The following is a 72089-nucleotide window of genomic DNA, read 5'->3' as shown; positions in this document are numbered from 1 at the left end:
TGTGAAACTGCCTCTGTATATGCAAGTAGCTGTTTCTTTCTTTTGACACCTCTGTGCCTCTTTGACTTTTCCTTGGGGCTCTGACTTGGGCTCTTTCTCATCTTTCTCTTTTTTAATTCCTCCCTTTAATTCTCGCTAGCTCTGTCACTCCATGACAGTCTTCCTCTGTCCTGCATTTCTCTTTGATCTTCCTCTCATTATTCCATTGTATGCCAAGGAGAGTGAGAGAAAAAGGGAGCGACTTTTCCCTCTTCCCTCTTCTTCTCTCTCCACTGGTCCAGGGCTGGAGCTCACATCCCAGACTCTGTCCACATAATACTCTACAGTGAGAACTCCAGCAGTCAAGTCACTCCCAGATGTAAGGGAAGCAGAGCCTGTCCTTCCACTTCCCAAATGCCAGTTCATTTGCTAGGACTATCACTATTTTTAAACAGGCTGCAATATTCCCAGTGACAGCCTTTGATTCTTCTCCAGAAAAGCAGAAACCACCAGCTTCTCAACGTCCCCCGTGAGTGCCGCGCTCCAGCTTACAGTCAGCAGTTTTGTTGACTTTCTCCTTAAGGACACTCTTTCACTCCAGAACTGCTTGGAAAAGAGGCTGGAGAGAAAAAAATAATTGTGTACTTAAATCTTGTCAGTTACAGATATTTTTCCTCCCATTTTATGTATCTAGTCATAACCTTGGACCCATAAAATTTAAGCACTGCTGCATTGTTAGCATTTTGCAGAGAGAAGTTGTCTAATACAACACCACCAATTTACTTGAAAGGAGAGCTGGGGTTTGTATTTACAGCTAACAGGTCTTGGTTTCCTTCTAACACCCCTGGTGCACAGGTGACAGATGCCATTGGCCTTTCTTCATTCTATTCCTCATCTGTGTAACATGCAACCTATTATAAACATGATGCTTCTATAACAGGGACCAAAGCCCCCACCTTTGGCCTCTTGTCAGGGAAGATAATAATGGTATTGGGAAGAAAAAAATGGATTTTGGAGCCTCCCAGCACTGGGATTACACCCTAACTTCCTCACCTACCTTAGGGCAAATCACTTAACCCTTGTGGGTTTTACTGTTCATTCCTTAAGTGCAAAATAGGGAGAAAAACCTATTTCCCAGGGTGTTGTAAAGATATCGTGAAATGTTATATGTACATAGTGCAGACACTGTACATATATCATACAATGCAATAAATGTCTGTTCTTCTCTTTTTTCCAGACCTGAGAATGGGGTCTGGCAAATATTAGTTGCTCAATAAATGGTTGAAAGATTGCATGGGGTCTTGGGTGGGCTATAAATGATGGGATCAGCCTCTCCAATTCTGGCTAGTGGTAAGGTTCAACTGAGGTCTCCAGGCTAAGATTTTTCAAAGCACTTTCCCTCCTCCTGCTCCTCAGATCATCAATGAGTCTTTCCACCTCAGGCATTTCACAATTTTAGGGCTCTGATAACAGACTGTAGAAGAGGATCCGTGTGAGTCAGGATTCTTTCTGATGACAAAAACTTGCATCAAATTATTGTGAGCAATAAAGGATAATATTGGATTTCATAGCTGGCCTTCCAAGGAGTGAGGGAAAGCAGCTACCTTCAGGCACGGCTAAATCCAGCAGTCATGGGCTGCTCTCAGACCCCATTCTCATAGTTCTGCTTTCCTCTGAGTTGGTTTTAAGATGGCTCTCTCAGCAGGGTGGGTCTTATATACATACATTTCAGTGATTTTCATTTGAAACAGGGGTAAGCAATCAGCTGAATCCGGCCCCCTGTCTGTTTTTATAAATAAAGTTTTACTGGAACACAGCCACACCCATTTATTTATGTATGGGCTAGGGCTACTTTAACTTCACAACCACATAACTGAGTAGTTTCAACATATGGTATGGTTGTCAATGTCCAGAATATTTACAACCTGGATCTTTCCAGAAAACACTTGTCAACATCTGATCTAATAGAAAGATTCCTACTTTTGCTATGTGCAGGCATAAGCTCTTGAGGGTCATGCTTAGGTCATGGCTCTCTCCCTGCATCACTCACTGGAACCAGGGACATAGACAGCTCTGACTGGCCAGCCTTCATCATGTGCCTGCCCCTGTGGCTGGGATTGAAGCCAGCCAGAGCACCTTGACAAAGGCCAGGGGAAATAGGAGAGAGGCACTTCTGGGGAAAAGCCAAGGACTGTTATAGAAGAACAAGGGGGGCATGCTGGGCAGGAAAAACAAGGGAAACCCATTTGAAAGATATGAGTGAATCAAAATAAGGGTTAACAGGCACAAATCGGAGACTCCCTGCTTTTCAAAGGATGCAGTCCCTGACAATTCACTTTGATAGGACTTTGGGTCAATGAGCAGAAGCTTATTTTCTGGAAGAAGGACTACCACAGATGCCTGTGATCAAGAATCTGAGGGCTGTCCCATTCTCACCACTGATGACTCAGCAGAGGAAAAAGAAAACAAAATAAAACACTATTGATCCTTCAGTTCAAGATATTGCCAAGGGCAGAGGTTGAATTGTTCAAGTCTTTTAAACCAGAGCTATAATCTGAAGCTAGAAATGATCCTTTGGGCACTGCCCAGGCCCCCTCAGCTCTGGTTAAACAGCTAGACAAGCTAACTCTTTACCCAGTAGGGCTATGAAACTAGCCAAGCAGTTTAGACCAGGAATGTAAATACATGGCCCTCCTCCCTCCCTCTCTGAGCATGGAAGACACAGCCAATCCATCACAGAGACTTCTTCCCTCTGTGCTGCTCAGCAGTCATGCACTCACTACTCCTTCCTAGGTAGCCAGAACCCAGACTCCTATCCTGGCAGAGAGAGCCTGCAGTCTCTCCCTCTTCCAAACTCTTGTCCTTACCCCACCCACCCCCATACCTATTTCCTCCCATCAATATCCAGACATAACATTTTCTTGTTCAGAACATTAAGTGACCAACCAAGTGTCCATTAATGAATAAGTGGATAAAAAATGTGGTATATACATTCAGTGGAATATTATTCAGCCTGAAAAGGGAAGGAAAGTCTGACATGCTACAACATGGATGAACCTCAAAAATTTTATGCTAAGCAAAATAAGTCAGCCACAAAAGGACAGATGTTATATGATTACACTTACATGAGGCATCTTGGAATTTATTAACAAAAAAAGTACAAGGGTGGTTGCCAAGGCCTGGGGCAAGAGGGGTAGGGCAGTTAATGCTTAACGGAGACCAAGCCTCAGTTTGAGAGGATGAAAAAGTTCTGGAGATGGATGATGGTGATAGTTGCACAATAATATGCATGTACTGAAGTTCCACTGCACTATACACAAAAATAATTTAGAAAGTAAATTTTATGTTATATATTCTTATTGGGTTTTTTTTTTCATTTTTTATCTTATTGTTGTTCAAATACAGTTGCCTCCCTTTTCTCCCCACCTCTACCCCCTCCCCCAGCCATCTCCACCAAAGAAAACTGTGGTATGTACCTAGGTGCAATATTTCTTTACATTTTACTCCATCTTCCATTTTATGTCCAATCTATTTCTTATTCAGTGGATTAGAGGCATTCTTTTTTTTTATTTTTCATTGTCTGCCTTCCCCAAACCCTTAATCAAATGACCTAAATCTCTCTTCTTTGAACCAATCATGGTAACTGAGGGAGTGAAATAAGTCTGGTCTGAGACATATTTTGTTTTTGTTTTTAATTTTAAGTGTATACTACACCATGATTAACTATAATCACCATGCTATACATTAGGTCTCCAGAACTTATTCATCTTATAACTGAGAGCTGGTACCCTTTGATCATATCTCCCCAATTCCCCCATGCCCCAGCCTCTAGTAACCCCCATTCTAGTTTCTGTTTTTATGAGTTTGACATTTTTAGATTCCATCTATAAGTGAAATTTGCAGTATTTGTCTTCTGTGTCTGGCTTATTCCACTTAGCATAGTGCCCTCTAGATTCATCCATGTTGTTGCAAATGACCAGCCTCTTTATGAAGACTGAATAATATTTCATTGTGTCTTTATGTGTATATATACCACATTTTTTTATTCATTCATCCATGGAGGGACATTTAGATTGTTTGCACATCTTGGCCATTGTGAGCAATGCATCAATGAACATGGGAGTGCAGATATCTCTCAGAGATACTGATTTTTTTCTTTGGATCTATACCTATAAGTGGGACTGCAGGATCAATTGGTAGTTCTATTTTTAATTATTTGAGGAACTTTGATACTGTTTTCCATAATGGCTGCCCCATTTTACAGTCCTACAACAGTGCATGAGAGTTCCCATTTCTCCATACCCTCGCCAACACTTGTCAATCTTAATAATAATAATCTTAATAATAGCCATCCTAACAGAATGGGAGAAGATATTTGCAAACCATATATCTGATTAAGGGTTAATATACAAAATATAAAAGGAACTCATATAAGCAAAAGAACAGGCTGATTTAAAAATGGCAAAGGATTTACAACAACATGAATGAATCTTGAGAGTAGCATACTAAGTGAAATAGATCAAAAGGGAAAGAAAAAAGCCATATAATTTCACTCATATGCAGAATATGATGAACAAAAAAACATACAAACTCATAGACACAGACAACAGAATGGTGGTTACCAAAGGAGAAGAGGGGAGGACAGAGGACAGAGGATAAAGAGGGTAAAGGGGATCACATATATGGTGATGGAAAAAGATTAAACTTTGGGTGGTGAGCACACAATGCAGTAGTATACAGATGATGTATTATAGAATTATATACCTGAATCCTATATAATTTTATTAACTAATGTCATCTTAACAAATTTAATTGTTTAAATAGCAAAGGACCTGACTACGCATTTTTAAGAGAAGACATACAAATGGCCAACAGGTATATAAAAGATGTTCAATATTACTAATTATCAGAAAAATGCAAATAAAAATTACAATGAGATATCACCTCACACCTGCCTGGATCATGTTTTACCCTGGGGCTGAGAAGGGGAGACTGGGCCGTTCTTAACCCAGCCAAAAAGACTGGCAGCCAGGCAAGAGTAGTTCCCCAAAGGAAAATGCTTTGCTATATCAGAAGAAGGTGAAATCTAACACTAAGTCTTTCAGATGCCTTTTTTACCAAGGTCTCTCTTCATTCCTAATTCCAGCTGGGTTACCCCACTGCTTCCACAGGTCATGACTTTACCTGACATGCACATCCCCTTCCCTGATCTTGGTCAACTAGATTTTAGGCACTCCATATCTCGTCCCTGAAACTTGCCCACAGCTGGTGTAACAGGATGAGGCATTGGATACTGCCTGTTGGTGATGAAAGAGGCAGACAGTCTCTGTTTGTTCCCATAACAAATGGGCACCTGTCAGAGAGGCACTTAGGAAAAGACATGGCTCCTAAAGATCTCTCGCTTGTAGATTTTGAAAATTTCTGCTGCACCCTGGTTTGGCTATTAATTAATGTTATTATTATCTTTCATTGAGATAGATGGGAATACTAATTGCTCCTTTCCCACAAATCTCTCCATAGTCACACTCATCTTTAGACAAATAACAACCTAATGACAAATGATTGGCTCTCGACATTGAACACTCATTTTGTTAAAGGGATAAGGAAGAGGGCAATGAAGTTGAAATTCTATGATTGAGTTGCCTGTGCCAATCAGCCTGCCACAGTCCTGAGACTCTCTTCTCCACTATGCTCTCACCTCCATGACTGTACCATTTCTACCTTGGATTGGTACAGAGAAAGGGAGAAACTTCTTCAAAATAAAGCACTATGCTGTGGAAGAAAAGGGGCTGTGGAGTCAAACACAAGAGACCCAAATCCTACTCCAATTGTTCCTTAGCTGTGTGACCTTGAGAAGTCCCCAGTTCCTCAAAGGTGCCTCAGTTTTGTGGAAATAACAAAGACCACCCAAATACAAATAAGAAAAGGCTATTTATTCAGAGCTGGCTATAGCAAGGAAGTCAGACACCATCACTTGTGTTTGGCAGAGACACAAAGGCAGGCAGAGGAATGGGAGAGCCTCATAGTGGAATAAGGGGAGGCTTGAGGTATGCCAGATTGGAGGCCATTTGCCAGAGGCAACTGGAGGCAGGCTCCCTAGAAGTGGAATGTCTTATATAATTGATTAGGGGACTATATTTGGCTTTTTCTGGTTGGTCCTAAGTTGGAAGCAGGAGCAAAAATTAGGGAAGCTGGCAGTTATTGGCCAAGTCCTAACTATTTGTGGCTGATTGCAACAGAAGCTGTGGTTTGGTATCCCAGGCTGGTAGCTACAGAGGTTGTGGGTCAGCATTCTGTTGTCATATATCAATTAGCCACTGTTCATTTGTATATTCAGTCTCTCAGTTCCCTTGTTGGTAAATGGGGATGAAAATAGTCCCTAACTCATAGGATTGTAGGAAGAAAAATAAGACATGATATAAAAACCACTTGACATCAAGCCTGGCATTCATTTATGCATTTTACAAATGTTTTTCAAGCATCTTTACTTGGTGATGGGGATACTGTGATGAGCAAACAGGAAAGGTCTCTATGCCCACGGAACTTACATTCTAGTGGAAATATACAGTCATAAGCAACAAACAATAAACAAAATATTTCCAAACAGTGATAAATACTGTGAAGAATATCAAAGAGGACATGGGAACCTAGTTTACTGGGGAGTGTGGCAGGTTGGTACTTTAGGAAGAGTATTCAGAAAGTCCTCTTAATAAAGATGGTGTTCAGACCTGAAGGAACCACACATGCTGGGGAAGAGGCATCCAGACCGGGGAACTGAGTGTGCACAGGCCCAAAATGTGGTGATTTTCAAGGAGGATGAAGCAAGCCCCAGTGGATGGAATGGGGTGAGCACTAGGGAGAGTTGAGGATATCACCTCAGAGACAGACAGCTCACATGGAGCAGCTGGGCTTCTATTTTAAAAGCAAAGTGAAGTCATTGATGGGTTGAATCAAGGCAGTGAGAAGTAACCTGATTTGCATTTCTAATGGATCATCCAGAGTTAAGAAAATGCCAGGGGGATACAGCCAAAAGGTGGGATGACTTGGACTAAGGCAGCAACAAAGATAAAGGAAAATTATCCAATTCAGTGAGTACAACTATGTTGGAAGCAAGCCAACAGAACTTGCTGATGGGTGGGACTTGGGGAAAAGGAAAGAAAAGTGAGGAGGCAAAGAGAGTTCCTGATGTAGTGAATGGAGCAGGAGTCATAATTATTGTCTAAATTACTATTCATCACCAATTGTTGGCACAGGGTAAAAGTGAAGAAGGAGAGAAGAGAGAAGTGTGGCTGGTGGAGGAAGAGGGAGGTATGTCTCAAACCTGTTTCAAAGATACATGAAAAATAACTGTGTGGTCCAGAGAGTTCTATGTGCACAGACTCCACATTTTCTGATCCTGACGCCTTGATTTGACTCCCAGCTGCTCGGTGCACACAGCTCTGTCGCAAAACTATTCCAGTGGCTCTCACACCCCCCTCCCTTCTTTTTCATGGAAGGAGGGGGAGATGGGTTTCCATGGCCAAAGTTTCCTAATTACCTTCACAGCAGCTCTCAGGTCCCTGGCTGACTCTCCTGAAAAAGAGAAATCGCCTCTAGATGTGGGCCCCAAGCAGGGAGCAGGCCTGCAATTGGCGGGAGATAATTGGGCTGTTGTCTGGGTCTGTGAGAATGGTCTGTTCAGGAACATTAGCTAAGGCCGCTGGCATCTTGCTGGGCTGGGGCATGCAGAGAGACAGAATGAACTGAGCAGGGGGTGTCGTGGTCATCAAAAACTCCACTGGGGCCTGAGACTGCCTCAGGTCCCCTGAGGATGAGGGTGAGGTTGGGGATGGGGAGAACGAAGCTACCCACACTTCTAGGAGCTGTGGCATCCTCTCTGATTCCTTCTCCCAAGAACCCTTTTCCCTTCAGACTCACTTCTCCATTGGCCCTAATGGGGTGTAGTGTATAGAAGCTCCAAAAGACCTGGGATCAATGCTCCACTCTGCAGCTCAATCCAATTTACTTTCTTGAACTCATTTTCTCATCTGTAAAATGGAGATCATGATACTACCTGGCCTGTTCTGTTCAACGATGAAGAAATTTCATATATGTGAATGTATCTAGTAGAGTTTCTGGAATGTTTAATAAACATTGTTCCTTCCATCCTCTACTTTGGACGAAGCCATACTTGAAGTGCCTTCTTTGCCCTTGCACCCATTTGAAACAATATGAACCCCCAGAACCTCCCTGGGGTCCTCTGGCGAGGATGATCCCCTCTTCCCCATGGGCCAACACCAGTCCTCATCTCCACCCTCCATGGCAGCTCCTGGCTACTACTGAGACCACCTGATGCAAACCAATAGCTAACATTTAAGTGGTTACAGTTTACCAAGCACTGTGTCAAGCATTTTCCATGCATTATTCCATTTCATCCTCATGCCTACCCCATGAGACAAGAGCTATTAATATTCCCACTTTAGAAATAAAGAAAGAGGTGCTCAGAAAAGCTAAACCACTTTCCCAAAGTTTCCCAGTAAGTGGCAGAGCTGGGCTTCCAACCCCTGGCCTCTCTTACTCTGGTACCCATCAGGACCACCAAGCTATACCTGGATGGCAATATCTACCTACCACATACTCTGCACTTGCTCACATCTTACTTTCTTATTCAAGATTCATTATAACCCAGATAAACAGGTATTATTCTCTCTTCTCTTTATCAGGCCTATTTCACAGATGAAAAAATCAAGGCCTCGCAAGTTAAAGTAACTGACTCAGTACCAAGAGCTACTAACTGCTAGGTAAAATATAAACTTACTTTGGTTGATGGATTTTAACCTAAGGACCTTGGAGGTGAGGAAAAAGGGCACAGCAGTGCAACACAGATTTTCCCCATCAACACAACCTCTCCCTAAGGGAACAAAAATCCAGTTATCTTAAAACCTCATGGCTGGACATAAGTTTGAGTTGGAATTGAAATCATTCACTGTTGGTCTTGAGATGGAAGATTAACAACTGTCAGTTATTTTCCTGATACTCATCAAATTTTCACTGAGGGTAAGTGTTGAGGTGGCAGGTGAAGGCATGTTCTCTGGGGTTGGTAGTGTAGACCATAGGAGAAAAAGAAGAATTTTCTAGGCTGTCAGTCAAAGCACCATTTTGTTCTCATGCACAAATGTTGTTTCCTACCCCAGATCTTCAGATGCATTGGTCCTAAATGCATCAGGATGGCAGGGGGCAAGACATCAAAGCTGTTGAGGGCAAGCTTGGCTATTGGTCAGGGCTGAGCTGGAACCCAGCTATGCCACTTACAGTACCACCTGGAGTAGGTGGCTTTATCCCTCCAAGGATGAGCATTCTCATTTAAAAATGGATGGTAAGGTAACACTGATCTCACTGCATTGTTGTGAGTATCTAATGAAACAATAGGTATAAATTCTTTAGCTGGGAGCTACAGCTTAGTAAGAACTCAAGAAACAGTAACTTCAAAAGCCAGGAGCTCCAGCACAGAGAGGAAGTGCCAAGCAATGAAAGAATGAGAGGGCTTGGAGAAAAGTGTTGCCTTCTTTTCAGGGCGACAGCAGCAAGGGGAAGCAGAAAGAGCTGGGTTTGATAACCAACCACACCGGCTATATGACCAGGAGTTCAATGATACCTGCTCTCAGCTTCACTGTCATTAAAGGATTCTTATGAGGACAAAATAAAGTACCACCTGTGAAGTATCAAGCCCAGGGTACACCTTTCTCTCCATCTGGATGCATCAACTGCCTTGTGTTCAGTAGCAAGTACAGAAGATTTGCTATCACCCTCCAGGAAGCCAGAGCTATTTCCTCCTTGATGATCTCTGCCCTCTCAGCAGCCTCCCTGTCCTCCATTAGCATCCCAAGGCACCACCCACACCCCAGTCCTGGCTGCTATCCGTTTCCTTCCAAACTCATCAGGGTCCCTTGGGATTCAAGCTTCTCTCTTTCCCATTGGCTCACTTCTTCCTTATTAAGGTCAACCTTGCCACCTCTCCCAAGAGCAGTCCCAGAGGCCTCTCTAAGACAAAGATTAGCATGTTTTCAATATGGCCTAATTGCACTCTGGGGAGCCTTGCCTGTAGTCTCAGCCGTACCTTATTCCTTACTGACAAGTTGTGACTCCTAAATTTCTCCGAGCCCCTGCTGCTGTCGAGGCACCCTCTCCACTGGAAATCAGGCAGTGCCTCCAAATTATTTCTGTAAGAGCCTTTGTGCTTCTCAACCCATTCATTCACATTGGTCCTGATGTGGGCATGTTTGAGTGGGTTTGCAGCTCTCCTCTCAATTAACTAGGACACTCGCTTATCTTAAATGTCCCCACACACACTCAGGAGTGAGCGCCACCCCCCTCCATCACTGCAGCTGGTGGAGATGTTAATGTGTTTCTGAAAGATGGGTTCTGTGCAGGCCCAATTTTCAGTGTGAAGGTAAGCCCAGCAGGCATGCCAGAGAAGAGAGGAATAAGGTGCTTACGCTAGATGTGAATATGAATCATTGTAAAAATCAGAAGACAGAGCCTAGGTGGTAGTTTCCAACAATTGATTGAGAGCAAAGTGAGGCTACAGATTAGTGGTCTGAGTTGAACTGGTGGGAGCAAGTCAAAACATGAAGTACAAGGTGGGTTGGGTGACTGGTTGGTGGAAAGGTGTAGGTGGGTAGTGTCACACTGGCAGGAGAGCCAACCATGCACATCTCTTCCTTTGTTCATGACAACACATTGGCAGCTTGAACTCAGCTAGCGTGGGAACATTTACACCATAGTAATTAACAAACCCTACAATCAGAGATTTGTTTAGTTTTCCAGGTTTTGTCTTTGCAAAAACTTGGTGGTTAAACATTTACTAGCATAGCAGTGGTCACATGGCAGAGGCGTTGAGTGGTTAAAGGCACACATTTTATAACCCAGTCTATAGACTGGGGAATCTGGGCAAGTTGTTAAACCTTGCTGAGCCTTGACATTGTAATCTATCAAAGGGTTGAGTCACCTTAAAGAGTTTCATTCAGATTAAATGCTGTCTGTGGACAAAGCACTCAGCAACCTAACAGGCACACAGGAAACTCTCTGTTATAATTATATGACAATATCCAAGTTCCTGGTGCCACGGTAAGAGGGCTAAAGGCTTCTTCTCCTGAAGTCTCCTTCACAGTCGTGCCTGAAACAAAGGAGAATTCAGGACAGGACATGTAACTCAAGAACAAAATTAAGTTGAGATATATTTATATATACTTTGTTTTAGAAGTGCCAAAGTCAAGAAAATTTCTACAACTTCTGATCTCTGCCAACTTTACTTTTTGGGAGTTTGTTAAAGAAATAGGATTCAAAAAACCAAGTCATTCTAGGAGGATATTTTAATAATTGCCTTTTTTTTCCTTCAGATGTTCAGAGATGACTTACACCACCATCAAGATACAGATAAAAAGGAAGCTGAGTGTTTCGGTGGCAAGCCCAGCCTGCCTTGTGAGCAGGGAGGTTATAATGAGAAGATAGCTGTCTCTGAGAAAAGCTAATCCGTCGTTTTCATGCCCAATCTTTACAAATTGTGCCCATGTGGCAGAGTTTGAATCACTCTAACAGCCTCTGAAAACAAATGCAAAACCTTTCAAGTTCATTCAAAGTCATTACAACACTTTCCAGAACAGAATCAATTACTGTAACCTCTGTGGGTGTGTAAAATATGAAATTACTAGCACCCTCACAGAGCCCACAGAATTGGTAAATTAGCAGAAATTGATTATAGGAGCTTGGGGAGCAGCCCCTGGTGTATTAAGTGTCTTGATGACAAACAGCGATATGTTATTTGTCAGATTTTGTTTGATGAAATTGTCTTGTCCCCTAATGGTGCTTTGTCTTAGTGATCGCTGATTTTGCCATCTAACAAATCGACTTGGGGGTTGAACTCATCATGTTGTTTGAGACTGACGAAAGCAAGACAATCCAGTTGTTCTGACATATCCAATACCCATTTTGTGTCACAATCAAAATGAGAATATGGTCATTCCTAGTGAGCTCACCATGGTTTCTCCTCCTTGGACACCAAGGGTCATATGTTCACAGCAGACTATTAACTAGACTCTTCAGGCATAAGAAAAGTTTTTTGTTCTTCTCGTCACTCCTTTTCAGGCCCTATTCCTTGCTTCTCTTCTTGCTTATTGTCTTATGGATTCACTTTCTGAGCCAAGTTTATTGGAGGGAAGAATCACTGTACTCTAAAAGATTAGTGATTCCAATGTATCACTTTCCTTGAGCTCCAGCTTTCATGGTTTATGTTTTGATGTATCTCAAAGCAAGAGGATATGTTTCAGGTGGTCCTCACTGAGAATGAAGAAGGGAAAACAGCAGTGGAGACAAAACCCCAACACTGGCATAGTGAGACTTCTTGGGATGTCTGTCTGGCTCACAATAATGAGGCCTCTAGAAAGGAGTGCTTTGCATGACCTCCCTCTCTGCCATCCCAGCCATAGCTGAGTACCACAGACATGAGCACCTGACAGAAGCAGGGCAAATTGGATTACCTACTGTGAATTTGACATTTGGAAGAATAAGATTTAGAGGCTGTATGATGAGGTCTATCTGGAAAAGTTCCAGCTATTGTTAATATAATAAGAATGGTATGTGCAATATCAATGTAACCTGGCAGCCAAAGAGAGTGGCCTGGAGTACACATGCATGAACAATGGTGACTTCACTGTACTAGTCAATGGGAGCAGTAGATGCCATGTGTGTGCATGTGTACTGTGTGTACTGAATTCAAAATAACTGAGAGAGTAGAGCAAAGAATTTGCATCAAACTTTGCATTGAGCTTGAACATTCCTGCACAGAAACTATTTGGATGATTCAGGAAGCTTTTAAGGACAATGCAATGAATGCAGTACAAAAAAATAGTGTGGCACAAACACTTCAAAAAAGGTCGAGAATTGTTGAAAGTGATCCATGTTCAGGAAGGCCTGCAACAAGCAGAACATCTAAGAATGTTAAGGGTGAACAGGCTGCAATCAACAAACATCAGAAAACCATGCGAGGTCCCAAGGTGCCTATGTTGAAGGAGACTGAGATATCATTGTCCTATGTACAATGTTTCTTGCATCTTGTTTCTTCTTCAATTAATGAATGCCTCTATTCTTCATAGTGCATGGCTGGATACTTTATGGACAGGCCTTGTATGTCAGTGAAACTTAGTCATGGTACTCTTAAGATAAGCATCATGGATTCTAGAGCCCATGTCCCCACAGCAGACCTGGTTCCCGCCTTTATTGATTCTTGGTTATCCACTACTTTCTGGGGCTCCTTATACTACCCCAGTACCTTTCCAATAAAACCCCACTTTTTTTAAAATTTTATTTCACTGATAATACTGTTACACTTGTCCCAATTTTTCCCCTTTGCTCCCCTCACTCCCTTAAACAATCCCCACACCATTAAGCATGAATCATGCATACCCTTCATTTCCTGTACTGTATTTTACATCCCCATAGCTATTCTGTAACTACCCATTTGTAATTTTTAATTCACTCATCTCTTCACCTATTCTTCCAAACACCCATCCCATCTGGAAACAATCAACACACTCTCTGTATCCACGATTCTGCCTCTGTTCTTCTTGTTTGCTTAGTCTGTTTTTATTTAGATTCAATTGTTGATGGTGTGTTTATTGCCATTTTATTGTTCATAGTTTTGATCTTTTTCTTAAATAAGTCCCTCTAACATTTTATATAATAATGGTTTGGTGATGATTAACTACTTTAGTTTTTCTTGTCTGGGAAGCCTTTTATCTGCCCTTCAATTTTAAATGACAGTTTTCCTGGGTAGAGCAATCTTGGTTGTGGGTCCCTGCTTTCATGACTTTGAATATTTCTTGCCAATCCCTTCTAGCCTGCAGTTTCTTTTCAGAAATCAGCTGACATTCTTATGGGAACTCCCCTGTGGGTAACTAACTGCTTTTCTCTTGCTGCTTTTTAAGATTCTCTCCTTATCTTTAACCTCTGGCCTTTTAATTATGATGTGTCTTGGAGTGGGCCTCTTTGTGTCTATCTTGCTTGAGACTCTGTGCTTCCTGGAATTGCATGTCTATTTCCTTCACAAAATTAGGGAAGCTTTCTTTCATTATTTTTCAAGTAGTTTTCCAGTTTCTTGCTCTTTCTCATCTCCTTCTGGCACCCCTATGATGCGAATATTGGAATACTTAAAGTTGTCCCAGAGGATCCTTACACTATCCTCATTTTGGGGGGATTCTTTTTTATTCTTTTTGTTGTAATTGGCTGTTTTCTTTTTTCTTATGTTCCATATCATCGATTTGATCCTCATCTTCATCCACTCTACTGTTGATTTTCTATAAATTCTTTTTTTCCACTAGTGTATCCTTCATTTCTGCCTGGTTCTTTTTTATCCTGTTGAGGTCCTCACTAAGTTCCTTGAGCATCCTTATAAACAGTGTTTTTTGATTCTAAATCTGATAGATTGCTCATCTTCATTTTATTTAGTCCTTTTTCTGGAATTTTGATCTGTTCTCTTGTTTAGGCCATCTTTCTTTGTCTCCTCATTTTGGCAGCCTCCATGTGTTTGTTTCTAAATATTAGGTAGAATATTAGGTAGCTTTGACTCCCTATCTTGGTAGTGCAGCCTAATGTAGTAGGTGTCCTGTAGGGTCCTGTGGCACAGCCTCCCCTTTCACCAAGGTAGATACTCAAAGTATACCCTCTGTGTGGTCTATGTACACCTTCTTCTTATAGTTGAGCCTTGATTGTTGTTGGGAGGTCAATGAGAAAGAATTACCCAGGCTAATCAGCCACAAGGACTGGCTATGACCACTGACCACCAACCTCCACCCTCCATGGAGGATCAGCTGTGCAGAGGCAGATTGGTAGTGCCCCAACATAGTCTGTAGCTGTTCACTGGGTTGCAGGTTCTAGGATTTCCTGGGTGGTGCAGGCTAGGGTCAGCCACCACCTGTGTTCTGCCCAGGGCTACCCAGCATGAGCTACCAAGCAATCTGTAGATGGCTGCTACATGTGCTGGGCTTGGAGACTCCCAGGCAAAGCCAAACTGAAACCCAAAGCTGGCTGCTACTAGTGTCAGGCTTGGGACCACTTAGCCAGAGGTATGGGGGCTGGAGGCTCACTGAGGCTGGCTGTTGCCTGCTTAAGAGGATTTAGAAAGATGTAAAACCTAAGGTGAAACCAGCCATTCATGTGGAAAAGCCACTGTTTAACAGCTTGGGTGGGCCCATAAATTGGGTGGGGTGGAGCCTCAGGGATTCCTCAGGGCTAATCCAATGTGTGGTTAAATTCCAGGTTGATGGAGTCTTAGATATGACCCCTGCCTGCTGGCTATGTGGGCCTCTGGGTGTAGAGCTCAGAAAAGGAACTGCCTGCCTTTCTGCCCACCTTTCTGTCTGGAAGAAAGCTGTCCTCCAGCTCTCATTCTGATGCCAGACACTTCAGTTGCTCCCTGTATGCCACCAGTGCCTTTCAAACTACCACCCCAGTGCTGCAGCTCACAGAGAATGAGTCTGAGTAAGCCCATGTGTGGCCCCTTCAAGAAGAACTGCTTGGGATTCCAAAAGTTACTTTCATTGACTCCAACCCCACTGGTTTTTACAGCCAGAAGTTATGGGGACTTATCTTCCTGGCACTGGAACCCTGGGGTGGGGGGCCTGGAGTAGGGCTGGGACTCCTCATTCCCAAGATATCCCTCTCGAATTTTTAGCCACCACACATGGGTGTGGGAAAAGCCCATTCCATGTCTCCACATCTCTGCATTTCCTCCCTAGATAGATGTGGTTTCTTTAATTCCGTAGTCATCAGACTTCCATTCAACTCAACTTCTGAGAGTTCGGAGTGATGGTTGTTCTATATTTTATTGTAATTTTGGTATGGTTGTGCGAGAAGGTGAGCTGTGTTTACCTACATTTCCATCTCGGCCAGAGGTCCTTAAAGCCCCACCTTTTAAACTATGTTCACCACAGTCCATTTCTAATTCTTGCAAACCCAGTAATTATGACTAATATGATAAAATTTGGAGAGAGTAACTGCAATCAAACAGGACTAAACATTATGACCACGGATTCCCACACTGTTCATGTGGTGAATGGCAAGAAGTCTGTACACTGAAATTCAACCCAGGTTAGAATTCTAGCTCAGCTGCCTGATGGCTGAATAGTTTAGAGTCGGCTCATCTCTCTGTGGCTTGATTTCCTGGATTGTAAAATGGAGATGAAACTACAGACCTCCCGGGGCTATTCTGAAGAATACATGAGACACCATGTATAAAGCACAGCATAGGTACATAGTAGGTAATCAACAATTACTCTCCAAATGGGAAGCCTGAGACAGAGTTGAGATTGTCTTCTCAGGATCATGATGGAGCCAGGTGTGGTCATGGTGGCTTGTAGAGATGAGCCAGGTGCAGCCTGGATCTACTAACTTAACTAAACCTACTTTCAGATATGTAACAGAGCTTCCTCTTGTAAAGTCTAGTACTTGGGAGAATGGTGTGACCATCATTGAGAAATGAGTATGTTAATCCCAGCCACTTGGGTATCCCTGGTGAAAGGAAATTTGGGTACCACTAGGAGAGGACTAAAAAGCAAAAGGATGAACTGGGGTGATAGGTCCCAAGTCAGTGTGTATATTCAAAGTTTTCACATTATGGCCTGAAATCTACATTTCTAGTCTACCCATCACTTCAACTTCTACTACATGCTCAGTCTGCCTACACCAAAATAATACTCCCTCATTCCCTGGTGTATAAGCAGAGCTAATGGACATGGGCTGATTGGATTGGTGGGCTATGGATTTCCCACCAACCCATGAACATTCTCCCATCAACACCTCAAACTTGGGATGTGAAGGCTTAGGAAAGAAGCCAGACACAACAGAACACATATTGTGTGGTTCTGTATGAATGAAATATCCAGAATGGGCAAGTCTATAGACACAAAAAGGAGATAAGTGGTTGCCAGTGCTGGAGGAAGGAGAGAACAGGAAGTGACAGCTAGTGGGCACAGGCTGGTTTTTTATTTGGGGGGATGGACAGTGATGAAAATGTTCTGGAATTAGACAGTGATGATGGCTGTACAACTTTGTGAACATACTAACAACCACTGGATTTTATACTTTAAAGGGGTGAATTTCATGATACATGAATTATATCTTGATCCAAAAATGGAAGGAAAATAGTAGGAAATGGAAAATAAGAGGGAAAAGAAACTGGAGGGAAGAAAAAGTTGAAGTTAGGCTCTTAGGAGTCAGTTTAAATCTAACTCTCAGGAAGAGTTAGAAATGGTAAGAGTGGCGATGAAGAGCACAAATTCTGAAGTCAGATTGCCTGAGTTCAATCTCAGCTCTTCGATTATCAGCATTTCACTTCTTTTGGCTTCACTCCCCCTGAGGGAAAGTACTGATTTGGGGATTATTTCAAGGATTAAACTGAATAATCCATGTAAAGTGCTTAGCTTGGTACTTGGCATATAATCAAGGCTCAATGAATAGTCATTAGTATAATTAAGAAGGGAGGAAAACATGGAGTTAAGGGGAGAGGAAAATTGGGGTAGAAAAAAAGAAGAAGCAGATTGAGGAGGTGAAAGAACAGGAGGGGAGGAGGCAAGGCAGCTATGTATGAGGTTGGGGCTTTCTCTGAGGTGCAGGGAGGTCAGGGGAGGAAGCCTGCTCAGAGAGGAAACAGACAAAGCGCCCAGGAGAGATAGTGGTCCCAGCCCAGAAACTGCAGTCAGAGCTCTCCCTTCCTGCCTCCTACTTGAATGAAGTGCTCAGAACTCACAGACCACCAAGGACCACAGCCCTTCAGTGTCAGTTTGTGTTTCCCAGTCTTCCAACTACTCTGGTGAAGCAGGAACACAGGATGTCTGTCCTCCCTATCTCCTAACTAGGCAAAGCCAGGCCCAAGGTGGAAGGAGGAGAAAGTAGCAGTGCTTACGAGCTCTCAGTTTTGGGTGCCTTAGTGTGCATGACTTCAGGATGCAGCTATTGAGATCAGCCCTGTTATGCAGGAACAGCTACCCATATTGGTACAGGGGAGAAAATTAGGGCACAGGAAGAATGAAGAGCTTATTGATACCTTCATTCATCCATTCAACAATATTTATTGAGTCAGATGATGACTCTAGGACTGTGGGTATAGCAGGGACAAGGTAGAGTCATTTACATTCTCCTGGAGGAAAAGAGAAACAGGAGATAAATCACTAAAGACAATGATTACATATTGTGCTCACTGCAAGGAAGGCAAGAGGGTGGCACGACAGAGTGTCAAGGCAGGAGAACTGCTTTCATAGGGTGGCCTCCCTGAGTAGGTGACACTAGAGGGTGATATCTGAAAGATGAAAAAAAAGCTGAGATGTCCAGCTGGTAAGAAACAGCATTCCAGGAAGTGCAAATGCCCTGGGGCAGGACTAACTCACCTTGCACTATACAAAAGCCTGCACTGTTTAAGTCATGTAAGTGCACAAATGATGCCTAATAAATATTGATTTCTCACTGTTCATCACATAGGCCCTCTCAATTTCCAAACCCATGAAACCAGGAGCCTCCAGAGTAGCAAACACCTTCTCTTAGTCTGTGTCCCCATAGCCAGGCATGGAGTCAAAACCATTTACCAAATGAATCAATGAGGAGACTGTGGCTATTGTGGGCTTGCTAAGTGAGCTGGCATGGGAAAGTAGAAACACCCTGGCTCTGGTGTCAGGAAGACCCAAATTCAAATCCCAAGTCTGCCTATATAAGTGCTTGTGTAATTTAGGACACAGTATTTACCTGCCCTTCAGTCCCCTCCTCTGTGAAACAGGCATGAAATAGACACTTCCCAATGGGTTTGTTGTGAGCACAAAATGAGATTAAGGTAGGCAAAACCCAAACAAGATGCCTAGTCGGTGGTAAGACTTTTTTTTTATCATGGAATTTTGTGTTTTTTAGCCAACCAACATTGAACTTTTTAACTCAGTCCTTCTCTTGCACTGTGTTTTTTGATCCTCCCTTAAGGCCATTAAGGAAAGTACCGTTTTGTTTTGTCTTTTTTTGTTTTGCCCTACACCCAGAGAGGTTAAGTAACTTGCCTAAAGTCACACAGCTGTAAACAGCTAGTAAACAGAATCTTACTTTAAATCCACCACATTACCCTGTCTCTTCCCTATAAGGGGCTGGTAGCAGGTGGTGGTGGGGAGGAGGGGGGCTGTGAGCTCATTTTAGCAAGTTGTTATTTCCCCTCCTCATTACCTGGATGCCTTCCGTCAAGCCAAGAATCTTTTTCCTGACAGTGTCTGATAGGAATTTGTTTACCCCAAACACACGCGCATGTGCACACACACACACACACTTTCTCTCTTGAAGGAATCCATAAATTCTGAATTTAAAAAAAGGAAGATGCACTTCGCTTCAACCAGCTGTCCCCCTCCCGCAGATGCCCCCATGCTGTTCTAGTTAATAAGCATCAACAGCCTGCCACCCCTCCTGACCTGCTCCCCTAACATAGCCAGTTCTCTCAAAGCATCCAATCATGTCGCCCTCAGCCTCTCACACCACGGGGGAGTGCCTGGTGGAAGCCAGAGCAGGGGGGTGATGCTTCTTCAAGGGGAGCACCGCAGGCTTTGGCAGCTCCAAGGGACCGAGGGACCGACTCTGCCACTCTTCACTCTGTTAACATAATGAGGGGATAACCTGGTATTTAAATCGCAGCCAAAGTGGTAAATCTGCATTGTCAGCCTTCAACGTGATTTACAAAATAACTTAAAAATGCATGAACCTTCTTCTTTATAAAGCATGGGGGTGCTAAGTTAACTTCTAAATATTTTATCGCTCAAGGTGAGCTGTTTGCCTTGTGGCCATCACTCACTCATGGAACCAGAGAGTTGGGGCATACTTCTGTTATCAGGGCCAACTTGTGAGGAGGATGGGGGGTGTGTGTGGGGGGGGGGGCTGAGGGCATAGAGCTTTGTGGCTTCTTTTGCCTCTGGCCTTTTGAATAGGGCTTTTGATCACCTTCTTCTGGAAAATGTCTGCTTCAGGTCCCCCTGGCAGACACTAGATGCCCTTCATTCATTATAACTGACCAAGAGACAATGGACATAGAGTGTCTCCTCTGCCAGGGTTTCTGGAAGGGAGGGAAACCTGTGGGGGTGGCAGGGGGACTCTCAGGTCAGCACTTTCAAGAACACATGGGACAAACAGCATCTCTGTTGCCTGGAAGAAATTGCAGCTGGCCAGGGTGAGAATAAGGACAGCTAACAACTCCATCAATCTGGGAAGAGAACAAATGCTACACTTGGAATAAGTTTGCTCTTTCTTCATGTCTGTAACTTCCTATTCAAGGCTAGGAGCATGTAAACATCCCTGATGCTAAATGTGGAGTACTGCTCTCCCAAACTGTTTCTGATTAGGACTCCCCAAGGCCGTCCAGGACTGCAGACCTTGGACTGGAGCCCTAGTACCTTGAAGTTCATTCATCATTAGAGCTGCTTCCTCCCTGTCACTGGATAAAGTGAAGTGACTGCTGGACAACAGGCAGAGGTGTTTGCTGAAGATCAAGAAATATCACATGGAGAGGTTGCCGGAACCCCCTCCAGGTGACCTGAATCAGGATATGTGGGAGAAAGAGCCCAAGAGGCTGCACTTATAATTAGATTATGTGCTGGTTCTCATGCATGCTAACATTTTAGAACTTCTGGGCTATTCTAAAAGTCCTGAGCCCTGTCTGAACATTGGCATTTGTAAAGGGGAGCTTTCAAAAGTACTGATGCCTCAGAACCTACCCCTAGCAATCCTGATTTAATCCATGGGAAGTGTGACTTGGCCACAGAAAGCTGTTAAAGCCTCCAAGATAATTGCAAGGTGCAGCCTAGATTAGTTCTTGTCTAAATTAGTCCTTCACACTCTTCCAGCTGCCACAATCTAATCTGGGAAAGGATTGGCAAGGGTAGGAAGAATGGCTATTGTAGCCAGCCAATGGATGGAGAATGAGAGTGAGGGGTAGAGAAGGAAGCAGAAAGGAAAAGAAAAGGGGAAGGAGGGAGGGGAGAGGAAGGAGCAAAGGAAAGAAGAAAGAGTGGGCTACTGGAACCATTTGAGAACTTTCTAATGAATCAAGCAAAATATTTTGAAAATTTAGACAACACTACTCTTTATATAGTTACTTATTACACAGTGCTGGTGTGCTGTTTGAATCACAAATTGCATGCTAATGGCCTAATTCATAAACCATTGACATTCTTTATGAGTCCTTAGTATTCAGAAATGAAGAATTTGTGTTCAAAATATAATTTGCATTGCAAAATTCAATAATTTAGTTTCTCGTATTCATTAATGCCTAAAACCACAACACATAACTTATCCCACTCCATTCCTTCCTTAAGACACTGGGAAAAGAAGGGTTGCAGCCAGGAAATCAAGTACCGCTTTTTACAGCCAAGTTCTGAACTGCTCTGAGAGTCACCACGAGGGGAGCCATGTTGTCTTCCTTCAGGAGCCAGTACTGAAGGGCCGGAAGGGCCTCTGGAGCAAGTGCATATTTCTTTAACCTTTCCAATGTCAGGAACCCCATCTGAGACTAAAGCTCCTGCTGTAAGAGATTTGTCATTTCCAGTGAATAGTCAGTGGAAAATTCAGTGGAATGATCAATGTAACATTCAATTGAATAGTGGGACATTCAGATATATTGTCAATCAACTATGTAATGGAAAGGGCAGTAGAATACTCCGTGAACTGAAAATGGAAACTACTGTTTTGGCAGAAGCACATAATAATGAGAGGGAACTTGCCTCGTATATATGAGAGACCAAGCTGGATTCATAGCATACCTGGCTATTTTTGTTTCCTAGTACAAGGTGGGCAGTGAAAATTGTTTAAAGAAAGAAAGGAGGGAGATTTTGTGGAAGTGCCAATGGGAATGCTTGCCTGGCTCAGGTGCCCTTTAAGAACAGGTCCTTTAAGATTCTACCTAGGGTTCTATTTGAACAAATCTATCTTGGTTAGATAGGCTTGATCAGAAAGTGTTGGTTTAATTTTTTTTCTTTTGAAACAATATGGAGACTACTGGGTCAAAGCAGAGACTTTCGGAACCACAGACCTGAGTGTCAAGACAATAAAAGTAAACCAACACAGTTCCTGAAGTGAGAACACCTACATTTTCATTCTTCTTCTTCCTACCCATTGTTTGAAGTAGCCCAGGTAATATGCCCTCTCTCTCTATAACTTATAAATAGGGAGGTTTGGATATCATGATTTCTAAAAATTCTTCCAACACTGCAACTTCTAGGACTTCAGCATCTGACCCTAGTATCATGAACAAAATTAGATACTGGTCATTTCTGTCTGGATGCGTCTGCCTCCTTAAAAGTTCAAAGACCTTATTAGAATGTAAAATGGTCCATTCAAAGGACAATTTTAGTGCCTCTTTTAGTGCTACATTCCCAGACCCAGCACACAGGCTGCCTATGGTCAGTGCTTGAGAAATAATCACTGATTCATTCAAAAGATGTGTTCTGAGCACTGACAGTGTAAGGAGCTACATTCTAGGAAGTAAAGATACAGTAAGGACACAGTGATGGACAACACCAAGTCCCTGCCTTTGTAGGAATTACATTACAGTGGAAGAGGCTGATGACAAACAAGTAAAGTTCACATAAATCAACAAAACAAGTTTGAATAGTGATTAGAGCTGATAAAATAAGGTAATAGGGTGAAGAGGGGTTGGAATGAAGGGCTACTTTAGATTAGGTGCTCAAGCATATCCTATCTGACATTTGAAGGAACATTTGAGTTAGGATCTAGATGACCAAAAGAAGCCAGCTACAAGCAAATATGGGGACAGAGCATTCTGGGAAGAGGGAGAGCAAGTGCAAAGGTCCTGTGGCAAAAAACATGCTTTGTGTTCATAGAAGATGAGCAAAGGCCCATGTGGATGGAATATGGTGAGCAAGAGATTATGATTGGGTGATGTGGTCGGAGGAGCCATGGAAGCGGGTCATGTAGAGCCATATTGGCTCATGATCAGCAGTTAGGGTTTTATTCTAAATTTGATAAGAAATTCTAAAATGTTTTAAACAGGTCAGTGGTATGATCTGGTCCATAGCACTAAAGATCCCACTAGATGCTTCACAGAAAACTGAATTGTAAATGGAGCACAAAGTACCTACCCTGTGCACCTCGGAAGAGAGTCAGTCTTGGGGAGTGTCACCTCTCCAGGACAAGAATGAACTCAGGCATTTCTGAAAGCCAATGTGACCCCTACTACAGTGGCATATGACTGGGAAAGCCACTCCACCCATCTGGCACCCAGCACCTCTTTGTGAAGCCTGAAGCCTCTCTCATTTCAAGATTTGCTCAACATCCTCCTCCTCCTGCCTCTGCAAACTCGGCAGCCTTGTAGTGAGAGCAAGTCATTCGTCAGCAAATCTAAAATATTTATTGTGCATATTTTAAAGGCCAAAGTGCTACATCATCGAACTCTGTCCAGATGGGGACAAGGCTTCACAGTTCCGTAACTGGGATGAGGACGTGCTGGACAAGATTGCAGACAATTAATCTGTGCAAATGGAACTCTTCAGAGGGGACTGAAGGACTTGCTTAAGCACCAGAGACAAACCAGCCCGTAATGACCACCATTAAAATTTAATACAATTTGCTCATTTAAAAAAATGGAATTCTTCATGTCCTTTATAGATATCACTTATCCTACAGGGAAAATGTGAGAGATGGTGAGGGTGGAGGGTATAGAACTGCTTTGAGGGTGAATCTTGAGCCAAATTCCCAAGAAAGGATATGTTTAAGGCATCTACATTGTAGAATTCCTCTGTCTTGCTCCTATCACTATTTTTCCTTTGGAAAGGGTGGAACAATATGCTCAAGTGTTTGGTGGGGGCGTGGGAGGCAGAGGTGCTGATGGATAAGGTGGGCAAGGTGGGCAAGCCAGTAGTTGTTACTGACCTTGAGCAAGCCCTTTAGTCTTCTCTAAATCTCAGATCCTTATTTTGAAAATGGGAGTGACAGGAAAACCTATTTCATGGGGTTGCAGTGAGGACCGAACAAACAGTGCATGCAATGTGCAAAGTACTGTGCTGGGCCTGCAGTCAACATTGGATTCACAAAACCATTGCCATCATCACTGTTATTGTTAACATTGTTATGTTATGACTGTACTAGACACCGGGTGTGGGGTTTTGGAAAAATCTCCTAATCTCCCATAAAATAGGGTTGTGATTGTCTCTTCCCCATTGGGTTCTTGGGAAGATTGGACAGGCTTACACCTGCCAGCCCCTAGGAGTGTGTGAACACAACCAACAACTGCTCCCATCGTTGTCACCATCTCCATTGTCTTCAGTGATGACTTCATCCTCAGGTCAGAATTTGTCTTACAACTGGGGCTGGTGCTGAGATGTTGTTGCAGGAAGGGCTATTGTTGGAGGAAGACCAGGCAGTAGGAAGTCTCAACAGCTAGGTGTCTGCTCTGCCTAATCCCTGAGCTTCTCAGTGCCTCAGGCTGCCCACTCAGTAAACTGGGGTCACGCTGGACCTGAACTCTTCATTAGTGTTGTTTTTAAAGAAAATAGATTAATAGATTTAAGGCACTAAGAAGGGTTAAAAAGTTTTCTGTAAATATAAGGTATTGATGGTTATTGTTTATCAAGCAGAGAGGAAGATTTTTTGTTATTATTTTGATTCCTCCAGCCTGAAATAGCAGATAAATCAAAGAAATGTCAAGTCAGAGTGAAACATGAGTTTCCAGAAACCAGAGTACAGGGCTTCATGGAGAATTTTTTTTTCCTTTTTGCAATCTTTGCTGAAAGACATTTGAAGTGAAGTTAATAATTGAAACGTAATGAATAATTGCAGTTTGGGGTCCATAACACAATCATAATTGCCAGTTTATTACTTTTTTAATATATTTGCCAAGTATTAATAATATTGAAATAATGCAAGAAGATCATGGGAAATAAATGAAATATATCATTTGTCAAGGAAAAAGGATCTTCAAACTGTAGGCACTGCTCTTATGAGTTCTGTGATGAATGCGGCATTACACTGAATCCTTCATCATGGGGACATCAGCTGCAAATTTTGGGTCCTGCAGAATTCTCAAGTCAAATAAAGGTAAAGGTGTAGAAAGAAGCCTTCCATCTTTTATGTGCTTCTTGGGAGTGTGGAACACAGTGCCAAAGAAGGTCCCAGAGCTGGAAATAATAACAGCCAGGTTTTAGTCCTTACTCTTAGATTTGACCATGGGCACGTCCCTTCCCTTCCCAAATCCTCATGGTCCTCACTGTATGATAAAAGGCAAAAACATGAAAACAGGATGAAGGGGCTGGAATAGATTCTGAATCCCAACTCTTTCACATCTAAGAACCCATTTTGTTATTTTTCTCCCCAAGGGACTGTGTGTTTAGAAAACGCCTCCTGTAATAATTTGAATGTAGTTAAATTTACCACACCTTGTATTCTTCTCCAGGAAGAGTGTGGGGACAAAGCATCACCATCTGTAAGAGGAGAGGGCTTATTTGGGTAGAGGCTTTCAACCCAGGCATCTCAACATTGGTGAACCACAGCAAGCAATGGAGTCACACTTCATTTATTACTGAAATCAGCTAAAGTAATGAGTCTGTAAATGAGTCTCTAAAACAAATCAGAGGGATTCAGAAGTCCATCAGACAAAACCACCCTTGCTCCTTATGCTCAGACACATTCCCTTTAATATGCCGCCACATATAAGACCTTTACAATGTGCTGGGCATCGAGCTAAGGAAATGAGTAGCAGGGAAGAGGTGGACTCATAGCTGAGGCTCTGGGCATCACCACTATTTGTGGTCTATGCTATCCATCCTCAACCTGTAGTAAAAGGCAGCACTGAAGGTGTGGAAGGTGGGACTGCCACCTAGATGGGCCTGGAAAGCAAAGCATTGAGCCAAAGAGGGTTATTCTCCAAAGTTCAGATCTCTTGGAGTTTGCCTTGTAGTTTGGGCTCACTAGCATCCATTACCTTTCCTTCTTTCTTGGGTCTCCCTTTTGGAATGCACAGGTATCCTGTGCCTGTGCCACCATTGCAAATATTTGGAAAGCAAATAATTTGTGTGGTTCATAGCTGGCAACCAACTTGCCTCGGGACAAATCTCACCTCAATCTAACCCGTTTCTGATTTAGATGATATTGAGATGAGAGTTTGGATTTTATGAGTTAAGATTTTGGACTATTAGGATTTGATGGATGTATTTTCATATAAGAATGACATGAATTTGGGGAGGCTAGAGACAGAATGCTATGTTTATGTCCCCCCAAAGTTCATATGCTGAAATCTTAATCCCCAGTGGGATGGTATTTGGAGGTAAGGCCTTTGAGGGTAATTAGGTCATAAGTAGAGCCCTCACAAATAGGATTAGCACCCTGATAAAGGAGAACCCAGAGAGATCTCTCACCCTTCTGCCACATGAGGACACAGTAAGAAGAAACCTGTCTATGAACCAGGAAGCATCCCTCATCAGATCCTACATCTGCTGATACCTTGATCTTGGACTTGCAGCCTCGAAACTATGAGAACTGAATTGTTGTTATTCATAATCCACTCATTCTACAGTATTTTTGTTATGGCAGCCCAAATGGACTGAGACACTGATGGATGCTAATGTTTTAATGAGCTTTTTTCTCTATTCATATACATATCCCACTACACATGTAGATCCAAGTTTACATAAACATGATAATATATGTGCTAAACTATACTGTTTTTTCCCATTTGATTCTATGCCAGAAACTTCCAGTACAACAAAGCCCTCCAGAAGTTTTCCATTGTATTGATTTACCGTTAATAATTCACCATTGACATTCATGCTGCTGTCGAAAGCCGCTGTAAGAAGAACTAGAAAGCTTTTTGTGTACTGATATGGAACAATCTCTAAGACAGTTTGTTAAGTGTAAAAAGCAATGTTAGAACACTGTTTACTTTGCTCCTGTTTGTTTAAAAAATCAGAAAAAAAGGTAGAATGGAAAGAATATATAAACATATTTTCTCTGGAGGAGAAGCCTGAGAACTGGTGGTGCTAGTTATTTTTGAGAAAAGACCCAGGGAGCCTGAACCTGAGGCAGGAGACAGACATTTCATTACTGATTCTATTGTATCTGTGGAATTTGGGACTATATATGATTGTTTAAACCTATACAACATATGTGTGTGTTCTGTTTTTATGTTCTCTATACATCACTCTGTGTGTGTCTATAATTTTAATATACTAGATCATTTGTGTTAGATTTAAATTATATAATTTATAATGTATGTATTTGTGAATTTGAAAAATAGTTTATCTCTGTATCCCCAGCCCCCAGCCAAGTACCTAGAATATAAGAAATATAAGGAACAGCTCAATAAATACTTATCAAATAAATATACTGATTATTAAAATATATTTGTGAGTTCTCATTTTTTTCATAGTTACTTCCATTCATTTTCCTTTTTAAATATATTTTATTGATTATGCTATTACAGTTGTCACATTTCCTCCCTTTTATTGCCCTCCACCCTGCACATCCCTCCCACCAACATCCCCCCACACACACTTTAGTTCATGTCCATGTGTCAAACATAAGTTCTTTGGCTTCTACATTTCTTTATCTCCCCCTGTCTATTTTCTACCTGCCATTTATGCTACTTATTATCTGTACCTTTTCCCCCTCTCTCCCCCTCCAACTCCCCTATTGATAACCCTCCATGTGGTCTCCATTTCTATGGTTCTGTTCCTTTTCTAGTTGTTTGTTTAGTTTGCTTTTGTTTTTGTTTTAGATGTGGTTGTTAATATCTGTGAGTTTGCTGTCATTTTACTGTTCATATTTTTTATCTTCTTTTTCTTAGACAAATCACTTTAACATTTCATATAATAAGGGCTTGGTGATGATGAACTCCTTTAACTTGACTTTATCTGAGAAGCACTTCATCTGCCTTTACATTCTAAATGAAAGTTTTGCTGGATAGAGTAGTCTTGGGTGTAGGTCCTTGCCTTTCATGACCTGGAATACTTCCTTCCAGCCCCTTCTTGCCTATAAGATTTCTTTTGAGAAATCAGCTGACAGTCTGATGGGAACTTTGTAGGTAACTGTCTCCTTTTCTCTTACGGCTTCTAAGATTCTCTCCTTATTTTTAATAGTGGGTAATGTAATTATAGTGTACCTTGGTGTGTTCCTCCTCAGGTCTAACTTCTTTGGGACTCTCTGAGTTTCCTGGACTTCCTGGAAGTCTATTTCCTTTGCCAGATTAGGGAAGTTCTCCTTCATAATTTGTTCAAATAAGTTTTCAATTTGTTGCTCTTCCTCTTCTCCTTCTTATACCCCTATAATCCAGATGTTGGAATGTTTAAAGATGTCCTGAATGTTCCTGAGCCTCACCTTATTTTTTTGAATTTATGTTTCTTCATTCTTTTCTGGTTGAATATTTCTTTCTTCCTTCTGGTCCACACCATTAATTTGAGTCCCAGTTTCCTTTCCATCACTGTGCATTTTCCTTTATTTCACTTAGCACAGCCTTCATTTTTTTATCTAATTTGCAAGCAAATTCAACCAATTCTGTGAGCATCCTGACCACCAGTGTTTTGAACTGTGCATCTGATACATCGGCTATCTCTTCACCACTTAGTTGTGTTTTTTCTGAAGCTTTGGTCTGTTCTTTCATTTGGGCCATATTTTTTGTCTCTACATGCCTGCTACGTAGTAAGAGGTGGAGCCTTAGGTGTTGTGTTGTGAGGCTGTATGTGGGGAAGGGGTCCAAGAGGAATGATGGCACTTGCTCCACTCTCTGTCAGTTTTCAGTCACCTCCCCAGCTACCCACAAGCAAAGTGGGCTCTTCTGGTGCTGATTCCTAGTGAGTGGGTTTGTGTACATTATAGGACCCTGTGGATCTCTCCAACGAACTTTCCTGTGAGGCTGGGAGTTGCTCCTGCTGGCACCTCCGCCCCCACAGGTGTTTTCAATCAGTGGCTTGAGGCTTTATTCTACCACACTGGAACTCTGAGTTGTGTGGTCTGTCTTGTTCCCCAGTTGTTCCTCCCAATTTATCTGCACATGAGTGTGAGACCAAAGGCTCCACCAGCTGCTGCCTCGCCAGGTCTTCCAGCTGCAATCTGCCACCTCACTGGGTCTGCCAGCCACCACCTTGCCTTCTCCACCCAGCTGTCTCTGCCCCTCCTACGGGTCTGAACGAATATTTCTTCTTTAACTCCTTGGTTGTCGGACTTCTATACCGTTTGATTTTCTGTCAATTCTGGTTGTTTTTTTGTTTTTAAATTGTTGTTGTCCTTCTTTAGGTTGTGCAAGGAGGCACAGTGTATCTACCTATGCCTCCATCTTGGCCAGAAGTCCCCCATTCATTTTCAATGTGGGGGATTTTGTCACAATCCAGGAATCACCATGGGAGAATGTCACATATGTGAAGAAAGTCCACCTTGTTGGGGATAGCAAATGTTGACAATTTCCAGGCTAATTTTGCTCAGCATTCTTCTTGTTGATACAATCCAGAATTCCATACTAGGATCTAGAATACATGACATTCAGGCAGTGTTCCCCCTAAAAAGGGAATTGGGAAGTGGGTGAATGGTAGGATGGGGTAATGCTGGTGGAAGAAGCTTTGCCCGCTACCTGTAGCGGTCAAAGCCTTCCTGTAAGAGGCAGATGTTGAGAGAGAAAGAGCCCTGACACAGACAAAATACTCACAGGGGCCATGGGCAGATGTTCTGGGTAAGTAGGTCCTGTGTTGGCCCTCTGCTTCCAGATTCTCCACCCCTCCACAAGTAGAACATACTCAGTGAGGAACGGGAGCTCTGGGGTCCACTCACCTCTGTGGGGATCCCAGTTTCATCACTTACCCACCGGTTGTTGTCACAGTTTCCTCATCTGTAAAATGGGGGCAATCATGAGTGCATCAAAGTCATTGGATTGTTTTAAGTCTTGACAGAGATAACATAAGTAAAATGCTTAGCATACAGTTGGCACTGAAAAACAAATTCTCAGCTATTATTCCTATTATTCATTTTATACACGGTTGGCTTGGTTGGTGAAACATTCAGAAACAAACTAGAAGACTTGAGAGTTGACAGAGACAGAGGTAGCAGAACTGAAAGAGTCCAGAAGCAGTGAGACTCAATTCACTCATTCGACCAGTTCTCACTAGCTACTCATTATGCCTCAGCACAGACCTAGGTCCTGGAACCAGTGACAAGCAAGGGTAGATGCCACTCCTGTCCCCTTGGAGCTTCCAGTCTGGTGAGAAAAATGGGAGTGAACCCATATCTTTGTGTGATCCAAAGAGATCACACAAATAAATGTAAGATTGCTACTGTGGTAAGTGCTACAAGAGAGAGGTGTAAGATGTTTCAAGAACTGATAACAGATTTGATCTCATTAAAGGAGTCAGGATGGGTTTCCTTGGGAGTGATGTTTGAGGCAAGATCTGAAGAATGACTGAGGATTATTTAGTTGGAAAGGGGAAGCAGCAGGTGGAAGTTTCCTGTGGCCAGAGTGAACTCTACCTGCACAAAGAGCTGAGAAAACCAAAGTTGTTGGAGAGAAGCTACAAAGGTGAGTGTAGGGTGGGAAGTGGCTGAGAGTTAAGTATGGGCCAGCCCTTTGCAGGGTCTAATGACAATTACCATAAATATGACAGCAGCCATCACATATTAATCACTCACTATACATGCCAGATACTGTGCTGGGGATGTTACCTCATCTAGACTCATAACAATATCATGAACCTGGTGCTATTATTACCCCAACCTTGCAAATGAGGAAATAGGCCAAGGATAGGTGTGGGGTTTCCAAGAACTTGAACCAGTTATATCTAGCTCAAAAGCTTTACACACTTGGACTTGGAATACCATGCAATTTGTCATGCAAATAGGGATAAAGCAAAGGGGACATTACTAATAATGCCAGGATCCCAGGCATAAGTCAGGACCACCCCAGCCCATACCACATAGTATCTCAGGATAAAGAAAATGAAAGTACTTTGTAAATTATGATAGCTATTAAGAGACCAGAGACAATTAAGCTGACCGTGGGGTTCAGGGAGAGAAGAAGTCTCAGTGTCGACAGAAGATTGCTTTCTTGAACTACTTCCTCCCTCTGCTACAATAGGAAGCCTCCTTCTACCAGTCCCACATCTTAAATATATTTGACATTTCAAAAAATAATTGTCAGTTTTATTAATGTTTTAAAGTATAAATTAAAAATGTGACAAATGACTGAGAAACAGCAGTCTGTTTTAATGAAATTTTCATACTCTCCATCAATAAATCATAGACCAAAGAGAATCCAACACAGGCTGTATTACTTCTTCCCTGTCAGTGAAGGGGTGACTGAAGTTGGCCAAAGTTAACTTGGCAGAAGGACTCCACTTGGGAACTGGGAAGTTTCTGGAATACTACAGGACCCAGAGGCCAGACTTTGTGGGGAGAGGAGCTGGCCCTAAAGGAGACGGCTTGAAGAGATGTGGCACAGTGGCCTGACATGGGCCTCACCACACTGAGAAGCTTTCACCAGGATACCATTAGTGGTCAGAAAAAAGTCCCTAATATTAGGTTGAAAATAAAGCAAGATGAAAAAAAAGAAAGAAAGAAAGAAAATAGAGCAAGATAATGGCACCGCTCAGCAGGAGAAGTTCTCCACACTCACCCTTCCTGGTGGGGATGCCATGGCCTGTCCAGGTCAGTAGTACCTTGTCTAAGGATGACGTGATGCTGGTCTCCTCTCCCCTCTTCTGTGGTCATTCCTCTGATGCAGATGCTACTCCAACTGTAGCACCCATTCCCAAACTTTTTGTCCAGGATCTCAACTGAAATTTTGTTTTCCTTATTGACATTTTACAAGAGATGCCTTATCTTATTTATCCCTGGGTAGCAATCAATTTTATATTTTTAAGAAAATTCCTATTTCCAGGCAAGATGGAGGCATAGGTAAATGTGGCTCGCCTCCTCACTCAACCACAGCAGAAATTACAACTAAACTACAAAACAACTATCACCCAGAATCATTAGAAAATTAAGCAGTATAGAAGTCTGACAACCAAGGAATTAAATAAATCACATTCATCCAGACTGGTAGAAGGGGAAGAGATTTGGAGATACGGGAAGGGCAGTTCCACACCCATATGTGGTGGATAAGAATCAGGAGGAATTCCTCAGGAGTGAGGGATCCCAGCTGCACTACAGACCATTCAGCCCAGGGTTCCAGTGCCAGGAAGGTAAGTCCCCATAACTTCTGGCTGTGAAAACCAGTGGGGGTTAGGGCTGTAGAAGAAACTGTGGTATTCTCAGGCATCTCCTCTTAAAGGACCCAAAACAGGCTCAGTACTTACATAAACTCACTCCCTCTGGGCTCCAGCAGAGGGGCAGCAGCTGAAAGGGTAACAGTGGTATACAAGGAGAAAATGAAGTGTGTGGCATTATGGTGAGTGCCAGGTGACAGCTTCCAAGACAAAACTGCAGAGGCAAGACAGTGGCCATTATTCCTTTTCCAGGCCCTCCTCCACACAAAGCCACAGAGCAGTAACACCATATCAGAGACTCCATCAACCTGGTTCACATGGGTTGTGCAGCCCTGGCCATTATCTAAGGCTCTGCCCCATCCAACTTGTAGGTATGCTTTTCTACAGGAGGCCATGCTACTAAGACATGGAGTCAAAGCAGCTCTAGCTAATACATAGAAATAAACACAGGGAGGCTGTCAAAATGAGGACACAAAGAAATATGCCTCAAATGAAAGAACAGAACAAAACCCCAGAAAGAAAGAGCTAAACAAAATGGAGATAAACAATCTGTTAGATGCAGAGTTCAAAACACTGGTTATTAGGATGCTCAAGGAACTCATTGGGTACTTCAACAGCATTAAGAAGACCCAGGCAGAAATGAAGTTTACGCTAAGTAAAATAAAGAAAAATGTATAGAGAATCAACAGTAAAATAGATGAAGCCAAGAATCAAATCAATGATTTGGAACATGAGGAAGAAAAGAACATCTGATCAGAACAGCACAAAGAAAAAAGAATTAAAAAATTTTTTTAAAAAACAAGGATAAGTTAAAGAACCTCTGGGACAATTTCAAATGTTACAACATTCACATCATAGGGGTGCCAGAAGGGGAAGAGGAAGGGCAAGAACTTGGAAATCTATTTGAAAAAATAATGAAAGAAAGTCTCCCTAATTTGATGAAGGAAATAGACATACAAGTCCAAGAAGCACGAAGGGTCCTAAACAAGGAACCTAAAGAGGACCACACCAAGACACATCACAGTTAAAATACCAAAGGTTAAAGATAAAAAGAGAATCTTTTTTTAAGATTGTACTTACTTATTTTTAGAGAAAGGGGGAGGGAGGGAAAAAGAGAAACATCAACATGTGCTTGCTTCTTGCATGCCCTAGAATGAGGGGGACCTGGCCCACAATCCAGACATGTGTCCTGACTGGGAATCAAACTGGCAACTCTTTGGTTCACAGATCAGCACTCAATCCACTGAGCCACATCAGCCAGGGCTAAAGAGAGATCTTTAAAGCAGCAAGAGAAAAGTAGAGAGTTACCTAAAAAGGAATTCCCATAAGACCATCAGCTGATTTCTCAAAAGGAACTTTGCTGACTAGAAGAGACTGGCAAGAAGTACTTAAAGTGATGAAAAGCAAGGACCTACAACCTAAATTATTCTATCCAGCAAAGTTATCATTTAGAATGGAAGGGCAGATAAAATGCTTCCCAGACAAGGTAAAGCTAAAGGAGTTCATCATCACCAAGCCATTATTGTATGAAGTGTTAAAGGGACTTATTTAAGAAAATGAGTAAGATGAGAACTGTGAACAATAAAATGTCAATAAATTCACAACTACCAACAATAGAATCTAGAAAAACAAACTAAGCAAACAAGCAGAACAGAAACAGAATCATAGATATGTAGATCATTTGAAGGGTTACCAGTTGGAAGGGGGAAAATGGGGAAAAAGTACAGGGATTAAGAAGTACAAATTGGTAGGTACAGAATAGACAGGAGGATGGTAAGAACAGTATAGGAAATGGAATAGCCAAATAACTTATATGCATGACCCATGGACATGAACTAAGGCAGGTGCAGGGGGGTGGGGGGAATTGCTGGATGGAATGTGGGTACAGGGTGGAGGGGTGCAAAGGGGAAAAAATTGGGACACCTGTAATAACATAGTCAATAAAATATTTTTTAAAAGAAATCCAGACAAGGAATTGCTATGATCTCCCCCAGTCATCCAAGCTAGTATTTAATCCCCAAAACTGCTCCTCCCTTCAACACTATTTTCATATTCAATTTGTGGTTTACAAAGGATAGAGTCAATTCATTGTGATCTGAATCAGCTCTTCAAAAACTTTAAGTATGTAAGAATGATTTGGGGGTAACAATGGTTGAAATGCAGAGTCCTGGGCTGGGGTCTTATAAACGCTGATTCGTGGGTTGAGGATGAGGGGACAGGAGTGTGCCTTGCCCACAGGCATCCCAGGTGAGTCTAATGCAAGTAGCTTAAGGACCACACTTTCAGAAACTCTCAGCTGAATGAGCCTTGTCGAGAACAGGAGGAGTAGAGCCTGGGGTGGGTGGTTCTTTGGGAGTTGGGATATTTCTAGCCAGAACCACCTCATTGCCAACTCCCTAGTCTTCCTGGCCCTTCCCCACATCTTCCTTCCACACCAGAAGAAGTTAGCAAAACTAGTCTTCTGAGGCCAGATTGAAATGCCAAAATGTATGGAGATTAATCACAGAATAATACAAACTGCCGCTTATCATCTCCCATATATTTGACATAATTACCCTACAAGCAACATGAAAATGTTATACTGTAATAACTCCGAGCCGGAAGAAAAAGCAGTGCTGCTGATAACATGAAAATAGAGAAGAATACAGAATAGAGCCCTTCAAAACTTTTAATTAAAATTTTCCCCTTTCAGCATAATTGATGTCAGCTCAGGCTTCAATGTTTTCAAAGTGCTTGGCATCGTAGCAAAGAAATTTAGGGCCACTGTTGGTTGATTACAGAGCAAAGCTGGGCCTGGTGGGGGACTAAGGAAGGGGGGCACAAGGAGCATTGCCACAGCTTTTAAATGTATAACTTAGACTGCATTACTTCCTCATTTACAATTCTTTCAGAGCTCCCCATTTCCTGCCCTACAGAACCCCAAAACCAAGGTCCTCTGGGTGTCACTCAGGATCCTTCATGGTGGGGACTTGTGAGTTTCATCTCTTGCCCCCTCTCCGTGCCCCAGTCCTAACCATATTGCTTGCTGCTTCTCCAATGCATCAGTCCCAGTTCATCTGGGCTGCTATAACAAAACACCATAGACTGGATGACTTGTAAACAACAAGAATTTACTTCTCATAATTCTGAGGTCTAAAAGTCAGATATCAGGGTGCCAGCCCAATTGAGTTCTGGTGAGGGTCCACTTCCAGGCTGTAGCCCTCTGTCTTGTGTCCTCACATGGCAGACAGGGCAAGAGCACTCTCTGGGGTCTCCTTTATAAGAGCACTAACCCTACTCCTGAGGGCTCTGCCCTCATGATTTAATCACCCCCCAAAGGCCCACCTCCTAATACCATCACTTTGGGGTTAAGATTTCAACATATAAATTTGGGGACAGAGTACACAAACATTTAGTCCACCACACCTTCATTTCTCCAAACTCTTGCACTTGATGCTCAAACTGCCAGGACACCTCTCTCCATCCCTTCCCCCTCCATTTATCCAGTCCACCCAGCTCATCCTTCAATACTCAGCTCTGATATTACCTCCTCCTGAAAGCCTTCCCACCTCATCTGCAGCCCAGGTGACTACATTGGATTCCCAAAGCCTCCTGATCTCCCCTTTAACACAGAACTTATCACACTGTATTTTATGAGTCAGTTTATCTCTCCCCTTCACTAGAATGCGAACATATCCATTCATCTCTGTCGTCCAGCATTTACAGTGTCTAGGAAAGAATATATCTCAGAGAATATTTGAAGAATGAAAAATAAATGTTCTTTGAAAATATTATAGTAATTGAACATTTCATTGATGCCCATTGTATAGGAACATATACAGTAAATTTCTGGTATTAAACCACTCATCTCTCAATGAACTATTTTTATTCATTGGCCAAGCCAACTTGTATAATCTAGTATTTCTTCTTTTGCTTAGACTTCCAGGAAGCTCAAAATTAAATGTCATGCTCTACCATCACAATGGTATTAATCTAGGATTTTGCTGATTAATTTTCTTTTTTTGTCTCTGTGATTTTATTACTTTTTGTTACTGTTGTTTTCTTTTTTAAGTAAAAAAGTTTTGCTATTACAGTTGTCCCATTTTTTTCCCCTTTATCTGCCTCCACCCTGCACCACCACCCCCTCTGGAACCACCCCTCCCCTTAGCTTGTATCCATGGGTTATCCGTATAAGTTATCTGTCTTCTCCATTTCCCATACTATTCTTAACCTCCCCCTGTATTTTTTTGTGCTTACCAGTTATGCTTCTTATTCCTTCTACCTTTTTCCCTCATTCTCCCCCAACCCCCTCCCTGCTAATAACATTCTATTTGATCTCCACTTCTGTAATTCTGTTCTTATTCTAGTTGTTTGCTTAGTTTGTTTTGCAAGGGGGTTTTAGGTTCAGTTGTTGATAGTTGTGAGTTTGTTGTCATTTTACTGTTCATAGTTTTTATCTTCTCTTTTTCCTTAGATGAGTAACTTTAACATTTCATATAATAAGGGCTTGGTGATGATGAACTCCTTTAACTAGACCTTATCTGGAAAGCACTTTATCTGCCCTTCCATTCTAAATGATAGCTTTGCTGGATAGAGTCATCTTGGACGTAGGTCCTTGACTTTCATGACTGCAGATATTTTTTTCCAGCCCCTTCTTGCCTGCAAGGTTTCTTTTGAGAAGTCAGCTGATAGTCTTATGAGAACTCCTTGGTAGATAACTGTCTCCTTTTCTCTTTCTGTTTTTAAGATTCTCTCTTTATCTTTAGTCTTGGGTAATGTAATTATGATGTGCCTTGGTGTGTGCTTCCTTGGATCCAACTTCTTTGGGACTCTCTGAGCTTCCTGGACTTGCATGTCTTGTTTCTTTGCCAGATTGGGGAAGTTTTCCTTCACTATTTTTCCAAGTAAGTTTTCCATTTCTTGTTCTTCCTCTTCTCCTTCTGGAACCTCTGTGATTCAGATATTAGAACTTTTAAACTTGTTCCAGAGGTTCCTAAGCCTTTCCTCATTTTTTTTAATTCTTGTTTCTTTATTCCATTCCAGTTGAATGTTTATTTCTTCCTTCTGTTCCAAATCTTTGAGTTCCAATTTCCTTCCCTTCACTATTGGTTCCCTGTATATTTTTTCTTTATTTTGCTTTGCATAGCTTTCACTTCTACCTCTAGTTTGTGAACATACTCAGTCATTTCTGTGAGCATCCTGATTACCACTGTTTTGATCTCTGCATCTGATGGGTTGGCTATCTCTTCATTGCTTAGTTCTTTTTCTGGAGTTTTGATTTGCTTTTTCATTTGGGCCATATTTCTTTGTCTTGGTGCACCTGTTACATTGTAAGGGGCAGAGCCTTAGGTATTTGCCAAGGTGGGGCTACCCACTTTGCAGTGCTGTGGCACTATATGTGGAGGAGGGGTCAAAGAGGGAACAATGCCATTTGCTTGGCTCTTGCCCACTTTCAGTCACTTCCCTTGCCTCCTACAAGGAGATTGTGCCCTGTAAGGTGCTGATTCCTGAGTGGGTGGGTTTGTGTACATTCTAGGATCCTGTGCCCCCCTCCAACAGACTCTCCTGTGAGACTGGGAGTTTCTCCTGCCACCACCACAACCCCCACAGATTTTTACAGCCAGAGGTTTTGAGGTTTTAGTTTCCTGCACTGGAGCCTTGGTTGCACAGTCTGTCTCACTTTCCAGTTGTTCCTCCCAGCTTATTCACACGCAAGTGTGGGATATCCTGGTCCACCACCTGCAGCCTTGTCATGTGTATTTGCTGCCCTGGCTGCCTGTCTCTGTTCCTCCTACTGGTCTGGATGAATGTTTTTTAACTCCTTGTTTGTTGGACTTCCATACAGTTCAATTTTCTGGCAGTTCTGGTTGTTTTTTGTTTTTAAATTGGTTATTATCCTTCTTTTGGTTGTGCAACAGAGACAAACGTATCTACCTACACCTCCATCTTGGCCAGAAGCTCTCTATTGTTTTTGTTTTCTATTTCCAATTTGTTGGTCCTACTTTCTCAATTTATTTACAATTCATATTGCAAGTGATTTAACATAGATGGGTTGCAAGAGGTAAGTAAAGGACATACCCACTAAAGCTTGCTTTATGTCTGACTTAATAGTTAAGCACATCTTTTAGATATATAACAAGCACAATTTGTCTAAGCAGTAAACAAATACTCAGCAAATATTTGTTGAACATAACCATGAGCCCAGCATTAAGCTAAGTTCTGTGCATACAGAAAAGAAACAAACACAATTCCCTTACTCAGGGACTTCAGTCTCTCAAAACAGATATAACACAGCCCACTGTGGGTACCTGCCACAAAGGACATGTGTCCTTGGTGTCATGAGGCTTCCTGGGGAAGTTGTGGAGAGATTTCCTAGAGGAGGCAATGTTTGAGCAGGGTCTTGACAGATATATAGAAGTTAGCCAGTGGAGGAAACATGCTGAACTTTAGAAACATGGAGTGAGGATACATGTAGACTGGAGAGTTGGTGGGCAACTGATCTGTTAAAGAATGCTCGATTTTGAAACGCACAGGACAGACCCTGTTGACAAGTTCAGATATTATCCTACTGGCAATTTTGTGTATGAGGACCTCGTTTCAATGTTCAGAAATTTTATGGCAGTAGTTTCAGTGCAAATAGTCTGAGAAAATACATCACAGCAAAAGTTATGGTAAGGTCAGTGATGCATTTAAATTAACTTGTACTTTGTTTAGTCCAATCAAATCTAGACGTGTGAAAAATAGCTGCACCCAGCAAAACATACACTGTCCTCCTCATAGCTATAAATAAAACATGACTGTGTCTATTCCACATGGTTACTCTTCTCCAAGCATCTTATATTGTGATTTTCAGCCTTGAAATATGGTCTCTGCACTGTGTACTTGGCTCTGTGATTCCAATGCATGGGCTCCTTTCTTTGGATGCTTCTCTCTTGTATTTAATTAGGCTCTTGCTGCATTTTGCCTCTTGTTTCTAATTGTTTTTCTCTGTCTTCAATATTTTTTATCAATATCTATTGTTGTCAAGTTACATTGTGATACAATTTTTTTAGTAGTCATCAAATTCTCATACTCATTATTATCACCAGCAGGTTTATTAAAACACAGATAGCAGGCCCTGACTGACGTGGCCTACTTGGTTGGAACATTGTCCCATAAAGCAGAAAGTCACTGGTTCAATTCCCAGTCAGGGCACACATCTAGATTGCTGGTTTGGTCCCCAGTCAGAGACCAAAGGCAACCAAGAGGCAACCAATTGTCGATGTTTCTCTCTCACATTGATGTTTCTCTCTCTCCCCTCCCCATTCTCTCTCTCTAAACAAACAAACAAATGAAAAAACTCCTAAAGATTCTAATGCAGTAGATCTGGGGGCTGGGCCTGAAAATTTGCATTTCTGATAATTTCCCAGGTGATGCTGATGCTGCCTGTCCAGGGTCCACAGTTTGAGAACAACAGATTTTCATTATATGTAGTTCATCCATGGTTTCAGGGCTTCTTACATATTTTTACCTTGGTTAAAATTCTCAAACGCTTGATTTCATAAAGAAATGCTCCAAATACTGTACATAAAATAATTAGATTGAAATTTTTTCCAGAAAGGCACACAATCCATATAAACCCTTTTACATCTGTATTATGTTTAAAATGGATAGTACACACATTATAAAAATTTCTAGATCATTTTAAACTGGTAAGTAAATAAATGCATATAATTTATCACCTCTAACTCTCAGTCCACATGAACATTTATAAATTAAGAGCTGAGACTTTCATGTGATCACTCTACATTTATATATTCATTATGAAAAAATGAGCAGGCAACGACCAGACTATGTATAACAATAGAAGTTTGATCTACAATCTGTAGCAATCACTCCCAGAAAACCAACACATCATCTACACTAACCAACCCAGGGATCCAGCCTACTATCTGCAAGGCAGACTGTAGGATTAGACCCCTATCTTTAGCAAGCAGTCCCAGAAGCCAAATCTTTTTAACAACTGACCACACACAGGACTTAGTTAATAACTGACAGCATCCTTAAATTTTGTCCCTTCTGCCAACTTGGGACCACCAAAAAAAGCCAAATATACACCTGAACCAATCATATGGGATGCCCTACTTTTCACTAGTCCACGTCCAGCTTCCCCAGGCCAACAGCCTCCAATCAGGGCACAGCTGAAGCCTCCCCTTTCCCCCCCTGTAAAGCTTTCCCTCGCCTCTGCCCATCTTTGAGTTTCTGCCCAAATGCAAGGGAGTCAGCCGCCATCACTGCTTCTTGTCAAGCTTTCAGTAATAGCCTCTGCTTGTTCTCACTTGATTGGTCCTCGTTTATTTCCACATTTAGCTGGAGGAACCAGAGGAAAGCCATAGCTCACTGAACCTTGAGATATCTCCACACATTTCATAAGAAGAGTTAACAGCCCATTAGGGTGTTTACCCAGTCTGTGTGTCATGGTCGCTGCACATTTGTGTTCTCAAGCCCCTTTCCATAATTATGTTGAAGGACCATGTGACCTTGGTGATGGCAACCACCGCTGTGGGCAAGGGGGAACCTTCTAGGAATTTTTGAGCTGAGATATATCATGATCTATACATTAAAAACATTATCTGGCCCTGGCTGGTGTAGCTCAGTGGATTGAGCACGGACTGGGAACCAAAGTGTCCCAGGTTCAATTCCCAGCCAGGGTACATTCCTGGGTTGCAGGCCATAACCCCCAGCAACCGCACATTGATGTCTCTCTCTCTCTCTCTCTCTCTCTCTCTCTCTCTCTCTCTCCCCTTACCTCTCTAAAAATAAATAAATAACATCTTTAAAAAAAAAAAAACATTATCTGGACAGCTGTGTGGTTGGAGAGTAAGGAAGGACAGAACAAATCAACCAGGGTTTCTTTAAGGGGATGGAATGAGAACTCCAGACCAGATCCTGGCTCCATGGTAAAGACATTCCTTATCCTGAAATGCATCCCTATCACCACTGGAGAGCTAAGCTTTCCCTCCCGATCACAAAGGATGGCGTCGTTTTCTTGGGCACATCCTTGCGTGGCCTCTGCACGCAGCAGCAAGCCACAGTCATGGTTATTTAATTAGCATGATAGACTTTCATCAGGAGACCAAGGGCCACTGTTCAGTTTGCAGTGGAGAACGTCCCTCTTCACTGCTGGATGTGAGAGGCCCATCATGCCTTTGATGGGCCTGGGCCCACTCTTTTGACCTCCAACATCTGGACTTGCTGGAGCCTTGGAAATAATTCCTGGTCTGGGTGATAGGAATCCCAGAAATGAGACTGAGGCCACAACATTTGCCAGACTTTTTAAAATTCACGAGGAAAGGGAAATACAATCCTCCCTGAGCTGCTGCCAGCAAGACCTCCAGAAAAACACCTGATCTTCAAATAAGTCAATCAGATGGCCTGAGTTTGATCTGAGCCCCAGCGCTTCACAATGGTGAGACCCTGGCTGCACAAGAAAGAGCCTTGCCCTCCCCAGCCCTCATTTTCCCTGTTTGTAAGAAGGGTGCAGTGCAAGTATCTGCTTCTCAGGGTAAAATGATGCATTTGGAGGGCTTGGCAGTATGCCTGACACATAGCAAACTTCGACAATTATGACACACGTGCCTCAAGCTCTGGTGGCACTGCCACTGTGTCCTGCAGTCAAGATTAGCCCATGCAGATCCACAGCGGTGCCTCATGCCCTTTTACTCACTATCACCTCCACAAAGAGTCTTTTATATTTTTTTCTTAATTGCCACCTCCATCCATAAAAATTTAATAATACAGTTACACTGTATATCTGTGTATATAGTATGGTCCTTTGGAGAGCCAAAAAACAGTAATATCCACGTTTTTTCACCCCTCATGAGCCAATTTTCTGAGCAGAGATGAAATCTTATATGCATTTTTTATTCTTTTTTTCCACCCAGAGGGAGGTGAGTTAAGATTCACTGTGTATATATGCACATAAAACATTTAGGCATACATGAACTATGGTTAGTTTTACTTTAATTGATAGGTATGACAATGTAAAATATTTACATTTTACATAGTCAGTGGAGGAACTGATGTTTCAAGAAATAAAGCATCTCCTTTTTTAAAAAAATGCCAATTTCCATTTATGTTAAGAATGCAGATCTCAAATCGACTGAACTAAGGAAAATAAGAAAGTCCACACATATTCAATTTAAAGTTCATCCTTTGATTCCAAAATATTTCCTTTCCAGAATGTGTGTGGGTATGTCAGTGTGCACATGTGACATGGTCATGACAAGAAATGCTGGAAATTGCCTTTTCTATGTGAGTGTGTGTGTGTGTGTGTGTGTGTGTGTGTGTGTGTTGGGTGGTTGTTTAATTGATGAACTTACACTTGGCAAGATAAAAAAATGGGTAATAAACCTTGATCCCCATAATTTTTTTCCTCTTCTATAAAATCTGAAATATGGGTCCTCTTAGCACTCTACTTCTCAGAGCTCCGCAGGGCATCTCCCTCCCACCCTCACGTGCACACATGCTCACGGCCTCTCCGTCACCCTGTGGTCTTAACTGGAGCCATTGGATAGAGCATCCACTGTTCCCTGGGAGGGAACAGCAGGAGAAGCAGGATGGACTCAACATAATTGGGCACAGCTATTCTGCATCTTGCCTCATGCTCAGGGATACAAAGATGGAAAGGTCACAGTGCTGATTCTCAAGGTACCCAAAGTCTGGCAAAGATGTCTGATCTCTCCCACCTTCCTGCCCCCTCATTCTTCTCTTTTTGGTCCTGAACTCAATTTCTTGGTGGTGAAAGCAAAGAGAGAAACTTTATAAGTGATGAGATTCTCATTTTCCCTGGGTAAAAACCTACTAAAGGCTTGAGAGAAGCATTGCCTTTGTGACCCTGAGGCAGGAGAGAAATTATTCTTGAAGACTCTTATAAAGAATAGCACAGCTGACATGATGGGGACATCTAAATCAACACCCTTAAATCAAATGTAACAGCATATTTCATAGTGATGTTTTTAAGGGGGCTCCCCATTCAAGCCTGTGTACCATTCACTAAAACCAGTGGCCACAGTTGTCAAAAACTGTAAACCATTCAAATTGTTACAGGGGAATCTCAGTTTTTCTTGCTGATGCAGTAAAGAATTACAGATCAGCAATTCTATTAGCATGCAAGCAGGGTTTATTGGTGATATGTTCTCATGAAAGAGAACAGGCCTTGCTGAGTTGGGAGAAACAAGGGTGGCAATGGCAAGGGTGGCAAGAGTCCAGGGTAGCCAGAGGCTGGGTGTCTTGAGACCAGATGGCCGAAGAGAGAGAGTCCTTTGTTCTGAGGGCTTACATATTTGGCAGAATGGTGGTGAAGTAGTTACATATTGATTGACAGGTAAAGATGGTGCTAGCTCTGCAGGGGGTGGGGGGTGAATACCCAAAGGTGTTAATGAGCTTCTTCCTTTGGGTACTGTGGGTCCTCTCTCACCTTTCAGGACTTAGGATGAAAGCACAGGTTCAAAGGCTTTCTTTCCAGATAGTGGAGCTAATACATAGAATCCCAAGGAATGACCTGCTCCTCTCTGCCTTGTTTGCCATCTATCCTACCTAACAAAATGTCCTTCAGTGGGTGAATGGACAAACCAACTATACTACACCCATGCCACCGTAAGCAGGATGCTGAGTGAAGAAAAGCCCATCTCAAAAGGTTGCGCACTGTATGACTCCATTCAGGTAATATTCTCAAAATGACAAAATTCTGGAGATGGAAAACACATTAGTGGTTGCCAGAGATAGGCACAAGGTAACAGCAGGTATTCAACTCTAAGCAGATAGCCTGAGAGACATCATTGTGGTGATGGAAAGTTCTCTACCCTAATTATGGTGGTGCTTACACAAATTTCTATATATGAGAAACTGCATATAACTATACATACACACATACATATAGATAAGATGTGTGGTTGAGTTGACCAGATTGCACCCACTTGATTTCCTGACACTGATTGTAGTGCAGTTACAGAGGATGTCACCCCTGGAGGGAGCTGCAGAAGGCTGGAAGAAGGGTTCACAGGATGCTGTGCACTATTTTTGCAATTTTCTGTGTAAGTCTATAATTACTTTAAAATGTGAACTTTAAAAACATGGCTGTTATCTGTGGTCCTACCTGCTGCCGAGTTCTCCACCTCAGAGGCATCTGCCTCCTGGCTTAAAGGTGAAGCCATGCTGTGTCAGCATTGCCCCTCCCCACCCTTCCTCCAGCAGACTTTGATTCAGGAGCTCAGCAGCTCCCAGGGCCAGCTGAGCAGTGATTCTGAGTTGCCTTTGATCCCTCACTTTAGGTCTCTTACCACTTAAGCTGTCTGTGTTTAAACTCACCCTGAGTGATCTCTGTTCTTTCATCCAGGTCCTTTGATGACTTAGTTCTGGTCACTTGCTAATCCAGCCAAGACAGAGGTTCCTGCTTCCTGCTAGGTTTTCTTCTGGCTTCTCTTCTTTCCTTTGTTGCTGGCCCTTTGCTGAACAGAGAAGCCAGGAAGGGAGCACAGGGGTGCTGACCACGTCTGTTTCACCCTCTGGTCTAAGAAACACTGAGCTGACCCTGGGACACCAACTTAGCGATCTCACTTTCCTAACCAAGATCTGTGATTTAATTGGCATCACTTTAAAATACTTTGAAATTGGAGTTCTAGAAAAATCTGACAATGGGTGGTCCCTTCTGTGGGTATCTGTGGCCAGAAAACTCCTTCAGGACAATGTAAAAATCCAGAGTTAATCAGGAGGTGGGGATTCAAGCAGTGGCATCACCATTACCAAGTCTCTTCCTCTCCTGGAGAAATGACTGTTCTCTATCTACAGATGTGCTCTGAGCAGGAATGGGATTTGCAAATAAAATTAAAATGTTGTTACCCCAGTTATATCTTCTTCCTCCTCCAAGGATACTTTGGATTGCTTCACTCACTACCCCACCAGTGGAATCGGTCACTAGGCACACCTAAAGTTGTTCTACCTGAAGGCAAGGGAGCCAGAGTACCTATAAGCTTCAACCATCATGTATTAAGAGCTATTCCCAGGGTTCCCAGCCCCACAACACTTCCAGCCTGCCCCAGGTGTTAGCCAAGCAGACTCCTGAGGCCAAAGAATGTCCTCAGGCAGAGGGTCATGGATGCTTGTAGTAGAAAGCCACCAGCACATGAGGGGAAATGGTGAGGGCCAAGAGTTGATGGGCAGACCTTGACAGCATCTACTGTAAACATAGTCTAACTGTTTCATTTATCTAGCTCTGCCTAATAAACCACCCCAAAACTGGGTGACTTAACACAATGACAACCTTTATTTGGCTCACAAACCTACACTTAGGCAGGGTTTGATGCAGATAGCTAATCTCTGCTCCTTTCAGCCTCAGCAGGTGCAGATTGAAAGCTGAGGTCTAGAACCATCTGAAAGCTCACTCCCTCACATGTCTGGCAGTGGAATCTCAGCTGGGGTTGGAGCTGGAACTGTAACTTTAACACATGGTCTCTCCATGTGGCTGCTTGGGCTTCCTCACAACATGATGACTTAGTTCCAAAGGCACATGATGAGACAATGGCAGAGGGCAACCAGACACAGGCTATATCATCTCTTATGATAATCTAGCCTCAGAATTCATCAGCAATACTTTTATCTGGCACCTATTGGCTAGAGACAAATACAAAATCCAGCCCACATTTAAGAGAAGAGGACTTGGACTCTACCTTTTCATCAGGGGAGTGTCAAAGTAATGGCAGACATATTGTAAAACCACCACACAATGCATTTCAACTTAGTTTTACAAATACAAAGCATTTTTTCTGTGCTAGGTTTTTGCTGGATACCAGAGACAGAAATGGGCAATCCACTTGGAAGAGAGATTTAAAGCACAAGTCTGGAGTCAAAGTGTTTGGGCTTATTGCCCTACTTATCCCAACTATAATTTTATAATTTGTATGAATTTTTCATGAATCTTTGATTAATACCTATTTCTCAATAAAAAAAAAGATTCAACAACGCCTACATTGTTCAAGAATGCATTTGTGCACAGGGCCACCACATATGCTTGGGCAGGTTGAGCACTGCACAAGGGCACCCCTGCCAACAAGGAGCCAAGGTGGTGTGACATCTAAACTGCACCTGCTCACCAGACTGTGTGCTCTGGTGCAGAGCTTCTTTGCAAAAGAACATTTTCTGGTTGCATCTGCTAAGCCAGGTGCCCTGACCTGGAGGGGTGTCTTTTGCTAATTTACACAAAGATACCAAAAGGGCTGGTGCCACATGGACAGGTGGTAACCTTGTTTATATAAGCAGAGAATTTAGTGAAATTTAAAGACATGCCTAAGGATGGAAGAGGAACACACAGATGCTGGAAGAATAAGGGGAAACCATCTAGCCAGTTACCTATGTTTGTGTGTGGGTGTCTTTCTCAAGAACAGTTAAGTAGCCCTGGCCAGTGTGGCTCAGTGGATTGAGCTCCAGCCTGAGAACCAAAGGGTTGCCACTTCAGTTCCCAGTCAGGGCATGTGTCTGGGTTGTGGGCCAGGTCCCCAGTAGGGGGCATGTGAGAGGCAACCACACATTGATGTTTCTCTCCCTCTCTTTCTCTCCCTTCCCCTCTGTCTAAAAATAAATAAATAATCTTAGAAAAGAATAGCTAAGTCAATATGAAGAATAGAAAGAAATGCATCAAAATAGTATTAATAGATGTTAGCCCTGAATAGTGGAGCCATAGGATATTTTTATTCTCTTTCTCTTGCCTATATGCATTTTTCAAACTTTCTACAATGAGTATGTATTATTGTTGTGAAAAATAATAATAATATTAAAGTCATCTGAATTGATCTGTTTGTTGTACCTGTCAAGAGGTCCAAGAGCTAGAGAAGGGAAATCCCCCTGAACCAGGATTTGGCTCCTAGTACCAATATTGTGTGGTTTGATTTGTAAGCCTGAGCAAATTATTTCCTTTCTCTGTGCCTGTTTCTTCATCTGTGAATGGATGACAAACACTCCCTGCCCTAGGTGTTTACTTGGGTATCCAAAGGCACAAAACAGATCTCATAAGTGAACTCATTTTAGAAGCCCTAAGATGTTATGGAAATACAAAGGACATTGTAACCCAAACACCTCCATGGTAAAGGGTAGGTCCAGCAGGAGCCAGAACTAGGGTCAGAACTAGGGTGAGGCAATCAAGGCATTCACCCTGGGTGTGAAATGTAAGGCACACCAAGAGAGTCAGTCATCCAGATAAATAACATTGCAATGCAATGCTTTCTTAAAAAATCAAAATTGGGCCCTGGCTGGCATAGCTCAGTGGATTGAGTGCAGGCTGCAAACCAAAGTGTCGCAGGTTCGGTTCCCAGCCAGGGTACATTCCTGGGTTGCAGGCCATAACGCCCAGCAACCACACATTGATGTTTCTCTCTCTCTCTCTCTCTCTTTCTCTTCCTCCATTCTCTCTCTAAAAATAAGTAAATAAAAACTTTTTAAAAATAGTTTAAAAAATAAAAAATAATAAAAATTAATGATCTAAATATTCATGATGAATGGAATATCGACATTTTTAAATAATGTTGAGATCTGACCCTGAACTTCCACAAAACTGCCCCATTCTCCTCACTCTGAGATCTGGATTCCAGCACAGGAGCGGTTGGATTTTAAGTGTCTAGAAAAGAAATGGCCTGAGCTCAAGGTCATTCTATGGGTTAGGAGGTTGAGCCTAGACCAGGGCCCAGGCAGAAATCTCTGAGCCTTTAAGTTCTTTCTGTCACACTGGGAAGCATCAGCCCTGGCAGAAAGATGCTTTGGGGAAGATTGGTGTGTGTGTATGTCCCCTGTTTCCCACCAACAATACTAATATCAACCAGTACAAGCAGGAGTATTTTCTCAGAAAAGTTGAGAGGTGTAGGAAGCCTCTTTAATTCTGCCCTGATTTGTCTACCTTCTCAACCACATTTTGGGTACTTGAAATTTCAATCCAAAGCTAAAATGAGGGAACTTAACCTTCTTCAGTAGAAATAGCAGGTCCTAAGACTGCTTCACAGGAATCCTTCCTCCAGGACAATAAATAAGAGATGCTCTTGAGATGGTTCCACCTCTTAACTGTTCACTTTGTGGAGTGTTCAGGCCCCATAACAGATGAAGTTGCACCATAGCTGGGCAGAGAGGGCGTCTCCACCTTGGTTTCTCATGGCCCTGTGCCCTTTTCCATCACAGCACTTGTCCACATTCGTAATTGTGGACAAGACTCCACAATTGTGGACAATTGTGGATGTGTCACACTTGACACATCTGTGTCCCCCACCATCCCCCCAACCACGCTTTCTGTGGGGTGGGATCAGCTTCCATTTTTCTCTCTGGTCTCCCCTTAGGGTTAGGGCAGAGTAGGTCTCCCACACATATTTGCTCAATGTATGAATGATGGAGTTAGCTAAATCCATGACATGGGACAAGGTCCAAAGCCTGGAAATTAGTAGAATAATAAGAACAGCAACACTGATTTGGCACACACAAATGAGAAGCCCTGGTCTAAAACCACTGTGCCTGTGCTAACTCATGCTATCACAACAATCCCAAAGGCGGGTACTGATGTTAGTCCTGTTGTATGGATGAGAAGGTGGAGGCACCAGGAGCTTGAGCAATTTGCCAACAGTAACACATATAGCCTGTGCTCTGAGCTGTCATGCTCTGCATCCCCCCAAAAGTGAAAGTAGAAATAGGATAGTGGGATATAGGGAGGTGCATGTAACATTGCACTGTGACCTGATGTTTCTGAATTTTTTCCTCTTTCCTCCTTCCTGATCCCTCCTTCTTAGCAAGCCTTGTGGTCTCCTCTGATTTTGCCCCATTGAACACATCAGGGCCTCTCTTCTCATACCACACTGACTTTCTGAGCATCTCAAGCACCCCAAAGTCTTATACTACCATGTATACACCAATGACTCTCCAATGCATGGGACCAAGTAGTTCTCAACCTGAACAACTGTGCTCCTCAGGGGACATCTCGCAACATCTGGGGTCATCTTTGATCATCCGACGAGGAAAGGGGCAGTCGACATCTACTGGATAGAGTCTCAGAATGCTGCTAAACATCCTGCAATGCTCAAGACGTCCCCCCACCAAACACAGAATTATCTGGCCTCAAATGGCATGAGTACTGAGGCTGAGAAATCCTGGTTGACCAAATCCTCTGTCCTAAAAAGGCATTTCGAACTACTTCCTGGGCATGTCCACTTGGATGTCTCCCAGAGTCTCAAACTCAGTATTCTCCAGAATGAACTTGTTATCAACTCCCCTCCCACAACACCACCAGTCGCCATGCCTTCCAGAATTTTCCAGCTCTTTCAATCACAATACCACTCACACTAATAGTCCACCAAGGAACCTGGTGTCACTGCCCACATCATACTCTCAAAACGCCCAGCGGTCCTACCCTTAAACACCAAGTGTGACCTCTTCCCACCTTCCAGGCACCTCTGCCCCTTCACCAGCCACCATTTTCTCACATCCACACCAGCAGTGGCCTCTTTGCTGGCCTTTATCCTAACTGTAGTATCCCCACCCCCTCAGCCTAACCACCCCAAACAAGCAGAGATCATTTTATATCAAAAGTGTCCTTCTTCCATAAAACTCCCAAAAGGGTTCCTTTTGCAATGATGAAAATGTTCTGGAACTGGTGGTGATGATTGTACACCACTGTCAGTGTACTAAACACCACTGAGTTGTGCATTCTAGTAAAATGCTGAATTTTATTATGTATGTATTTTATTACAATTAAAAAACAAAAATACAAAACCTCCCATGACCTCCATGCACCTCTCTGGCACCTCTCTGTGGCTTCCATGATCTGGCACACTAGCCTCTTTTCTCACTAGGGACTCAAATCTTTGGACTTTGTTGGGGACCAGAGCAAGAGTGGCTGAAATCCTGCAAGTGGAAACTGGGCCCTGAGAAAGAAGTCACCTACTAAGAAGAGCTCTGACTGACTAACTGGGCTCAAATTTTTAAAAAAAAACCAACAACAACAAGCAGCCTTTTCTATTCAGGGGACTCTTCCAAGAGAAGCCTGCATTGAACTGCCTGTCTATACTGTGTTTCTGTCAGCTGAGCCAGCCCTTATAAAGGAGCGCCTGGAATCCTATTTCAACCAGTAGGACTGAGGACCTACCCAACCAATCAGAGCTGCACAGCTCCAACCAATCAGAGTGGCTCTCTTCTGACAACTCAGGACAGTGCCTTTTGGACCGGCCAAACTTTGAGGATTTAGAGTCCTTATTTGCATGAGGTAAGACCAATCAGGGACTAGGGTGGGGACTTCTGTCCATATAAGCCAGCTCCCTTCTGGCTGGAGAGTGCACTTTCCTTTTTCTTCAGAAGACTGTATCTGTGCTTGAGCTGAAACACTGAAGATGTCTCCCCTGAGCAGAGCAGATCAAACCAAACCAGAGCTGAATTGCTTAGCTGATGAGGGACCTGGCCCAAGGGCTGCCTCACAGTCATGCTCTATCATCACTGAGCTGTTTGCAGTGAATAAAATTTCCTTCATCATACTTCAGATCAGGGATTCATGTTGACATTGAGGTGACACCAATGACCATCAGTTCGCAAAAGGATGAGCAAGTAGAGGGTTGAGGAAGCAGGTTTCATGTGGAGAGGGTAGTAGAAAGTATGTTTAAAGACACTCCAACACCATCACTAATTCCCATGCATCTTATAATGTGACCTTCATATTCTCCACCCCACCCCAGTCAATGGGATTTACAGTCCACTCTAATCCAGGATGGCCTCATCTTCATTTAACTAATTACATCTGGAGTTATGACTTTAGTGTATATTTTGGGGTATACACTTAGCCCCCAGCCTAGTTTTTTACATTGACCACTACAGTGCCCTGAGCACACACATCACCTCCCGGGGCCTCATTGGTAAAGGGCAAAGACCAGATGTGGATACGATCCCATTCAGATCTGACACTAGTGACACTAACTGGCTCCTCTGTGCAGAATCAGGACAAGTCCAGGTAACGAGAAACACCAATGACTGGCTCCTGAAATGACAGGTGAGCTGTAAGCTTGCCTCCTGGGCTCCCTGAGGCTGCTGTTTCCAGGCAAGGACCCAACAATGCCAGGGGTACAGGAGGGAGCAAGCCCACAAATGAACAAGGTGGAAGGAGATGGGAGTCAACTCCCTTAGTGCATAAACATTTTATTACTCATCACATGCTTGTTCTTCCTCTGAGACTCCCAGTATTCTGTTAAATTAAGCATTTCTAATTGAGGAAATAGAAATGAATATGGAACAAATGCTGATGTTCTGACAGAACCCCCATGTCATCCTTTCAGGGAGAGGTCCCTGAATGCAGCAGGTGTAACACGGTAGATTTAATGTGGTTGTTGATGAAAAGGCCAAATGCACGTGCCACCCAGAGATTCCCCGCACAGCGGCCTCAGCACCAGGACCACCATCAGTGCCACAAGGGGTCTTCAAACCCCAAGGATGGTGGATGGGGAGGCAGAAGCATGTGGCTTGGCTTGGCTTGGCAGCCAGAAGAGAGGGTTGAGTCTCCATTCTTGCCAATCACCTTGGACATGTCCTTGGCCTCACTGAGCTTCTGTAAGCTGTCTATCAGTGGGAACTGGGTGGACACCCTTCCTTGCAAAATGGTAGCAATAAACTCCGCTTGGGAAACTCTAAAGTGCTCTGCCGTATAAGAAAGGCATGGGTGCCAGTGACCCATCCTGAATGGTATTCCCAGGGGGCTTCTAGAAAGGCCAGAGCAGATGACAGAGATTTGTGGCTGTGTGCAGGGGAGATGTCTCTGGAGACAATCAGGGACCTAAGAGCACTGGAGGGCCCCATAGGTCATCATGAGGTGTGGACTTTCGCTCCGAGTAAGAAGGGAGCCATTGCAGGGTCTGAGCACCCTTGCCTGAAGACAAAGCAGGGGGAAGGTGAGAAATGGGTTATCATGCCTGTATTACAGAAAAGGAAACTCAGGCAAGACTTCCCACAGGACATCCATGGCCAGTCTGCTGTCTCAGGGCTGCCCTCACCCACCAGAGAGTCGTTTGTCCTCAGACTGCCCCTCCCTCCCCCCCATCTCTGCAGGACCCAGGGCCCCATCCCGAGGGACTGCTCTCCCTGCACCTCAAACAGGCCCAGAACTGACCCCTGGGGTAGCAGCTGCAGCTGCAGAAAGGTCCACCCAGGGTTGCTGCTCCGCCCCCACCCTCTTGGCTCTGAGGGTCTCTTCTAATGCCATATTTCTCTGCAGCTCTGCTTTTTGTTTCTGTTTTCATTTTTTTATGTCTCTCTCTCAGATTCTATCCCTTGCTGTCCACCCTTTTCTGACTCTTTCTTCCTCCGTCTCTCCTTGCTTCTTTCTTCCTGTTTCTCTTCTTTCTCTCTGTAGTAACTCTTCTCTGTTGTCCTCTGCCTTTCCTCCACCCGCATCTCTACCTGTCTTTATTTCTCTCTTTTACTCTACTTATATATTCTCTGGGTCTCTCATGTTTTTGTATGCATGGCATGCATCTCTCTTGCTTGCTTTCTCTCTCCTCCCCCTTTTTTCTCTCAACCTCTCCCTTCATCTCCCCCCTCCCCGCCACCCATATGCTCCAAAGGAGGCCTAACTGTAAATACTGGGAAAAGCACAGGCTGCTGTTGAAAGAAAGCAAAGATTACAAGTCCTTCTCTGACGTGCATGGAGGCCTCATATCCTGATATGAGGGCCCAGCTCTCGGTGTCACATGCTGGGAAGATGACAACTGAACCTCATGGAGAGGATAAGCAAAGACCACAATTGCTCCCCCTGTTTTTACTGTAAATTAAATCCAGGCGTTGACTCCTGGGGAGAGCGCAAGCAGCTGGGATGTCAGAGGGAGGGAGACAGTGACAACGCTGGAGTGGGGGTCTTGTCCTGTCCTCACTTGCAGGGAGGGGCCCCCAGAGCAATTTCTTTTCTTCTGGGGCCTCAGGCTCCTCCTCTGCAAAGTGGGGGTGACAGGGCCTGCTCTGCAAGCCTCCTGGCTCCTCTCAGGAGGTTTCAGCCCTGAGGTTCCTCTCCAGGAAAAGGTTCCTCTCTGGGGAGACTCCCCTCCCTGACCCTACAGTAGAGCCTGGAAAGTGCTTATCTAATTGATGATTCAGCGTGAAGTTGGGATGAAGAGGCACCAGCCTCTGAAACCCCGCTCTGCAGAGGACACTGTGGGATATTGTAATCACTGCCCAGGTCACACTCTCACATGCCTCCTACCCCTTCTCTGCTCCTTTTCAGAACCTCTTCCCAGGTAATGTGCCCTTTGCTTTACCCACAACGTTTACTGTCTCTCTCTCTCTCTCTCTCTCTCTCTCTCTCTCTCACACACACACACACACACACACACACACACACACACACACACACACACACGACAGCTCTAAGAGGGCATTTTTGTCACTTTGATTCACTGCTAAATCCCCAGTTCCCCAAACAGCACCTGGCAAATCAGACACCCAGCAAGTAGTTGCTGAATGAACAAATGCATGAATGAGGGAGTGAAGTGACAAACGACAGTGTTGTCTGGGGAACTTTGGTAAATACCAGTGCCCAGGCCCACTTTTGAGGCTTTGATTCTATTGGGCTCAGTTGTGGCCCAACTGTTAGAAAGTTTCTTTAAGTCCCCAGGTGATGCTAATGTGAAGCCCAATTGAGAACCACTGTCTCAACACCTGTGCACCTCCTGAAACCCTATAGACCAGGGTGTAACCTTATTCTCACCGGGGGCCACATCCGCTTCCCAGTTGCCTTCAAAGGGCCAAGTGTAATTTCAACTCATTAACAGCTAAGGAGTAGTTACATTTATACAGTCCTAAAATTACATGCAGCCCTTCGAAGGCAACTGTGAGGCTGATGTGGCCCCCGATGAGAATTGAGTTTGACATCCCTGCTGTAGAGACATTCCCATTGCTCTCAAAATACAATCTCAATGGCAGGAAAAGGAACGCAGTGGAACGGAGTATTCTGAAGCTTGCTCAGTCATCAGCATCTCCTTACCATGGACTGTAAGGCCTTCGGGCTCCAGGCTCCTTATCTGCAAAGTGGGGGTGACAGGGCCTAGTCCGTAAGCCTCCTGGCTCCTCTCAGGAGGCCTCAGCCCCGAGGCTCCTCTCCAGGAAAAGGCCCCACAGTCAGTGTGGGAGATGGAGGCCGGGTCTTCACTAAGCCCTGACTGCCCAGCCTCTGGGGAGACTCCCCTCCCTGACCAAAGGATTGGGCACTGTTGGGCACTCCCTTCCCACCTCTTCCCCTCCTCCTCACCTCTCACACACACTTCACCTCCCGCCACTCTCCCTCAACTCTCCTTCCTTTCCCTCAAACACAAAAACCTGTTACAAGCTCAGGGCCTTTGCATTCACCTGCCTGGTCTGCTGTTTCCCCACATAGCAGCTTCCTCATCCAGGTCTCAGCACAATGCCTCCTCCTCCAAGAGGCCCTTCCTGACTGCCTGGCTGAAGTGTCTCTCCCAGCCACCCTCCATCTCATGAGCCAGTTTTATGCTCTTACAACACTAATTACTATCCGAATCTCCTGTATGTACTGCTGGTTCACGTGTTTATCACCTGCCCCCATGTAGGTTAGTGAGGGCAGGGATCTTCCCGTCCACCCACACCAGCATGTCCCCAGACCCTAGAGTAGTTCTTGACACAGAGTAGGTGTTTAGTTAATATTTATTGAACAAATGGGATTCTTTTCCACGAGTTGCAAGTTCCATGGGCACACACATGGTCTCTTTTCGTATTTATTCTCATTACCCCAGCTGGATGCCTCAACATCAGCACCACTGACATGCGGGACTGGGCCATTCTTTGTTGCAAGGGCCATCCTACAACCTGACCTGTAGGATGCTGAGCAACATCCCCAGCTGCCACCCACTAGATGCCAGTAGCACTCCTCTGCAGTTGTAACAACCAAATATGATGTCTCCAGACAAATGTCTCAGATTGGAGGGAGCAGGTATCATCCCAGCTGAGAACCCCTGCCTTGCAGTGTTTGCCCCAGTCATTGCTGGGCACCCAGAGGGCTGAAAACATATGTTTTTATATGGGGACTGATTAATGAAGCCTATCTCTGGCGCAGTTCAATAATATGACCAGCAGGTGGCAGAAAAGACCACCTTTTCAGCAGTGGTTGACCTCACTTGGAGAAAAAATTTTTCCCTTTCTTTTCTCCAGCCCAGTAACTGATTTTGCAACCACGTTCACTCACCCAGGATGGGCTTTGTGAGCAATCCACTCAGTCTGTGCTTTTCCAGACTACACAGGAAGCAGCAGCCACGTCCTAACTCAAACACAGACAGAAAATTGAGTGGCACAGGAATTGGTAGCAGTGGAAAGAAAGTCATCTTGGAATCAGGCAGATCTGAATTTCAGTTATATTTGCATCCCTTTCTCTCTGTGCCATTGGTCAGTTAACCTGTCTGAGTTACGCAGGGCAACCACATCTAGCCATGAACCTGATCAGAAAAGCTGTGATAAAGGATTGGGCACTGTTCTGGATAGAGGAATATGCAACTAGCTCACTGGGCATCTTTGTGCAGCTCACCTAACCTCTCTGGTCTCCCATTTCCTTAACAAAAAAGAGAAGGTGATCCACAGGGCAGAGGTGAGGGTGAAATGAAGCCAGAGCAGGTACATGGAGGTTACAATCTGTAAAGTTCTGTTTATGGGTGAGCATTCGTTCTTGTTAATTTACTGGTTCTGCACGCCCTGGGCCTCCTTAAGCCCACAGCACACACCGTCTCAGGCAACACAGGCTCTAGGATGACAGCCAGGTCCAGAGCTCAGTCCACAGCCTGGCCTCCACTGGTGGTCTTGATGGCTCAAGAGGCCAGAGCCCACCAAGGTGGGTCTATGAGGCCCGAGGCCAGCCTCCCTCCCTCCACAAGGCACCCAGGCTCAGATGGCCTGGTCCTGCCTCCGTCTCAGGCTGAGCACGCGGGCCGCTGCCAGGAAGGCTGCCCCAGTGAGCAGCTCGGCGATGAAACTGATCCAGCCCAGAGCCAGGGACCAGCCGAAGCGGATGTCCACCTGGTCCAGGAGGGCCTTCTCCTCCAGGAGACACAGTGCCTCCCGGAAGGCGGCGGCAGAATATGCAATGTAGATGCTGATGCCGGCGAGGGTGACCAGGGCTGCAGGAAGACCAAGGAAAGCAGATCAGCCCTCAGCACCATTGTCTTCCTTCCCACCCAGCCCAGCCACACTGCCCTCTCCCAGCTCTGTCCTCCCGCTACCCCAGGGCCTCTGCCCACAGAGCACCCCAGTGCCCCGTGCATCCCACACTCTGTTTCCCTTCCCTTCCTCCTGCCATCAGTTAACTCTGTGTCCTCCCCACATCTCAGTTCACATGTCCCTTCTGGTCAAATCCCCCCGTGGCCTCACAGAACCATAAAGCCCTCCGTCACTGCCTGGCTCAGACCTGCAATTGAGCATTTATTTGTGAAATGACTTAACTAATGTCTGTCCGTCCCAACAAGATGTGAGTTCCAGGGGCCTTATCCTGGCTTCCCCCAGCACCCAGGACAGCGCATGGCACAAGGTGCATCTTCAAAGATATGCAATTAGAGCTGTGCTGTCCAGTCCAGTAGCCCCTGGCCACATGTGGCTGTTCGAGCTTCATTTAGGCAAACAGTGCAGCCATTCATTGGCACCTGCCGTGGCCACGTGCTCCACAGCCTGATCTGTGGCTCCCCCACCACACAGTGCAGGTCAGTGATCTTCACTGTCACAGGAAGTTCCACTGGGCGGTGCAGGGTTCAAGACTTAGCCATTGGGTGAACTATTAACACCAATATTAATAATAACAGTGGGTGGTTGGAGAAGATCTCACAATACTTTCACCTCTGTTCATTCCTTTTATTTTCCCCCCATGGATTCCCAGTGTGTGTGTCGTCACTGCTTCGGGTCCTGTTTAAAGGAGGGGCCATTCCAAGCACACAGGAGGTGGGGTCTAAGAACACCCAGCCATGTGCTGGGTTCCATCCCCAAGAGCCTCTGGCCTGCTAGCCAAACAGTATTGTTAGTTTTGTAATCAATCAAAGCAGTGTCTGTCAGAACGGCAGGTGCCCATGAGAGTGAGGTGGCCGCAGGGAGGGTCTCCTGACACCTGCAGCCTGAAACAGAAGCTCTCTCAGTGTGGCTTCTCTGGTCAAATCACAGACACAGTTCCCAGAACCTGCTCCCACCCCTCTGCTCCTCTCTGGGGACCACAGACCCAGGGACCTTGGGCTGTAGACAGCTCATCCCTTCTGGCTAGGATATCACAAGTGGGAAAACTGAGCCCAGAGAGGCAATAGGACCCCTGAGCTCTCCCCTGCTGAGATTCATGCATACCCCTCCTGGAGCCTGGGCCCCATGTAGGGTAGGCACCCACCTCCAAAGAGGAAGAGGGTCCCTGTGAGCAGGAGGAGGAGGGAGGCTCGAAGGAGGAAGCTCAGAAACCCTGTCATCCCCCCAAACACCATCAGGATCAGGCTGAGTGGAAGCAGAATCACAAAGGTCCCGTGCATGGCTGAGGAGAGAAAGGAGGGCAGTGGGCAGAGAAGTGTTATGAACATCCTCCAGTTAGCCAACAAACATTTCCTGAGCACCTCCTATGGGCCCACACCCCAATGCCAGGGGACAGGGGAATTAACCCTGCCATTACTACTTGGAATAATAATAACAATAACAGTTACTGAGGCTTTGTGTTGTATAAGCATCAGACTTAATTCTCATGCCCCCTGTGAGGTAGGTATGGTTATCACTCATTCGCTAATGAGTACATGTTTATTGAGCACATCCTTTGTGCCAGGCACATTGGCACGGCTGGTTCAGTAACAAACATACCAAGATTTCTTCCCTCGTGGGGCTGATATTTAGTGAGTGGGGTCAAGCAGTGAACAAATAAATAAGTGACAAAGTTGAGAGATGGTGACCAATGGCCTGGGGAGGGAAGTGAATGAAGCAGAGAGGGGTAAGGGCGGTGGTTTTATGGAGGAAGTGGCATTCAAGTAAAGACCTGAAAGAGGTGAGGGGGCAGCTACGCATTATGAAGGGCAAGAAGGCTGAGGTCACAGGGACGGGAGGAGCAGGTGCAAAGTTCATGATGGGAGTGCACCTGGTGAGATGGGGCTCTGGGGAAGCCAGTGAGAGGGGCATGGAGTGATGGAAAAGAGTGATACATTACACTGCAAGACATGACCAGAACTTGCATTACAAAATCAGAAAGTAGAAAATGAATTTTGTGAAAGTCAACCCCATGATGAGATAAGCTCGGGTGGGGAAAGGGATGGAGGAAGTCTGGGGTTTCAAGATCTCAGGTTCTAAACACTTGCCTTCACTTTGGCTCTGAGCTTCCTAGCAGCCAAGGCAGAAAGGAAAGCAATTGCAAAGTTTTCACTACTTATTCATTTACCAAATAGCTCTTGGTCATTTACCATGAGCTGGGCACCAGGCCTATTTAAATCCTTTTGGTAACAAGATAGGCATGAAAATAAATACCTTCCTCTTGTCCTTCAGAGCAAGTGAAGGAGCATTCCTTCCAAAAAGTCTTTCTTTACACCCATGGCTTCACTGTCCCCTGCTCTGTAGCCCCTCAGCTCCCATCGTCATCCTGTCCTAGTATGTGTTTCCTAGGGTTGAAGGCATCTAAGTCACTTTTCTGTGTCACCTGTTAAGCTATGATTTCCTTGATGAGCTAGATCTTCTCTTCTTTTGTAGAATGGTATTCCTGAGTGCCTAGTAGAGCTCTTAAGATATGGTGAGTGTTCAACAGGTATTTATTGACCTAATTAATTAAGAGCTAGACAGTGTGGCTCTAAGGCAATAAAAAATATGGCAGTTTCTTTTTTTTCCCCCAATGTACTTAGGATGCACCTGTGTTCCCTAATGAAGCTCTGGTGTGTTTGTGTGTGTGTGCATGTGTGTGCATGTTAGACAGACAGGAGGAGAGAATGACAGAACATATCTTTAAATATATGAGTGTTTTTTAAACTTTGCCTTCTTTATTCTGCACTCCTACTATACCCAACTCCATCAAGAAGTAAATTGAAAAAATACAGTTACAAAGGTCATGTATCTTGTGCTAGGGATGTTACTATGCTAAAACAAACTGGGTGTTTTTCATGGACATCACCACTGATTACCAATATCTGTTTTCTCTCCTTTCCGGACATAAAGAAGAAGACTAGACTACCCAGGACCTCCGATCAGGCAGAGTCATGTGTTTCTGGCCAGCAGGTAGTGAGAAGAAACTCCTGACAAGATGAAACGGCAAAAAGCCCCTGAGCAACCTGTCCTCCTCCTTCCCTGCTGTGGTTCCTAGGAGGCCGATTGTTGGGAAGCAGTTTCTAAGAAATGAAAAAAGGAAACCAAGGAGGCTTGTGAGTTGACCTCACAGTTAAAAATATGGACTTCAGAGCCAGATGACCAGCATTTGAATTCAGGCTCTGACTGGGCGCTTGGGCGTGTCCCTTGACTCCTCAGGGGCTCTGTCCCCACATCCACGGGAGGGAGGAAGTGCTATCCGGCTCATGGTGTTGTCAGAAGGACAACGTGTCTAAGGACAATGGGGCAACACAGGGAAGTGTAAGGCATTCGGTTTGCGTCCTGTGCCGTGAGTACTATGTAAATCATAAGCTGGCCAATAACAGAGAAGGTGAAGACAGTAACTCAGCCTGACTTGCAGTGTGGCCAGATCACTTGGTCTTCAACCCCCTAAATGCCACCGTCCACAGCGAGTCAGGAAAACACTGATCTCCCTCCCAAGACTGTCGCAGGAGAAAATGTGATTCAGCAGAAAGACCTATGCTCTCTCTTCCTGCCTGCCTCCCTTTCCTTCCCTCCTTTCTTAAAGAAAAATCTTAGGCAAAGAAGCAAACAGCTCGTGTGAAAACCTGGTTCCAAAGGCCTGCATGGCCCTGCCTCCAGACGATGGCTGAGAAATGAAATCATTTCTCATTTAGAAATTAATGAGGTTTCCCAGAGCTGGTTCAGCCTTGACGCCTGCATGCAGGGTCCCCAGACACACTGCAAGCTGACTTGATGTACGTATTCAATTAAAAGCCTGGTAAGCACAGGCTCCCTTTGGGAGAGTTGTAAGATCCCCCGCTGAAATTCAGTTTAGCTATTTTTTTCTCATGTGCCTTAGTCTTTGTTATTTCTTAATTTTTTCAGAACTGCAGTCTTGGAACAGTCCATTCTCTTTGGGTATGTACCTATCTCCAACCACATCTCAGTAGAAACAAATGCTTATAGGCCTCTGACGAGGGCTGAGGTCTACCGCAGAGCCTGGGGACACCACTGTGGACAAGGTCCCTGTCCTCAGTACAGGAGAGAGGCTAGCAAGAAAACAGGGTATAATTACAAACCTGGATATGTCACAAAGGAAATAAGCACAATGACATGGAAAAACAGGGTGGGCAGAGAGTGGAGGGGCACCTCTTTGTATGCAGTGGTTATATTTGTTTCCTAGGCTACTGCAACAAGTTACTGCAAACTAGGTGTCTTAAACACAGCAGGAATTTCTTCTCTCACACTTCTGGAGGCCTCAGGTCCACAGCCAAGGTGTCAGCAGGACCACACTTTCTCCGGAAGCTCTCAAGGAGAATTCTTCCTCACCTCCTCCAGCTTCCAGTGGTTGGTGACAATCTGATATTCCTTGGCTTGGGGCAGCCTCACTCCAATATCTATCTCCATATTCATATGACCTTCTCTTCTCTGTGATTCTCCTTTTCTTATAAGGACACTTGTTATAGGATTCAGGGCCCACCAATTTAATTCAGAATGATGTCCTCTCAAAACCTTAATTACATCTGTAAAGACATTTCTTCCAAATAAGATCACATTCCCAGGTACCAGGGGTTAGAATGTAGACCTATCTTGAGGGGGGGAAGGGATGACACCTTTCCATCCATTACAGTTTACAGCATGAACTCAACAGATGATAGCTAAGATTACTCTGTAAAATTAATATTAATAATAATGTTGGCAAGTCATGGTTTCATCAAGGGCAAGTGTGTGCCCAAATGCAAGAGATCTTTTTGGCTCAAAAATGCTTTGTTACTAGACACCCACTGAATGGGAGAAAATATTTGCAAATGATACATCTGATAAAGGGTTAATACCCAAAATATATAAAGAACCAAAAATAAAAATTCAGCTTTTAAAAAAATGAGCAGAGGACCTAAATAGACATTTCTCCAAAGAGGACATACAAATGGCCAATAGCCATATGAAAAGATGCTCAATGTCACTAATTGTTGAGAAAATGCAAATTAAAACCATGATGAGATATCGTCTCACACCTGTCAGAATGGCTATCATCAATAAATCAACAAACAACAAGTGCTGGTGAGGATGTGAGAAAGGGAAACCCTTTTGCACTGTTGGTGGGAAACAAATTGGTGCAGCCACTGTGGAAAGCAGTATGGAGTTACCTCAAAAAATTAAAAATGGAACTGCTTTATGACCCAGCAATTCCACTTCTGGGACTTTATCTGAAGAAACCCAACACACTAATGCAAAAAAATATATACACTTTCATGTTTATTGCAGCATTACTAGTAATAACCAAGACATGGAAGCAATCTAAGTGTCCATTGATAGACAAATAGATAAATAAAAAGTGGTGAAGATGGCAGCATAGCAGACATGGTTTGCCTCTTACACAACCAATCAAAATTACAACTAAAATATAAAACAACCACCACTCAGAACCAGCAGAAATGGAGTTGAATGGAAGTCTGACAACTATGGAATTAAAGAAACCACATCCATCCAGACAGGTAGGAGGGGTGCAGATGAGGAACAGGCTGGTCCCACACTCATGTGTAGTGGATAAAAATTTGGGAGGAATACCTCAGGGGCAAGGAGTCCCAGCCCTACACCAGGCCCCCAATCCAGGGTTCCAACGCTCAGAAAGTGAGTCCATACAACTTCTGGCTGCAAAACCCAGCAGGGATTGAGTCAGTGGAAAAAACTGCTGGAACCCCAAGCAGTACCTCTTAAAGAGCCCACACATGGACTCACCTTCTCAGACTCACTCCATCTAAACTCCAGCAATGGAGCAGCAGCTTGAAGGGTACCAGTCATATACATGGAGAAACTGAAATGTCTATCATCAAGGTGAGCAGAAGCCATTGTCCCTTTCCTAAACCCTCCCTCCACAGAGCCAGCAAGCTGGGGCCATATCTGAGACTCTATTGACCTGGTTCTTACACAATTTGACCCACCTTGGAGATCCTCAGAGACTTCACCCCACTCAATTTATGGGCCCACACCAGCTGCTTCTCCATATGAATGTCTGGTCTTGGCTCATGCTTCACAACTTCCTAAATCCTCTCAAACAAGTAACAGCCAGCCTCAGTGAGTCCTCAACCTCAATACCTCTTGCTAACTGGCCTGGCACTGGCAGCAGCCAGACTAGATTCACAGCTTGGCTTTGCCTGGGAATCTCCAAGCCCAGCATAAGTAGCAGCCACCTCAGACTGCTTTATAGCTCAGCAGAATGCCACGGGCAAAACACAGGTAGGAGCTAAAGTTGGCCTGCATCACCCAGGAAGCCCCAGGGCTAGTGCACTCAGTAGACAGCTACAGATCACATCGGAGCACTACCATCCTGTCCCTGCACAGCTGATCTTCCATGGAGGGCAGAAGTCAGTGTTCAGTGGTCATAGCCAATACTTGCAGCCTTCTGGCCTGGGTAAATCCCTCTAGTTCATCTGCCAACAGCAACCAAGGCTCAACTACAACAGGAAGGTATACTAGAACACATGAAAAGCGCATCTCCAGTGTCAAGCTTGGGTGATAGGGGAGGCTGTGCCATTAGACCCTACAGGTCACCTACCGCTTTAGGCCATACTACCAAGACATGCAGTCAAAGTAGCTCTACCTAATACATAGAAACAAACACAGGGAAGCTGCCAAAATGAAGAGACAAAGAAACATGGCCCAAATGAAAGAACAGATCAAAACTCCAGAAAAAGAGCTAAAGAAAATGGAGATTAGCAGTATATCAGATGCAAAGTTCAAAAACACTGGTTATAAGGATGTTCAAGGAACATAGTGAGGACCTCAGCAGCATAAAAAAATCCAGTCAGAAATGAAGGGTTCACTAATTGAAATAAAGAACAAGTTACAGTACAATGGATGAAGCCATGAATTGAATCAATGATTTGGGACATAAGGAAACAAAGCACAAGAAATCAGAACAAGAAGAAAGAAGAATCCAAAGAAATAAGGAAAGTATAAGCAGCCTCTGGGACAACTTCAAGAGATCCAACATTCTCATTATAGGGGTGCCAGAAAGAAGAGAAAGAGCAAGAAATTGGAAATCTATTTGAAAAAATAATGAAAGAAAACTTCCTTAATTTCACGAAGGAAATAGACATGCAAGCCCAGGAAGCACAGAGAGTCCCAAATAAGATAGGTGCAAAGAGGCCCACTCCAAGACCCATCAAAATTAAAATGTCAATGGTTAAATATAAAGGAAAGAATCTTAAAAGCAGCAAGAGAAAAGCAGTTAATTACCTACAGGGGAGTTCCCATAAGACAGTCAGCTAATTCCCCAAAAGAAACTTTGAGGGCTAGAAGAGCTTAGCAAGAAATATTGAAAGTCATGAAAAGCAGGGACCTACAGCCAAGATTGCTCTATTCAGAAAGGATATCATTTAGAATTGAAGGGCAAATAACGGGCTTTCCAGACAAGAAAAACTAAAGGGGTTCATCATCACCAAACCATTATTTTATGAAATATTAAAGGGACTTATTTAAGAAAAAAAAGATCGAAACTATGAACAATAAAATGACAAGAAAATACAAATCTGTCAACAATTGAATCAAAAAAAAGCAAACAAGATGAACAGAGACAGAATCATGGATACAGAGAGCATTTTGATGGTTGCCATATGGTGGGGGCGGGGAAATGGATGAAGAAGTGAAGGGATTAAGAAGTACAAATAGGTAGTTACAGAGTAGCCACAGAGACGTAAAGTACAGTATCGGAAATGGAATAGCCAAAGAACTTATACTCATGACCCATGGACACGAACAAAGGTGGAAGGATTGCTGGAGGGACTTGAGGGTGATTGGTGAGGGAAGCAAAGGGAGAAAAATCAGGACAACTGTAATAGCATAATCAATAAAATAGAGTATAAACAAGAAGAAGTGGTGCATATATACAATGGAATATTACTCACCCATAACAAAAGAATGAAATCTTGCCATCTGCAACAACATAGAAGGACATAGAGGGTATTATGCTAAGTGAAATAAGTCAGCCAGAAAGAGACAAATAATGAATGACTTCACTTATATGTGGAATCCAAATAAACAAAACAAAACAAAAAAGGGCTGTGTTACAAGTAAAAAAGAAAGCAAACCCCAAAAGAAGCAAACATGTCCCCACCAAGGGAACCTGTAACTGCTCCACTGTCACCCTGTTCACAGAACATTGGGAAAACCAGGCTCCCACGATGCTCACAAGATCAGAGAGCCCCCAGGTGGTGAGCTAGGTAACAGTAGTACTACTCTTTTTTTTTTTTTTTAATTGTTGTTCAAGTACAGTTTTTGTAGTTCTACTCTTAAAGACAGCAGGGACATATCTTTCCTTCAGAAACATCAGAAGCTCTGGCAAAAGGGCATCTCAGGAACCATTTCCCAAGGGGAAATGTCACTGTCTTTATTTTCAAACTTTGTCAATGCTCTCTGAGACTCTGAGATGGGCTCAAAGACATTCGGTCCCATTAAGCCTAATAAGAAAGACTTTTTAAATTTTTGTAACTAATTTGTCCTTGACTCTGTTGTCACCAGAACTTAGCCCCCTTGAGGACAGGGACTGCATCCCATTCATCTTCATGGTCTCCAAGATGCATTGTGGTGACATGGGAGGAGCAGGACTCTATAAGCAAAGAGCTAGATTCAAATCCTGACTCCACCTCTTACCAAGCAAATGACATCACCTCTCAAAAGCCTGTCATTTGGACCCTGAATTATCTTCTGTCTTTGCCAAGCTGTTGTTGCATTTGAATGTTTGAATAATTGTTTCTTTCCTGTCCTCAAGGACCTTAGGCTCTGCCAGGTAGGACTTTTTAATTCCCACTTCACAGATGAGAAAACTGGGTTTCAAGGTGCATATGTACATATGTCAGTGACTCAAGATGGGACAGCTATGAAGTGTCAGAGCTGAAATGACAGAACAAAGGAGGCTGACAAAGGGTAGTGAGAGTGCAGACAAGGGGTGTCTAACTCAGCCTGGGAGTAAGGAAGGGCTTGGGTGTTAGGGAGACAGCTGAGACCTGGAGGGTAAATGAGGAGGCATTAGCTGAACAGAAAGGAAAGGTAGACGTTCCTGAAAGAGGGGGCAAATGTGTGAAGACCCCAAGGCAGGAGATACCCAGAAGCACACACATATCTTGGCTCTTGCAGCTGGAGAGACATGCCGGGGTCACAAATAGTTACCTGCACCTCACTCAGGAGAAATCTAACCTCTAGAGCACTCTCTTGGGGCTTGTTTGATAATAATATATAACATTCTTCTTAGAAAAAATTCAAACAAAACCTGTTTGGCCACCCCCCAACTCCTTTCTTCCTTTCCTCCCAGACTGAACCTCTAGCAGTGCTTGGAGGCACACCTTTCCAGTCTTTTTTCTGTATCTTCCCATATAATTATTTACCTATTTCTCTAAGATGCAGGCTTGGTCACACTAACATATCTGAAAACAGGATGTGTTTTGACCACACACAGCATCTCACACTCACTTATAATGAGCAGGGTTGTTTTCTTTCTTAATGGAATATAAAAGGAAGATGTATCTTAAAATTTTGGCATATATCCATAGGAAAGGTATAATATTGGAGGGCTGGAGGGAGGGATAACAAATGGAATCATACTGCCCATAACACTCTGAACATGGGTTTTTCATTCTGCAGTATATCTTGGTGTTCTATCCATGTTAGTATACTATTTTTACAGAACACATGATATTACACAGAATGAATATACCACACATGTAAACATTTAACCATAACTCCATGCATGGGCGCTGAGGCTGCATCTTATTTTTCAATGTTACAAAAATGGTATGGTAAACCTCTTCTTAGAAGCCTCTCATGGTAAATCCCAAGAAGTGGAATTACTTTGAATATGGATTTTGTTTTAGTTTAGACTGTGTACTTGACTTTCAAGAGGGCACCCTGATGCCTGAGGCTTTATGCCTGGAGGAATGGAGACCCCAGGCACCTGCTGCCTCCTCCCTGCCTACAGCACAGCTATGCATGCATCGCACTGAAAGTTTCCTCCTGAGCCCAGGCAGCCTCTTAACACCATTATGTCCCCAAACCTTTCTCCGTGTCTGTCCCTGCCACTTCATCTCCTGGGACTGGTCCCAAGTCCTGTAGGAGGGCTGGTTTTAATTGGCCATGCCATTACAACAGTCCAGCACCCAGCAACATGGGAAACCAGTCTTGTGATTTTCCAACCTTGCCTCCTCAGAGGACAGCCAGGTCAAGCCACTAGCCCTCCCTTCTGCCACTGATTTGCTGTTGGGCACGACATTGATCCCTGTGGGCCTGGGGTACTTATCTGTAGGATGACCAGCCTGACCTTCCCCCTGGCTCTTAGGAGATGACAGGGTGGTAAGGCATGGGGAGAACACAAGGTGCATCTAAGAAGCACTTTCTGTCCCACCCTCCAGAAACTCTGCCTTCCAGCTGTGTCTGGGGCATACCAAGCTCCATCCTACCTTGTGCTTCCGCACTGGCTGTTCCTCCTCATCTCTGGTTGCCTGTCTGGAGGTGGCAGAGTAGCATAGCAGGACTCCAAACCCAAGAAACAGGCTAGGAGCTCCTCCTCTGGACTGACATGGCCTCTGGCCTTAGTACCATAATATACTAATAATATACTGAAATTATACTTAGTGTAGCATCATTCTAAAAGAGTGGAAACTGCCTGGGTTCAAGTCCCAGATCTACCAGTTACTATACAATCTTTGATAACTTACCTAACCTCTCTGTACCTTGGTTTTCTCATTAGAAAAATGAGGATGATAACAATAGTACCTGCCTCATAGGATTGGTCGTGAAAGTTAGCTCCATTTTACAGATGAGAAGCCTGAGGCTAAGGGAAGCAATATGACTTAGACTGGGAAGAGGAGATATTAATTGAGCTCCTACTGTGCAAAGTGCCATGTGCACTGCATGCTTTGCTTATGTGACCTCATTTCATCTCAAAACAGCCAGTTTATGAAAACAGGGGACTTGCCAGAAGTCACACAGCTGATAAAAGATGGGCCTTTATCTGTGATATAGCTGATCCCATCCTTGTTACAAATAGCATGTGACACAGCCTGGCCAATTAGCACATCCCATCCCCTCCACCACAGTGACTGGCTCAGACCTGAGCATGTGATCTAATCTGGTCCAATGAGAAGCCACCTGAAAGTTTTGCAGAATTACTGGGAAATAGAAAGCCTCCTTTTACTTGGGTTGCTAAGACTGGAGAGGATTCGCAAACAGAACCCAAGCAGAAGCACTGCCCATAGAGGAGAAGAAAGAAACTGACCTTTAGTTCTCTGAAAGTCCAGAGGTTGGAGTTTCCCAGGTACATGGACTCAGAAACAAGTTTAAACAAGTATGATTTGAGTTTCCGTCACTTGCCACCAAAAGACTCCTGCTGGTACAACTAGACTATGGCACTTTTATCTCCACAGTGCTGAATTGGATGACCCCTCACCACCAGAAATTATTCCAGTTCCTCACCAAGGAACCGAAGCCACAATATCCCCAGAGCTAATCTGAAGTACCAAGTGGATTTTCACCAGGCACTGAAGTGGTCTGCCTGCTTGGGCTTTCTTGGAGGACAAACCCAGGATTCTTACCATACACCCCCACTAGGGTTTGTCCAGGAAGCTGACTTGGAAAACACACTGCTTTGACAGCTGGCCTCTCTCCTTTGTGGTCTCTGCAGCAGGTCCTTAAAGCAATGAAATGTCTTCACATAATAGAAGAGCTTGAACAAGATTCAAAATTCATTCTGGGAATAAAAAGTTTCTGGGAAAAGCTCTCTCCAAGGGTGATTTGCAGCGAGCACACAGTCTGAAGAAGTATCCTGCTCTTTTCCACGGATGATAGGATGGTAACAATAGCAGCTGCCACTTAAGGCGCACTTATAGGGGACAGCCACTGCCTAAGGCTCTCTAAATGCACTCTCCCATTTCATCCTCACAATATCCTTATGAAGAGAGATTACAGTTATCCTCATTTTGCCCATGAGAAGTATAGAAACTTGCCCAGGTCACATGCCCAGTTGGCAGTAAAGCTAGGGGTTAGACCTAGGTCAGAGGGTGAACAGTGGTACAGATTCTGGCTGTGAGTTTTGCCTGATTTTTTAAAATCCTGGAGCATGCAGGGTTGTTGCATCACCAGGTTTCATAGAGAAACCAGACCAGTGCCAACTGTAGTTAACCATCCAATTTACCCATAGATGTGATAAGTAGACTGAATGCCAGCACCCAGCCCAGCAAAGAATCGGCACTCCATGGATGTGGCTGCATCTAAAAGAGGCTGGAAGAGATGGTCAATGGGACTTGCTTTTATTGAACACTTACTATGTGTCTAGTACTTTTGTATTGAATCACTCTTTCATGCAGCATAGACATCACACAACAACCAGGCACTTTGTGAGGTCCAAGGTAAGGTTAATTTTCTCACACAGCTAGTTCATGGAATCCTGCCCATACCCCTTATGGTTTTTACATCTCATTTTGATAGATGTGGAAAGTGAGGCTCAGAGAGGTTGATACCTATTCCAGGTTCCCAGAGAGTCTTGATAAGGGTCTGAGCTGGGATTTGACCCCCATCTCCCTCACTTCAAGGGCAGAAACTTGATTATTCTTGAAACAATGCTCCAAGAACAACCAAAGTTCCTCCTGCTCCAGCTTGGGGCTGAGGACAGAGTCCATGGTGCCTCTGTCTTTCATCAATGTCCCACCTATTCCATGTCTCTTTCAGTGGGACTTTATGTAGTGGTATGCTAGACCTGGCTCGTATCAGCTCACAAGAACCAATAGTTACGTTTTTATGAATTTTGGGAGCCAGCTGACATCATGCTGATAGCTTCAAATTGACCACAACAGAAACATTTACATGACAGAAGTCAGCAAATGCAACAAATCAAGACTGCCCCCTCCCCCAGAGAGCCAATTGTTAAATATTCCCCACTGTGCCACTGGACTTCAGTGAAACAGTTCTGATTCATTAATTTACTCATTCACTCATTCAACAGATACATTGAGTTCCACCTCTAACATAATATAGTCTGCATTCACTCTCATACCTACTCAGCAAACCTTGGCTTAAGGCCTACTCTATGCCAGGATCTGTGCTAAATATTGGGGATTCTGCAGTAGCAAGATAGGCATGGTCCCTATGCTCATGAAGTTCACAGTCTACTGAGGACATCAGATTTTAATCCCCAAAATGTCACACAGCCCGTACTAGGTGTGGGAGCTTGACCAAGTCAAGCTGGCAGGTCGGAGTGGACAGACTCCAGGTGGAGGGAATGGCATGTGCAAAGTTCCCACGCAGGAGGAAACTTGGCATGTTCCAGGAACTGGCCCAAGACCAGCATAGTTGGGGAGGAAAGACCAAAGGGGAGAGTGGAGTTGGAGAGGGATCCTGTCAGCCCTACTGGGCAAAGTTCGGGACAAGCCTTGTGAGTCTATCAAACACTGCCCACATCTTTAATGTATGTGAAAGTCAGCCTTCATTGCCTCATCAGATCCTCTCTATGGCACCCCTCTGGGCCTCAGTTTTCTCACTGGACAAGTGAAGATGATAATGGAAGCTGTGGGGGTTAAATGAAGACATATATGATTTAGCTACATGCCAAGCCCACTACAACAAGCCTCAGTGAATTGAACTATTACATTTATCTCCCTCCTTCCACAAGTGTTCCTTCAGCCTATTTGCTTTCTTGCATTCAGTCCTTACACATTCACTGAGTTCCAGGCACTGTGCTAGGCACTTGGAAAATCAGCCATAACCAAGACAGACACACTGGCCCCTAGAGGGAGGGGACTGTTCTCCATCTCCAAATTTCCTTCTGTGAATTGTGGGACAAATGCTACATAGGAATGTGGCAGGAGCACAGTCAAGCGCCTTTGTATCCTCAACAGCAAAGCTACAAAATGAGGCTGACACGGGGTGTGCCTTCTGGTCTACGGGATAAGACACCCCCCCTTGTCAACATTCTGCTCTTCAGTCTGGTTTAGGTGTCTCTCTGGGATCAGTCACCCTCCCTCATGCTGCTGTCACCCTGAAATATAACTGCGGAAGCTTGCATCTGTCTCTCCAGGCGGTCTGAGCTTCTGGGGGACAAGGCCTGGGTCGTAATCATCAGCACCCTGCCTAGAGCACAGAAAGCCTGTAGTCAACCCTTGTCAAATAAATCGTATGCCGCCCCACGGTACGAGTGGAGCAAAAGAGGCCTGGCGCGCTGCTCCCAACCCCACTGGCTCCGCTCGCCAGCATCAGAGACCGCCCTGCCGCCCCCTCCGCCCTGCCCCCCGCCCGCCGTGGGAGAAAAACTCCAAAACTGGTGGCCAGACCTGGAGTCTCCCCCCACGAACCCTCCCTAGACTCACTGAGAAGTTGGCGGCTAGAGTCGCTGACCGTCACGTTCTCCTGCCAAAAGGGGTTCATCAGTGGCGCGCACGGGCTCTGGACTGGAAGAGGCAGAGTAAGCATTGGTTGGCACCCCAGAGTTGGGAACCCCGCCCGCAGATGCCGCCACCGGGAGCTCCTGCGGAGAGCCCCTCTCAGAAGGATGCTGACAACTGCCGCTCTCTGCCTACCACCCTCCCGCCCAGACCCCAGACACCGTGGTTAAGGCTTTGGAGGCTTGGAGAAGGGGCGCGCGCCCAGCAACAGGTCCCCCGGCAAGCGGGGCACCACTCAGGGGGCGCTGGAAGCCCTGGCCGGGTCCCCATGGGCCCCTTACCCCTGCAGGTCCGCCAGAGACCAGAGTGCGAGCTCAAAGGCTCGAGCTCGCTGTGGTTGGCGCCCCACGCACCGCCCTGAGCCCCCAGGCGGGCGCTCTCCAGCCGCTGGGTGTCAATGATGTACCAGAAGTCGGTGCCGATGGCGGTCGCCAGAAGCACGAAGCTGAGCGCCCCAGCCAGCGCCGCTACGCCCGCCAGCGCACCCAGGGACACCCGCATGGCCCAGCTCCCGCTTCCACTGACCGCACCGCGCAGCTGGCCTCTGGAACCCTGGCCCGGGACTCGGATCCCTCCCACCGTCCCTGGCTCCGCCCCTCGGAGTCTCACCTGCGTCCTCAGACCACACACCCAGCAGAAGCGCACCCTCTCATCCCATTCCTCACTTCTTTTCCAGGCCATTCCCCTCCTATCCCCTGCCTCATTCTCCATGAACCCCCAGGTCTTGTCCAGTCCGCCCTGATCTGCCTTTCCACCCCAGCCCTGCTTACTTTCCCACACCACTTCCTCCACTCCCCACTTCCCACCCGCTGTGTCAGGGGTCCTCCCTCGCCCGCCCTTCCACAGCTCCTGCCCCACACCCACACGACGGCGCGCCCCCTCCTCCTCTGTGCTCAGCCCCACGACTCAGGAGGCTGCACGGTGTGCGGGAGGGAGGGTGGCCTTCCCACAAACTGAGGAAGTAAGAAGGGGCGCTGTGGGCCCGACAGTCCCCAACCTTGCAGATAATCTTCAACAGCCCCTCTCTGTCCAACTGCAGTGACCCTTCCTCCAAAATCTACCTTCGGTTGATTTTTCCAGGTTTGCTACAAAGGAAAAAGGCAGACCCGTTCTTTATACAAGTTCTTTAAAGCAACGGTCTAGGCTAGGTCCTGTTAGTCTATTGTTTCGACCACCAAAG

At 44.3% G+C, this 72089-nt stretch overlaps 1 protein-coding gene across 4 annotated transcripts; it reads right to left on the bottom strand.

Annotated features, from left to right (window-relative positions):
* Positions 1-54870: 54870 nt before the first annotated feature.
* On the bottom strand, positions 54871-71588 carry TMEM114 (transmembrane protein 114). Of its 4 annotated transcripts, none has more exons than XM_036020949.1 (4): positions 71263-71588; positions 70835-70915; positions 57586-57723; positions 54871-56344 (listed from the first exon to the last, which is right to left on the bottom strand). In XM_036020949.1, the coding sequence occupies exons 1-4, from the start codon at positions 71408-71410 to the stop codon at positions 56112-56114; spliced, it is 600 nt and encodes a 199-aa protein (XP_035876842.1). In that variant the 5' UTR covers positions 71411-71588; the 3' UTR covers positions 54871-56111. The 4 variants fall into 4 exon arrangements, with proteins under 4 accessions (XP_035876842.1, XP_028384767.1, XP_028384772.1 ...); XM_028528966.2 differs by having other exon boundaries at positions 71191-71587; XM_028528971.2 differs by lacking the exon at positions 57586-57723 and having other exon boundaries at positions 71191-71585.
* Positions 71589-72089: the final 501 nt, after the last annotated feature.

This window comes from Phyllostomus discolor, chromosome 3 (assembly GCF_004126475.2).
Source record: "Phyllostomus discolor isolate MPI-MPIP mPhyDis1 chromosome 3, mPhyDis1.pri.v3, whole genome shotgun sequence".
Classification (NCBI taxonomy): domain Eukaryota; kingdom Metazoa; phylum Chordata; class Mammalia; order Chiroptera; family Phyllostomidae; genus Phyllostomus; species Phyllostomus discolor.
The sequence above is the reverse complement of the archived record's forward strand: the minus strand, read 5'-3'. Positions and strand labels throughout refer to the sequence as shown.

Coding starts and splice junctions, on each gene's coding strand:
- TMEM114 (XM_028528966.2), bottom strand. CDS start 71,410: ATGCGGGTGTCCCTGGGTGCGCTGGCGGGCGTAGCGGCGCTGGCTGGG. Junction 70,916..71,190: donor TCTCTGGCGGACCTGCAGGG/GTAAGGGGCCCA, acceptor TGCCTCTTCCAG/TCCAGAGCCCGTGCGCGCCA. Junction 56,345..57,585: donor GACCCTCTTCCTCTTTGGAG/GTGGGTGCCTAC, acceptor GTCTTCCTGCAG/CCCTGGTCACCCTCGCCGGC.